Raw genomic sequence first — 72,089 nt, forward strand, 5'->3', positions numbered from 1 at the left:
CAAACTTGTTCCTTTTCTAAACATATTTGTAAATCTTCTACACAACAATTTCTGGGACTATGCATTAAAAGAAGTACCACTACAATCCAGGAAACAACTTACCACTACAGCAGGTTTAACAAACAGAACCACAGTAAGGTGACCAGTCAACAGAAATGTAAATTATGCAGGACCTACAAAAGTCCCATCCAGAGGGAGTGTATCATTTGGCAATTACTCACTGCGAAGGAGATCATTTTTTTAGACTAAGTAGTCTGGGTGCTAGTGGTTTAAAGTCATCCAAACCTATGAGTACTTAAATTTAACAAACAAACAAACAAAACGTAAATACAAATACAACAGTATTTCTTTCTTCCAATGTGTACTTTCCTTTAAAAGCAGAACTAAGCATACCAATATTTAGTGGTGTTGGTGGGATGTCTTCAAAAGTAAAAAATGAGGGTTATAGATTAAAAAATGTTCAGAGACCCTTTTGTTTCAGAAACAAAATATGGTGGCTTCCTAGAGCCATTACTTGCTGGGGTATTTAGATATTTTATTTCATTGTGTTGTTAAAATAAAAGTGTATCCTGCAAGTGTTGACATCCATATTTGGTAACTTACGTCCAAGTCCTGAAAAAAGCATAGTCATCTTCACGAAGGAACACAGGGAGGGCTCGAAGTGCAGCAGTACGTCTGTGGTTAACATCACATCGCTCCTGTAAATAGATGTGAAACTCTTTACATTAGATGAGGGAATGAGACAAAGCAGCTAGAGAAGAGTAAAAACAACAGAAACAGCAGGAGATGCAGGATATGAAGAAACAGGAAGCAGAGGGAAAAAAACAGAAAAGTAGAAAATTTGTACAATATCTGTTAAAATCAATATCAAATGTGGTCACATACCTGAAGATCATAAAAGCTGAATATGCTCCTCAGAGCTTCAGCAGTCTTGCCAGTACGTGCAGCCTTCTGCCGGTAGACAGCCAGTAGTCTTGGTGTATGCTTGTCCAACTCCGCACAGAATTTGCTTCGCAAGTTGATATTTGTGATCCTGTGAAATTCTGCACAAACCTAAGCATTCAGGCATAAAAATAAAAAAATACAAAAGATTAATGTTTAATTGTACAATTTGTTCTTTTTACAATGAAATACAATCTGAATTTAAAATGGGTTAGTAAATTGAAATTCCTATGTCATGTTACAGACCTTGGATAACAGAAGACTGTGATGGTGAGTTCAAGTTTTCAACTTAGTCAATTTTCTAGAAGTCTTCTTCTACAAACACCAATATGAGGACAGATGAATACACCAAATGAAATACAAGAAGGTTAAGAAATAATTTACCTGTGACTCTAATCGACGTGCAGGCCGATTTTCCAGAAAATCCTTGACGGCTTGGGATGGGTCGTCAACAATGATCTGTTTCCGGCGTAGCGAATATGTAGTTTGCATTAGTCTCTCTATCGTCTGTAGATTTCTGTCCACCTTTGATACTTCTTCTACTATTTGCAATCTTAGGTGCTCCAGACTTGAGGCATCCTCTCCTCTTGGGAAATTTGGTAGATAGTTTACCTCAGCACGACGAGCTCTTTTAATGTTGCAGTGGGGTGACTCACTCTCTGGGTTATTTCGGCTTCTCTTACCAGAGTTAACAGCCACCTCATTACATCCAGACCTGCTCAGTTTGGTGCGATAGTTACCCATCTTGAATTTTAGGCTCATCTTCCAGCCATACCATCCACAGTGACTTCCTGGCTCTGTAAGGCAAGGATGTTTGGTAATAAGAGCTTCAGCAGCTCTTGCGATTTCGTTATCACCAGGGTAAGGCTTGAAAGAGTGCATGGTTTTGGCCATGTTCTCCAAAATGTCATGCTTTTGAGCTCTAGTTAGTTTCAACATCTTTCTAACATTCTGATATTCTGCATTTCCAGCTTCGAGGCAGTACTCCACAACATAAGAAAAAAGAGGTACTGGAAACACATCAGGCCAACTTTGCATACGTGCCAGGGCATGGGGGAGCAATTCTGTGTCCGAGGTTCCAGTTGAGCTAGCGTCACTCTCTGATCTGAGAATTTTCAGCACAGCCTTCTGGGGAAGTTCTGTAATGTCTGACAGTACACAGAGCTGTCCTCCAAAGTCAGGGTCTTCGTACTGTAGAGTAAAGTCAAAATCAAGGTGAGGTTTAAATTTCTCTTGTGTTATGGATATTAGCTCTTCCACTGAAGTGGGCCGTGTTGCAAGCACCATCTTGTGGGCAATATCTGTGGCAATGTAGACTCTTAATATTATTCTTGTGTAAAAACTACTCTTCACTAGGAAGGGATAAAAGGAAATAAAATTTGAGGTGGAGGAAGCCATACCTTTTCAATGCACTGACAGAAAACGCTTTGTCGTCAACAGCAACTGGCCTTCTAAGTTTTGGGTGTCATGTACAACCTGCTTAAAGAAGCAGTGTTTACCCTCAAATCGCATGGTCCACAAGTGAACAAGAGGACCAAAACATCTGATCAGTTCTGGGTAATGTTCAATGTAATGGTTACAACACTTACAACTTCCTCAAGAACAGCATCATTTACAGTGGCAGAATGTTTCTGCAACACCTCACTTACGTTTTGTTTCAGAAGAGGTTTAGATAAGAGAAACACCTGACCCAATTGCTCCACTATCTCCTGGGCTGCTAAATCAGAAACATGAAGAATAGCCTGCATCTTTAAAAAAAGAGAGGCTAAATTGTGACGCAACTGTACATTTAACTGGTTGACGTCACATGGACAATCATCCCTATCATCTAATGGGTTTTCAATCCCAGATGCTCCCAACCCCTCGCGAAGATCAAAATTTTCCCCAAAAGAACCAGCAGCACTTTGGCCTTCAGAGGCAAAGTAAACGGACAAACTACACGTTTTATTTATATAAAAAACGAACTAGAATTAAACCATTTTTAAAAAATACTCACCAAATTTCTGTTCCAAGCATGAGAAGAGCAGCCACAGTCAGGAGAATGAAGACCACCGGCACCTGTGTTTCTCTCTGAGGCTTCAGCAGCTCTCTCTCTCTCCCCCGGGGCTGTTAACAGGCTCGCAGGCTGGAGTTCAAAAGCGTGCGCACGATTCAAAATAGCTTCCTTAATACAAATAACAACGTCCCTTGCCACAAACTAGCTCAGCGTTTAGACCAGATCACCCACTTGTCCAATTAAAGTGATTAAATGAACTGTTTTTATAAAATAACCGCTCGCACTGTCCGCCATGTTTGTTAAAATATCCCAGTATGCTAATTTGACGGCTTCAACCAATAGGCATGCAGGAGCGCATTGCGTCAGACGCTCCGTAAATATTAAATAAAAAACAATGAGTTTAGTGATTGTCTTTACTTGAAAATAATGATCTTATGGAGATTAAAACTTGAAAATCATTGTATGAACTTGAATGTTTTAAGTTGTTTGAACTGTTTTGCAGTTTTGCTTACAAATCGAATAATTTTAATGGGTTCACCACACTGTCAGGGAATACAGTGTACGTTTAACACAAAAATGAACCCTTAACAAATGTTGAAAAAAAAACAATTTTAGTACGTTTTCTTCGGTAGAAATACGTTTTAGGTCTCGAAAAGTCATTTCTGAAGGAAAGAAAGGTTTTCAGTTCGACTTGCTGCAGGTTATCTCTCTAAGCAGTCAGAGAGGAGATGAAAACTATGCGGAAAACGCTTTACTCAGCCTAAAGCTTTTAAAAACAGTGTTTACTGTGTTTAACACACAAATGAACCCAATCACTTAACAAATGTTGAAAAAAAACATTTTGGTTCGTTTTCTACGGTAGAAATACCTTTTAGGTCTCGAAAAGTCATTTCTAAAGGAAGGAGAAGTTCTAAACGACACTTGCTGCAGGTTATCTCTCTAAGCAGTTAGAGAGGGGCTGAAAACTATGCGGAACACGCTCTACTAAAGCGATTAAAAACAGCATACTGCAGAATCGCCCTCTAGCGGTCCCTGTTCTGACTATGTAAATTAGAATGCTTTAAAGCGTCAAAAATTCTAAACACACCGACCAACTAACCGACTCATATTCATAATTACTCCTTTAACTACCTGCATGCAAATTTACAACCATCTAGTTCAGTCTAGAGAGTCTCTACTTTCTCCGCAAGCTGAGAAGAGCTGGAGCCCCCACCCCCATCATGACCACCTTCTACAGAGGGGCCATCGAGAGCATCCTGACCAGCTGTTTCACCGTGTGGTACGGGGCCTGCACAGCATCCTGCCTCAGGACCCTCCAGCGCATCGTGAGAGCAGCTGAGAAGATTGTTGGCACCTCTCTCCCCTCCCTTCAGGACTTGTACACTCTAAAAAATAAAGCCTTGTGTCAACAAAAAAAATATAAAATATAAAAATATCAACTTCTTGTAGAATTACTTTGATCCAAAAAAGTATTTTAAGTAGGGTGAATTAAGTTTTTCAGTTATAGTAGAAAGCATTTTTAAATAGCATGAACTTAATAACTGTCACCATCAACAGATATTTTTACGTTAACTGCACAAAAAAAATCAAGTTGCCTTTATTTATATAATTAAGTACAATATATTATAATAACAATTATATTTAATTGTATTGTAAATTATATTTAAATACTTCTGTAGCCTGTCATTACCAAAAGTGTATTGATTTGCTCATATAATATTTTTTCAACCTTCTCTATTGCCCCTTTAATGTCAGTTTTGCTGAATTTGTCATAATAAAGTCAAACAATGTCAATACTCAACAGTATGATCAACTTTATTCAATACAGCTCATCCCTCACATACTTTAAACTGGAATAAATGAAAGAATCTTTAATATTTTAAGCTGCATTTTAAGACAACAATGCACACAAAGAGCAGGTTTGTAACTTTTGTTTCTCAAAGGAACTAAAATGTACACAATACTTATCTAAAGCCATGTAACAAAATGAGTATAAACAGTTTTGAAAGGTTAGGATTAACAGAATGCCTGTACAGTATTTACCCTCTTTCACTTTCAAATAAAAAAGACTGCTTATTTTCCTCAGTGTAAAATAAAATAAAATTCAAGTGACTATAATAACAATAAATAAAAAAAATGTTCAAGGGTCACCATGTCTTAAAGGCAAAATAAAATACAGTACCAGTCCAATATTTAAATCAGGGAATCCTAATGTTTGTTCAAAGACCTCACTGAGCATTATGAATTTTCTTTGAAACAAGGCAACAATCTAGCCACCAATATTTTTTTTTCATTTCTCAATTTATAATTTACCTGCTCAACAGCTTGTCTGAAAAGAAGTTTTACACATCAACTGGAAACAGCTCAAGCACACCTATTGTAAATGTAAACAATCTGATAGCAAATCCAATCTAGATAGTAACAGTCTATATTTGCAAGCAAAACAATTTTGAGAATGTTGACTTGAGATTTTAAGAATGCATTCAGAAAATGCTGCACTTGAGTCTCATTACTTTTGAGCTGGCTTTTTGTCCATCAAGATCAAGAAACAGCTTTTGAAATACCTCAAAGGTGTATTTCAACTGCTTTGGATAGCTGAGATTCAGCGCATATATTACCCCCATCAGCAAAGCACAGGATCTGGGAACATCCATTCCCTCCAGGACTTTGGTTCCTTCAACTACAATGGTAGCAGACCCACCAATGATTGCAATCTTCATCACTTCCTTTGCAAGATTTGACTCCAGCTCCTGCACATCCTTGTATGAGAAATTATATTACTGTCAGCAGAAGAACTTGCCTTTTATAATAATGCATACATATTAATTGTATTTAAATGAATGGTAACCAAGAATAATCTCCATAATATTACACATTCCCAAAAATATATTTTTCTATGGACACAACCAGTCTCACACACACTTAAAACTGAAGTACAGGAAACAGGATGAAGTGTATCACTACTAAAGAAAATGTTAACATTACAGGAAGAAATACAATTCCAACAAAAACATTTTTTATCAAACTGGGCTCAGTTTCCCAAAAACTAATTAAGAACATTTTAACATGGAGAGAGAGTGCACAGTGTAAAGCTCGCTTGACCATCTAATGATCACTTTAGTGCTAAGAAGCTTTTGGGGAAACCCACTTCAGTATTTTATTTTGGCACCAATTCTATAACAAACCTTTTAGTTTTCAAAACATATATTACATAAAGCTACAAGTTAACTGACCAATGCAGACATTTTTTTGTTGAACATAGTCTCAGTTGCTGTAATAAAACTTAAAACTCAATATACTTAATAAACGTTTCTTAAATAACAAAAATATGAAACTGATATTTGCCAATCGTAGGAACAGATAGGCCACTAAAGAGTAGAAAACTAAAAGAAAAATAATGCATGTGCCTCAACATTTAAAGCCAAATATTGCAACATGTGTGAACTCACACAGAGGGACACAGTCTTTCTCAGCCTGGTTATTTTTCTAATTGTATGTTCAAACAAACCAAAATTTACTCATAAGTTGGTTGTTAAGGTTTTGTTCAAGCACTTACATTGTACTCTACAAAAAGGTCCTCCTCCTTCTCTCCAAGGTACACCACAAGGCAGCGATTGGCAGCTTCTCTCCGTACATCAGCTGTGTTGTTCTGGTACACATAAAAATAAATAAACAAACATGTACCTTAGAGATATTCATTTGAACTTCATTTAAATTACTGACATGTAATTCTAGTACACTACAATTAGTCCCCCTTTTTTATGTCAGTTAGCATCACTTCTATTTAAAAAAAATGTAAAATGTCAGAAGAATTCTAGAGACAATTTATTTCACTGACTGTAATGATCTGATATAATCAGATCTTTCCCAATCTACCACAGAAGAACCCAATGATGAATATTTAATTTAATTACATTTTTGTTTATATGCAGGTGAAAATAAATTTTAGTTCAAATGTATACCTCAAGAAGCCTTAATGCACTTGATCTTTAGGCCAGCTGCTCCTCCCTTTGACTGGGTCAAGGTCATAATTTGCGGAGCACACTGGTCGAGCTTGGCCATAAAGGTTGATTCAAGGCTAACTATAGTTACCCTCTTGAATTCTTCATTTATCTGCAGGTTAAAGAAAATACATTGATTTAGAAATTTAAATCTTGCACAGATTATTTAAACAGTAAACTACAACTACACAATTGGTCTAATAAAACTTGTGTCTTACCTGTGCTGCATTAAAAAGTGCAGGCCATCGAATCATGAAGTCACTGATGGTAGGGGCCTCAAAAATGATTTTGTGCCGGAGTAAAGAGAATGTCTTGATCATTTTCTCTGTTATGACCTTGCAGTTTCCCTTTTTCATGACCTCACTTAGGAGCTCCACTCTCTCTTTTTCTAAACTTGCATTAGTTTCACCTTGGGTGTGAGGTGGGAGGTAATTGACTTCAGCCTTTCGTGGCTTTTTTACATTCTTGGCAGGAGTCTTCTCGTGTGCTGCTTTTTTCTTGAGGGAGTTTACTTCAAGTTCAGGACAGCCGAGACCACGGAGTTTGGATCTGAAGTTGTTCATTTTGAATTTAAGGCGCTGAGCCATCCATAACAAACATTGAAAGATCCCGGCTCTTTGAGACAGGGGTATTTTTGAATCAAGGCTTCTGCTACTTGACTTATCTGCAGACTTGATGGATAAGCAGTATATTCATAAATAGCCTCGGCTAGCTTTCCAAGAATGTCTGGGAGTGTTTGGATGAGGTCTTTACCAGCAAAGAGAGTCCCATCTTTCCTGAAGTTTTCACTGGCTAACTGAAGCTGCATCTCTGTACTGGAAGAAAACCGGGGAACTGTAAATTCAGAAGGCCAGCACTGTGAACGATGGCCAGAGTTATCTTCAGATGCTGAGACAGGCAGTGTATCACTACTTGATGCAGATGCGATTGTGTCTTCATTGGACTGATCAGTGGGAGGAGCACAGCCATCAGTCACGATATCATTGGTCACATCATGCAAGGTCAAAGTTACTGTAGGGGGCTCCAAGATATAGACAACCTTGATTGAGTCTTTATTCTTGATATCAGTTGTTGAACAGAGAGAGAAGTAGTCGTTAAAATCTTCATCTTTATAGTGAATGCTGAAGTTTTCATTAATCCCAAATGTATGACAAATGACTGAGTATAGTTCATCCACTGTCACAGGAATGCCAAATTGCAATTGCAGTTTACGTACATCATGATCAGCAAGGATTACTCGGAGTTGGGCTGGCTGTGACATTGGCCAATCTGAAAGGGAAATATAGAGAAAGGATTATGATGATGAACTAGTTAACCAGATGATTAATGATGTATGCATTCAGCAATAATGCAGAAAAAACTCAGTTAAGGAAAAAATGTAGTGCTTCAGAGTCATAATGTGTCTTCCTCCAATCATGTAAGAAGGTAACAGGAACATGTCTGACAGCTCAGCTGGGAGTAAGACTTTCACAGCATGCGTTTTCTCAAGCACATAGCTCCTCAAGTGTTCCACTGATCAAGCTCTTAGGCACTTCACAATGAATCCAAGAGTGCCCTTCACAACTACAATTTGCATCAACTCTACAAAATGACAGACCTCCTGTGGAATCATTTGCCAAGATCATTCCACTGGTGTACTTGGTGCCAGAATAACAGACACTTTTAGCTATCTGGACACATGTCTCACAAGGAAGCCTGCAGGCCTTCTTGGATATCCTCCCTTAGCACACCAACATGCACTTTAGAGAAGGTTGTTGCCTGTAGTAAAGGGCTGGCATCACTGGAATCATGTTGGTTATTAGAAAACAACAACTGATGCTTGATTGAGAGGGACAGGAAACTATGAATATGCCTAACAACACGTTTAAAAAAAAACTGTGTTTTGCCTCAAACCTCATTGTCCACAGTGACACCAGAGGGCCATAAGCCCTGATCAGATCTGGATAATGTTCCAGAAAATTATGTTTTGGAATGAGTTTTTCCTGGGAGAAAACCTGGAGAAACCTGTGTCTGTGTTCAGATATCTTGCTATCCAAGTAGCAAATAGTCTCCTCTGTGTGGATTTGACTCACAACCAGTTCAACTATGTCTTTAAGCACAAGTAGCACTTCCCATGTTGGGTCACCCTCAGGGATTTTTGGTCCAACCATTAATGTCCAGTTTTCATGGGCATTTCCTCCCACACTTTTGCGTGCAGCAAAGTTTACAGGGACAAGTTGTGGTGCATCTTTCTTGTCTGACCACTTATACGGGAACTCTTTGATGCACCTGTTAAGCCCCTCGAGAGTGAAGTATTTATTCTGAATGAACACTCTGAGGCAGAGTGCCAATTCAAAAGGCACTATACCTTCAAAGCAGTGGCGGATGCTGGTCTTTCAAGGAGGGGAAGCTCAATTTCAGCCTACATCTTAACATATGTAGTTTTATTTATACATAAATTCTACTCTCCCTGAGATTTTTATTTTTAAGTTTTCACTACACAACAAAAAGGTACCCATTCTTTACATTGAACAATTACATAAAAAAGACGCTATGACATGAAAAAACATAAAATGATCAATAAAAAAAACATTATGCAAAATCTTTAAAGTTGGTAAAGGAAAAAAATGCAGGTAAATTTAATTCCTTTTTGGGCAGTTTTATTTCCTTAAATAATCCATTTATGAATTTAAATTATTTTAATTATTTTTAATGATAACACAATACTTACTACTGGTCCCTGTTCATTTATGTCCTGAGATAGTTTCATCAAGAGGCGTGGCCATCAGTACATTTTATTTGTTACAGCACTTCCAGTCAGCCAGCTCACTTTATCAAACCAGAACAGCTGAAAATACCTGTTACTTTTCCCCACCTTTTACACCAAATTAATCTGAGCAGTTTATCTATGGAATCAGATTTGTGCCAAAATTATCAAACAAAACTTTTTAAATCGTAAATCAAAAACGAGAATATATATGAGAATAAAACACAATGAAGCAAAAAAAATGTCATCTCAAAAGTAAAACTTAGTATCTGTAAGAAAGTAAACCTTACTGAAGCAAAAAAAATGTCATCTCAAAAGTAAAACTTAGTATCTGTAAGAAAGTAAACCTTACTGAAGCAAAAAAATTCATCTCAAAAGAAAAAAATTATTACTTGCAAAACAATTATTTGCTTACGGGTCTCTCGGATTGTATCTCGCTGATCAGGTTTTTGCTCTCAGATTCAGTTTTGCAGTTACGCTTCCAGCTCTCTCCTTTGCGCTGCCTGACTTTTTGTTTGCGATTCTGGCACAAACGTTTCGCGTGGGCGGGGTTTTCTAGGGGCTGTCCCCATTGGCTAATTGGGTATTGAGCGGCAGCTCTGTGCTCCGGAAGTTGTTCTGTAAAACGGGCGCGCAATTTTCAGTGTGGGGGACGCTCTGACCGGCGGCGGCAGCAGCGGCGGAGGCGGACATCAGAGCACAACAGATTGATAAAAACGTGTAAGTATTGGCTTTATACTGTTCTCTGTGCTGTACTGGCATTTTTCTGTTAAGTCTGAAGTAAATAGGAGCTCGGCTACATATGTTTTTGTTTGAACTTATCTACAGCCGGATACCTGCATTGTTAACACGATTGCTAAAGCTAGCTAACTTACTGACCTTACCGGGGAGTTAGCTAAGCTGCCGGGGAGAGAGCTGAGGTTAGGGGAGAGCTAGCTAACTTTAGCAGTGGGCTAGCTAACATGCTAACATACAATAGCGGCGAGCTAGCTACCTGGAAGGTCTAAATCAGGGGTCTCAAAGTACCGGCCCGCGACGCGGTTTCATACGGCCCCTCACGGGTTAACAAAATAAATATACATCTGGCCCGCAATCCAATTTAATTATTTATGCTTTATTATGTTCGTTTTCATATTTTATCTTAACTTGTATTTTGGTGTGTGTGTGTGGTTTTTGTTTTTTTGCTTACGCTGCGTTGCCTGCTTTAATAGTCTTCAGTAGCCTTCAACAGTCTAACCTTGCAGCCGTGGTGTGTCCACTAAACTCCGTAGTTATAAACATCCTGAGGTTAGCAGCGCGCTAACTGACCTGTTTATAATGTAATCCCAGCAGTGACTCCGTGACGGCTGCTCTAAACTGCTGCTGTTAGCTGCTTGGGCTGAAAGATGAACTGTAGAGAGCTGTATTATCCGGTTAGTGGGGTTATTTTGTTTCATACACAGAAGAACTTAAAAATTTTAAAAACGCTCCAGACTGGCTCAGCTGAGCCCTGTAGCCCGTGGCTGGGCTGCAGCTCTGACTAAGCAAAGACTGCGGGCTTGTGGTGCTGCTGCTGCAGCTCCCACTAGTGGTTGGATGAGGAACTGCTAAATCTGAGGAAATGCTAAATCTGTCACAGCTCACAATTTTTGATTTTATATTTATTAAGCCTTATTTCAGTATCAAACGTTTTGATCAAAGTTAATATAACTTGTACTTGATGTAATTTCTATTCACTTGACTAGTTTGGTTCTTGATTGATGGAGTTTTTGGATTTCATAACATGACAAATTAAAAGGATTTATGTTAATAGAGCAACAAGCAACCATTTTTCCATGCAACTGTAATATTTGATTGAATAAATAGTATATTGAGAGTTATTTAACATTAAGGAGTAATTACATTCATTTTATATTACATCTGGTTACATTTTCTTATATTTATAAGTTACATCTGGCCCTCAGAGGACAGCCAATATGCCAATGTGGCCCTTGGCAAAAATGAGTTTGAGACCCCTGGTCTAAATAAATAATATTATAATATTATATATATCATATTATAATATAATAATATTATTATATATAATATTATAATTAATAAATAATTTTAGTCTGCATTTTGCAACTGCGGTTCTGGAACGGTTCAGTTGGAGAATCTGTACACTTATAGTTTTGTTTTTGTGGGTTTTTTTTATTATCAGGCACCACTTTTAAAGATGTAAGGTTAGCCAAATCAGATAATGATGAATGGACATTGAAAATAATTTATAGAGAATATAATATTATCAATAATAATAATAATAATAATAATAATAATAATATTATTAATATTATTATAATTATTAGTAGTAGTATTATCAGTAGTAGTAGTAGTAGTAACAGCAGCAGCAGTGGTGTTAGTGGTAGGATTGGTATTATAAACATCGTCACTACAATTTAATTTATCATTTCTCTTTTTTTCCATATGTCCAGGAAGCAGTAAATGAGCGTACACAAATTACATTTTATGTTGAATCTGTTCTGCATCACAATGGCACAAAAATAAATTGAAACTAAATTATTTTCTTTAATAGAAATGATGACTACATGTTGGGGTCTTAAATTATATTTATTGAGGTCTTAAAAAGCATTAAATTTGACTTTTAAAATGCTACAAGGTCCCTGTGGAGGCTGAGCGAGATGTTGCTTAATGCGTTGCATTAATATCTTAACTGCTATCATCTTCTCTCTATAGAACAACTGGGAGATCTGAGTAGGACCCGAGACTACCATGCAGTCCCAGGTATGTCTGTTATAAAAAATTAACTCCGTTAACACTCATGAATTCACTGTGTAATACTTGAATGGTGTTCTTTGCGGCATTGGTTTGTCCAATATACTAAATTTCAATTGCAGTTGGTTAGCTACTTAGACAATGCAAAGTTGGATAATGGTGCCAAAAAAAGTTCTTGATAAGTTTTTGTTATAGACTGTTGTCATGGCTCATTTTAACTGAAGTATAATCTGTGATCGAACTAGCGTTTTAGGACAATTTAATGAAAGGTGTTCAGTTGTGAATATACTTTAAGGTTATGGTGTTCTGACTGGCTAAATGTGTACTTGCAGGAACATGTACTTGATGAAATCTTGCAAAGGGTTCAAAGAAGATTCTCCTTGCTTCTTAGAAATGAAACGCTTGATTTGGATTACCTCAAGACTGTTGCTCAGCAGGAACTTTCCTTGGCAACAGTGGCATCACATCACCTGAACGTTCCAGCAGAACTCATAAACAGTCTACAGGAGTTGATCAACATCCTTAGTTTTCCTGTTGATGCTACTGATGAAGTATCAGTAGTAAATGAGTTAGATGTTTTTACTGCCACTGTGGGCAAGCTGGGACGGCCACGCCTAGAAATTGATAGTGGGGATCTTCAAAGCCTCCTTTCCACTGAACTTCCTTTAGAATATTTAGGCAGGATGTATGGTGTTTCACGAAGAACATTAAACAGGCGGATGAAAGAACATGGCCTCTCTGTTCGTGGATACTATTCAAAAATGTCTGATGATGAACTTGATCATGTTGTGAGATCAATAAAATCAAGAATGCCCCATGCTGGGTATAGACTGGTGAAAGGTGAGCTATTGGCTAGAGGACATCGTGTACAGTGGCATAGGGTGAAGGCTACAATGCACCGTGTGGACGGAGCAGGAGTTTTAGCCAGGATGATACAACTTGGATTTGTAGCCCGCAGAAGCTACTGTGTTCCTGCACCTTTGTCTTTGGTTCATGTAGACACCAACCATAAATTAATCAGGTGGGAATTTCTTTTTATGGTCTCTTCTTTCTTTTATGTGATCTTTATGGCCTGTGTGAACAATCTTTATTTTTTTGTGGACCAGTCACGCTAAAAGTACTTTCGTCTCTTTAGATTCAATATTGTAATATTTGGTGGGATTGATGGTTTCTCAAGAAAGGTATGTCAAATATGTATAATGAGAGAATCCTAAAAGATTGTGTTACAATGGTGAGAGTGGATGATCTAGAATTCCCCCAACCCCTTTTTTTTTTTTTTTTTTTTTTTTTTTTTTTTTTTTAACTTAGATCCTATATCTTGATGCTGCTGCCAACAACAAAGCCTCAACCGCATTCTCCTTCTTCTTGGATGGTGTCTGCAAACATGGATGGCCCTCAAGGTAGGATGCACTGCAAACATCCCATTATTCTTTGTTCAATTGGACAGCCTATTTCTGTATTTAAACATCTGGATCTGAAATTCTGAAATATGAAGATAATCTAAGTTATATGTATAAATGTATAGAAATTAAATTTCTTTTAAAATGCATTTTTTCTTTAAATCTTCATCCAACACAGATAAATACATGACTGCTTACTTTTATTATTATTATATTTTTTTTTTTTTTTTTTTTTTTTAGAGTACGTGGTGACCAGGGGGTGGAAAATGTTGACATTGCTCGTTGCATGTTCTCTGTCAGGGGAACTGGACGTGGTAGCTTCATTGCTGGTAAAAGTGTCCACAATCAAAGGTAAAAAGCATCTTTGTCTGTTATATAGCAGACCCTGACGTGTATTTGCATTAAAATGTTGCATGCTTGGACATGTGATTGTATATACTAAATGTATTTTAATTAATGCTTATAATTAGGATTGAGAGGCTGTGGCGTGATGTGTGGTCAGCTGTCACCTGTAACTACTATGATGTGCTTCACACAATGGAAGACGAGCAATTGATTGACCTGTCTGATGAAATGCACCTTTTTTGTGTGCATTACGTGTTTCTCCCACGGTTGAAGTCTGACCTGAAGTGCTTCCTGGGTAGCTGGAACAAGCACCCTATCAGAACCGAAGGAAACTTGTCTCCAGAGCAGCTGTGGTGTATTGGTATGCTCCAAACACCAGTGGATGAGCCAGATGTAGAGGTACACTTGACTCACATTCTCTTTCCTAAATGTTTTATTTATATATTAGTCTAGATGGACAGAGGGGTTTACGAGCACATAGTGGATTTTTTTTTCGCCACCTGTTTTTTCTTAATCTTTGAAGTGTCTATTTTAAGATTCTGACAGGTAACAGGATGAAATATTGTCCCATGACATTTATTTTTAACCCTTTAATGCATCTATGCCAATTCTGAAATGGAAAAAAAAATATGAAGAAATTGGCATAGCTCCTTCAGTTAAAAACCTATACAGACAAATGAGCACACTTTTCCATACAATTCTGGGCCAAGGAATTCAATAGAATGGTTATTTTTTTGACACATTTTGACTGTTCTGGGACAAAAAGTTAAAATAAAATAGCAGAAAATGTTAAGGTAGCCTGTAAGTTTTCACATTATACATTATATTCACATTATGAAAAGTCCTTAGATCCTGACAGGTGCCAGGATGAAAAGTGTAATTAGCTGCAGAACTAATTGATGATGAAATCCAACAATGTACTAAATATAAAGTACTAGTGTAGTGGGGTACTAATCATTTTAATCCTCATTATCACCACTGAAGAGATCATCAAGGTCTATCTTTTCAATCTCTGTCCCTTCCTCCTGATCACCTGTCCCCTCTCCAATCAATTCTGTCTCTTCTACTCCTGCAAAAATGTCAACAAGAGAAGGAGGGAAGACTGGCAAGACCGGCTCCAACACCACTTCTTCCATTGTCTTCTCCCAACCCATGCCCTAATCGTAAGGGTTTGGCCTTTCAGATTTCGGCTGATCTGTCCTTTTTTTTTAGCAGTAGTTTAGCACCCTGTAGTTTACTCTGTCTACTTTGAAACTTGCATCCAGGGCTCTGTTAACACCCACCATCTTTTGCAGCATCTTAGTTCTCACAGCATCAATGGAGGTCAGTTGATGTATGGACATACATAACATTATCTCCTGTTGGAGCTCATTGCTGACCTGCCACAATGTACCAAGCTGGCTTAGGGCATGGGTTGGGAGAAGACAATGGAAGAGGGGTGTTGGAGCCGGTCTGGTCAGTTTGCCCCATCTTCCCTCCTTCTCTTGTTGACATTTTTGCAGGAGCAGAAGAGACAGAATTGATTGGAGAGGGGACAGATGATCAGGAGGAAGGGACAGAGATTGAAAAGATAGACCTTGATGATCTCTTCAGTGGTGATAATGAGGATTAAAATGATTAGTACCCCACTACACTAGTACTTTATATTTAGTACATTGTTGGAATTTATCATCAATTAGTTCTGCAGCTAATTACACTTCATCCTGGCACCTGTCAGGATCTAAGGACTTTTCATAATGTGAATATAATGTGAAAACTTACAGGCGACCTTAACATTTTCTGTTATTTTATTTTGATTTTTGTCCCAGAATTGAGTCAAAATGTGTCAAAAACTTAAAAATAACCATTCTATTGAATTCCTTGGCCCAGAATTGTATGGAAAAGTGTGCTCATTTGTCTGTATAGGTTTTTAACTGAAGGAGCTATGCCAATTTCTTCATCCTTTTATAGGTTTGGATTTGAGATAGGTGTAGTAAAGGGTTAAAAATAAGCCCCACAGGACAATTTTTGCCCTGTTACCTGTCATAATCTTAAAGTAGACACTTTAAGGATTAAGAAAAATCTCAAGATGTTTTTATTTAGTGCACAGGATTTTAGTATAATGTGAAAACATACAGGCAAAATTTATTTATTCTGTTATTTATTTTTTGTTGTATCAGAATTGAGACAAAATGTGTCAAACTTAAAAATAACCATTTTATGGAATTCCTTAGTCCAGAATTGTATGGAAAAGTGTGCTCATTTGTCTGTATAGGTTGTTAACTCAAGGAGCTATGCCAATTTCTTCATAATTTTTTCAGGTTCGAAATTGGGATAGATGTAGTAAAGGGTTAAAAATAAGCCCCACAGGACATTTTTTGTCCTGTTACCTGTCATAATCTCAAAGTAGACACTTCTTGGGAGTTTTCTTAATCCATGATGTTTTTATTTAACGCACAGGCTTTTAGTATAATGTGAAAACATACAAGCAAATTAACATTTTTTGCTATTTTTTTATGTTTTTGTCCCAGAATTAAGTCAAAATGTGTAAAAAAACATAAAAATAACCATTCCATTAAATTCCTTGGCCCAGAATTGTATGGAAAAGTGTGCTCATTTGTCTGTATATGTTGTTAACTCAAGGAGCTATGCCAATTTCTTCATATTTTTTTTTCCATTTCAGAATTGGCATAGATGCATTAAAGGGTTAAAAATAAATGTCATGGGACAATATTTCATCCTGTTACCTGTCAGAATCTTAAAATAGACACTTCAAAGATTAAGAAAAAACAGGTGGCGAAAAAAAAATCCACTATGTGCTCGTAAACCCCTCTGTCCATCTAGACTATATCTATATATAGGTCTTTGTGTAACTGTCAAATACAGTTCATTGTTATATATGTGAACAAACACAAAGGAAAATATCACAATTATCAAATATTTTGTTCATGTACATGAATTGTACAAGAAATGTATTTTATTATTGTGAAGTTTTGCTGCAAGTTGTCTTCAAAAGGAACAAGGGGAGATACTGTACATTTTATTTTAACTTTTAGTTGCACATTTAATTTGTATTTAGAAAAAATGTCTAAGCTTCATGAAGTTGCAGTAGCATAATATTTAACTTAACATGAATTCATTAGCAGAGGATTTCCAATAGAAAATGGTGGGAAAAGTATCAAATTATAATGTGGGTTGATTCTGGCTCCCATCTTTGGTTTGTCTGACCAGTATTAGTTTAAGTTACCAATTCTATCTTTTAGCCAATGGAGAATCCTGTGGAGTCCTGCACCGACGCTGAAGTGGATGGTGGAGTGGTGGTGTCCGAGATCCCTTGCCCACTGTCAGACCAGAAACATGCTGTCCTTCAGGGATTAATAAATCCATTGACCTCAACCTTGTCTCATAAGGAGCTCTATATTCAGACTCTTAATCTGGTACAATTACTTTTATAAGACACAAGGAGAGCAACAAACATGACAGAGTGGTGCTTGAAAGTTTGTGTAAATGTTATTTGTATAGACATTAAAGAATCTGTTCTGCTTGACATGTTTAGCTGCAAGCGTGTGATGAAAGTTTGCAAATGATTGAAACCAATCAGCTTGAATTTTTTGTTATGCCCTTGAACTTGAACTGAATGCTAAAAGAAATGGCAAAAGTAATAAATATACTTCTTTTTATTTGAGTGGAAGTAAGATGTTCATTAATAATGTATTACAAAACACTAACAGCTTGAAAAAGTTCACATTTAAGTAAACACAACATCTGTAGACACCCCTTGTTATGAATACATTTAGATAATTTAAGTGGCACCCATTGCTGACAGTGGTATAAATACATAAAAGGTTGTCTGTCCTAGAATAGAACTCTGGAATAGGACAAACTTTTTGGCATCATGGCTATAGGGGTATAAAGTCCACAAGTGTGGAATGATGGTGCTCCACCCACTACTTTTGAAATGATGTAGTGCCACACAACATCCTAAGCTTATAAGAAAGAAAAACAATGAACAAGCACATGTTTCAATCCCTTTGTCTATATTGTGTACTAAAACTAACACTGAGTAATAATGCTAATATGGTGTAATTTAAAAAGGTGTAAGGAAAGAATTCATAACTATAAAACAGTTTGAATAATGAAAATACTCATTACAGAACTGAGATTAGATCCTATAAAACCCTGCACCACATTTGATTGCTGCGGTCATATTTTCTTTAAATTCAGAGTAATGCACACAATGTGCCGTGGGAAAAGTGATTGATTGTGCACATGCACTAACAAGTGGAAAACAAATGGTGTGGTTTGGTATCCGTTCCATACAAGTGTGGTCAAAGTGGACTTTGATCTTGAAGTTTTCTCTTTCTGAAAGTAGTAGATGCCTGTGTGACTGTCCAGTTAACCACTGCAGCACACGTGGGACAGAAAGCGCATCAGCAGCATCATCTTCAGTTGTTCCATCTATGCAAATTCAAAATGAGACACTGTCAAAATAGCTGAATACAACAGGCCACACAAAAAAATAATTACTTTGCAAAATCCAGGCTACAAAATTAAATAAGATCTTGCTCACAGTAACTGGAAGAAATATGTATACAGTTACAAATGGAAACTATCAGCAAATCAATACACAAGTTTTGCAGTAAACAAAAAGTTTATTTTCTGTCCTATGGCCACATGTTGGCATTTTCTCAGTCAGATTTATGAGGTGGAGTCACCTGAAACGGCTTTCAGTTAACAGCTGTGCTGAACTAATCAAGAGTTAATTACTTGAATGTCTTGCCTCTTAAAGTGTTTGAGAGCATCAGTTGTAAAGAGGTAGAGTTGGTATACAGTAAATAGCTCTATTTGAGTAATGTTCTAATCCATATTACGGAAAGAACTACTCACCTAAGTAAAGAAAAACAACACTACCGTATTACTTTAAGAATTGAAGGTCAGGAATTTTAAGAACTTTGAAAGTATCCTTAAGTGCAGTCGCAAACACCATTAAAAATGTTATGATGAAACTGGCTCATCAGGACTGCTCCAGGAGGGGAAACCAAGAGTTTTCTCTGTTGTGCAGGTTAAGTTCATCAGAGTTACCAGCCTCAGAAATCGCAAGTTAACAGCTCCCCAGATAAGAACAACAAAAAAAGCCCTAAAACATATTTTGCTTTGTTTAATACTTTTAAAGTTACTACTTAATTCTCTGTGTTGCTTCATAGTGTGGATCACTTCAGTATTTATTTACAAATGTACATAGTTCAAATTTTAAGGCCTGCTAAGGACCAGATGTTTATAATGTTCTGATGCATGAAATTTAATTTAAAAAGGTGTCTTTTTTCCTTATGCCTTCAAGTACTGTCTTCAACAGCCTTACCCTCAAGCTCTTGCAGGAAATCCTGAAAGTTATTTAGAATTTGTGTCTCTCTTGCATGCTTCTGTGAACCGCTTTCGCTCATAGTTGGGGCCAAATTCGACACAATGTAGTTAGAGTCCACCTGAGAAACACATCAAGAAAAAAATAGAAAATAATTGTCCAAAATAATAACAAACTAATTTTTACCCCTAATTCAAGAGATCACGGTAGATTACCTTATCATCATCACCAGCTACAAAGAAGCCACGGCAAAGCTCTCTGTTCCTTTCCATCACCCCAATAAAGCCATAGAGTTGTAGTCCTTCACGAAGTTGCCTAAGCATGGTTGTTCGTCTTACAGCCGAGTGCAGGAGAATTGCTCTTCATCAAATTAAAACAAAAATATACATCATGCACAGGGTCCCTATATAAATGGCAAGTAAACTCTAGAGCAAGTTACATATGAAAGTTATAAAAACAACTGATTTTTTTTACCTACATTACATTTACTTTTGTAACATTAGATAGATACTTTATTTATCTCAAAGGAAATTTACATTACATTACTTTAATAATTTAATACAAGTTTCTGATCCCAAACCACAATTTAAAAGTTCATTGAATTTCATTAAAAACATTAATATGGCACAATAAAAACTATAAGCTACTTTTAACTGTATTCACAAAATTCATACCTTGTTATACTGTCTCTGCTGCCCTCGTTTATAGGTCCAGTGTAGCCACAGTTGAGAATTTGTTCTGTGCATGATGACAAGTCTGATGTTTCTTCAACCTGAACAAAATTATGACCATAATTAATGACCAATAATCAAAGCCCAAATCAAAGTTTAAGGGACAGAGTCACATGCAGATGTAGTAATTAATACACCATAAATTAACCGAACCACAACCAGAACAAAGCAGACATGCTATGCTGAGGCAAAACAGTGAAACACACCATCTTGATGAGTGATGAGAGCTCCAGGTCATGTATATGGTCTCTGGAAACATTTTCTAGGTTTCCAGTCAAAAGGAAATTGTAGCACCATTCTTGTAAAAACTTTGGTGCTGGGCCACCCTGTGCGAGGCTTACTGCAAATATTTCCCCAGCAACTCTGGAATGACAGCAAAAAAACAATACAATCTATGTGTGCATGTAGTACAGATTAAAATGGTAATTACCGGGGTCAAACTTTTCAGTTATCAGTGTTTTTGTGGTATTCTTATAATGTACTGAAGAGTACATACTGTTGAATTGATACTGAAACACAAACTAAATTTACTTTACACTGAATGACATGTTTGAAAATTTGTGTCTAAAACTGCATGTGTTTATGCAAAACTTTCAGGACTAAAAAGTGTAGTGTCTTGCATGGCTGTGTTCGAGAGACTACTGTTAACGGGCAATAATCAAAAACAGTTTTAATGATTACAGTAATACTACAGTCATGAATTTGACCAGGATCTGCAGCATGCATAATCATGTAACTGAAAGGCTATTAAGTGAGAAACGCACCGAAAGAGGCCATTGTCCAGGTCATTTAGAGAGTACTTGGGCATTTTTCCCTTGCCATCCTCTCCCTCAAACAGACGCATTTCTATGCCGGCAATCATCTCTAAGAAAATGATAGAATTAAAATATATCAAATAATGATATTGCTACAACGTATTTGATGACAAACACTGAGGAAACTTTTTACATTTATCTGTGAGGAATGACAAACGTAATTATCCTGACCTGTCAGAAATTCTTTCCGCAAAGCACCACTGTCAACCCCAGGTTCTCCTATGAATGTCACCTTCAAGGGGTTGACTGGCGAGCTGTACTTCTGGCGCTGCCACAGCATCAGACCACGTTCCAGTAGATTCATTCTAGACACACAGATGGCGAACTCTTTGCTGGGGTCAACCTGAGTTGCCAGCCATCGCAGGACATCCTCCTCACTGTTAAAATTATTACATTTATCATAAGTGAAATAATGAATGCATATAAAAAAAACAGACAACAGGAAAAGCACTTCATTCCAGATAACATAGATATAAATATATGAACAAATGTACCTTAAAAATGTATTTTGTGGTTCCTTCAATTCAGTAGGACTGCCATCCAGAAAAGGCACAGGACTGGGGAGAGAAAAAAAAAAAAAAAAAAAACATTAACATGCACATTAAAAGACTGTCAATGACCCATTTAAAAGCAAGTGATTATATTAATGTTATTTAAAATTGTTAATTTTAAATTAAAATCTATACATAAATTACATTTATTTAAATTGTATTGATAGTCAGCAGATTTTCGCTTGATCAATTAAACAAATTAACACTGACCATGATGCCATTATAGATTTTGCCAAAAAAAGATAATAAAAATCCAAAATATAAAGCGTAAAACATAAGACTTTGTTGGCTGTGAATTTAATTTGTCTCAACAATTCATTTACCCTCCACTTATATGCATCTGCATTTATGTACAATTAACCAACACTGACAATTGATAAATAGATGGATTCTCTATAATGCTGCACATGAAGCAAAATATGTTTTAATCCACCTCCATCCCAACATATCATAACACTTAAAATGCACAATGATACCTGTCCATGTTCCTCTCCCAGTCCCCACAGACACTGGCATGTAGTTCAAGATCTTCTGCTGGATAGTGTTTCTGGCATATGGGGCAGGAATTATCTGATGGCTAAAACAAAAAGACAGAATTAATTATAGAATACGGAAAACATTCTAAATAAGCTTTGTTTAGTGTTTAGACCCTATAGGAAAAGGAACTTACATTCTTTTCAGAAGTGGGCACCTCAGTTATCTAAACAAACACAAGAACATTTTTTTATGTAACTTTCCATTTCCATAGAGTTATTCACATGCAACATTAACATTATTATATACACTTTTTACCTCTGGTTCAGAATCTGAAAGTGTGTCATATTCCAGTGCTTTACACTGCTTCACATGGAGTGCAAGGAGCTGCAAAGGCAAAATTTTAAGACACATTTTGCATTCAGCCTTTGGCATGCGTGAAAATTCCTGAGAATCACAGGGAAGAGGCCGTAAATCAAATTCCTCTTGTAATGGGACAATGTACAGCATGGTTTTCCCCCCTCCAGAGGCACTTTTAATTATGCTTCCTGTGTAACCCTCAGATTCAGGAGGTACTACAGATAGAGGTCGTTTTCCATTTCCACCTGTTGATAAATTGCAAGAAATACAGGAAATGTTTTAATTAGAACTATTAACCTATAATTCTATTACAATATGCAAAAAGCAAACAAACAAAAAACATTTACCAGCTGCTTTGTACAACAGCCACACTCCAGTGATTTTTTCCATTTTTGGATATGTCATTTTAAACAAGTCAGAGACCTAAAATTAATAATAAAAAAAAAATGTAAACAATTTCCTACATTTTTGGGAGAGTTGTTTGTGAGTTGTTTGTTAAGAGGGAAAGTCTGAAAAATAAAGACAAATCACCTCTGAATGAATCATGTCTTTAGGCATGAAAAGGGTTCTTTTCCCCATCCCAGCCTGCATGTGCTCCAGGTCCTGAACTGGTGAGGGTGTTGTCTCACAGCTTTTGTGAACAAGGAAAACTGTAAAATTAAATGGCTTCCATTCTTTGGCCACCTTTGATGGTTTATTCAAGCTTACTGCACATCGCTTTGACCCCCGTCTAAAAAATCCAGGAAAACACCTAAAATAAATAAATAGTACTTATTTTACTAATAACATCAAACAAGTTGTGTATAGCGTGTTACAATAATAAACAATAATTATACATACGTTTATAATTACTTAAAGTTCAATGGTCAATGGGGTTATATGTGTTTATTACTCAAAATTTCTAAACCTGGCCATTTCCTGATCCATGCTTGGATGCTTCCCGGAATTCTGTTCCTTGTTGTTATCTGTGCTGGCCTTGCCCAGTGACTGGTTCAAAATTGAAAGTATGTTCTGTACAGATGCAGCCTCAGTAACAGGTGTAGAACCTTGCTGCAAAGTCAAGATGAATAAGTTTAGCAGAACATTACATTTTATGTGTATATACACTAGTGTCATCAACAACTTAGTAGTGCCACAAGTTGATGCCACCATGCTACACTGCACTCAAAGTAATTCATGATAAAGGAGGCTTGTATTTATATATAAAAACTTAAGTACATTTCTGTATTTTACATCCCAAAACATTACTTCACATGTTAAATTAAATTGAGTTTCTTGTTGTGAAAAATTACGTTATGTACAAAAATAAATTTACTCAATTCTGAACAGTGTTTGTAGCTGCACAAGTTCGCCAGTATCCTTAAAATTATATACAATCATCTAATTCTCAGCAGATAACTAGATAGTTAGTTGTTTCTTGAATGGTGCAGTAGTTTCGTAGGCTGCTGCCACATTTAAGGCAGAATGGAAGAATGAAATGATAAAACTGTTATTATAAAATATGTTTCAGAATCAGTAAACCAATTAAGAGTGTTATGGTCTTTCTGCATTTAATGCATTTGTTACATAAAAAAAAAAAAAAAAAAAAAAAAAGTAATGTACTGTGCTACTAAAACCATGGCTCAGAAACACTATTCGAGGGATAAGGAAACTTATCAAGAACTTTTTTTGGCACCATTATCCAACTTTGCATTGTCTAAGTAGCTAACCAACTGCAATTGAAATTTAGTATATTGGACAAACCAATGCCGCAAAGAACACCATTCAAGTATTACACAGTGAATTCATGAGTGTTAACGGAGTTAATTTTTTATAACAGACATACCTGGGACTGCATGGTAGTCTCGGGTCCTACTCAGATCTCCCAGTTGTTCTATAGAGAGAAGATGATAGCAGTTAAGATATTAATGCAACGCATTAAGCAACATCTCGCTCAGCCTCCACAGGGATCTTGTAGCATTTTAAAAGTCAAATTTAATGCTTTTTAAGACCTCAATAAATATAATTTAAGACCCCAACATGTAGTCATCATTTCTATTAAAGAAAATAATTTAGTTTCAATTTATTTTTGTGCCATTGTGATGCAGAACAGATTCAACATAAAATGTAATTTGTGTACGCTCATTTACTGCTTCCTGGACATATGGAAAAAAAGAGAAATGATAAATTAAATTGTAGTGACGATGTTTATAATACCAATCCTACCACTAACACCACTGCTGCTGCTGTTACTACTACTACTACTACTGATAATACTACTACTAATAATTATAATAATATTAATAATATTATTATTATTATTATTATTATTATTGATAATATTATATTCTCTATAAATTATTTTCAATGTCCATTCATCATTATCTGATTTGGCTAACCTTACATCTTTAAAAGTGGTGCCTGATAATAAAAAAAACCCACAAAAACAAAACTATAAGTGTACAGATTCTCCAACTGAACCGTTCCAGAACCGCAGTTGCAAAATGCAGACTAAAATTATTTATTAATTATAATATTATATATAATAATATTATTATATTATAATATGATATATATAATATTATAATATTATTTATTTAGACCAGGGGTCTCAAACTCATTTTTGCCAAGGGCCACATTGGCATATTGGCTGTCCTCTGAGGGCCAGATGTAACTTATAAATATAAGAAAATGTAACCAGATGTAATATAAAATGAATGTAATTACTCCTTAATGTTAAATAACTCTCAATATACTATTTATTCAATCAAATATTACAGTTGCATGGAAAAATGGTTGCTTGTTGCTCTATTAACATAAATCCTTTTAATTTGTCATGTTATGAAATCCAAAAACTCCATCAATCAAGAACCAAACTAGTCAAGTGAATAGAAATTACATCAAGTACAAGTTATATTAACTTTGATCAAAACGTTTGATACTGAAATAAGGCTTAATAAATATAAAATCAAAAATTGTGAGCTGTGACAGATTTAGCATTTCCTCAGATTTAGCAGTTCCTCATCCAACCACTAGTCGGAGCTGCAGCAGCAGCACCACAAGCCCGCAGTCTTTGCTTAGTCAGAGCTGCAGCCCAGCCACGGGCTACAGGGCTCAGCTGAGCCAGTCTGGAGCGTTTTTAAAAATTTGTAAGTTCTTCTGTGTATGAAATAAAATAACCCCACTAACCGGATAATACAGCTCTCTACAGTTCATCTTTCAGCCCAAGCAGCTAACAGCAGCAGTTTAGAGCAGCGTCACGGAGTCACTGCTGGGATTACATTATAAACAGGTCAGTTAGCGCGCTGCTAACCTCAGGATGTTTATAACTACGGAGTTTAGTGGACACACCACGGCTGCAAGGTTAGACTGTTGAAGGCTACTGAAGACTATTAAAGCAGGCAACGCAGCGTAAGCAAAAAAACAAAAACCACACACACACACCAAAATACAAGTTAAGATAAAATATGAAAACGAACATAATAAAGCATAAATAATTAAATTGGATTGCGGGCCAGATGTATATTTATTTTGTTAACCCGTGAGGGGCCGTATGAAACCGCGTCGCGGGCCGGTACTTTGAGACCCCTGATTTAGACCTTCCAGGTAGCTAGCTCGCCGCTATTGTATGTTAGCATGTTAGCTAGCCCACTGCTAAAGTTAGCTAGCTCTCCCCTAACCTCAGCTCTCTCCCCGGCAGCTTAGCTAACTCCCCAGTAAGGTCAGTAAGTTAGCTAGCTTTAGCAATCGTGTTAACAATGCAGGTATCCGGCTGTAGATAAGTTCAAACAAAAACATATGTAGCCGAGCTCCTATTTACTTCAGACTTAACAGAAAAATGCCAGTACAGCACAGAGAACAGTATAAAGCCAATACTTACACGTTTTTATCAATCTGTTGTGCTCTGATGTCCGCCTCCGCCGCTGCTGCCGCCGCCGGTCAGAGCGTCCCCCACACTGAAAATTGCGCGCCCGTTTTACAGAACAACTTCCGGAGCACAGAGCTGCCGCTCAATACCCAATTAGCCAATGGGGACAGCCCCTAGAAAACCCCGCCCACGCGAAACGTTTGTGCCAGAATCGCAAACAAAAAGTCAGGCAGCGCAAAGGAGAGAGCTGGAAGCGTAACTGCAAAACTGAATCTGAGAGCAAAAACCTGATCAGCGAGATACAATCCGAGAGACCCGTAAGCAAATAATTGTTTTGCAAGTAATAATTTTTTTCTTTTGAGATGAATTTTTTTGCTTCAGTAAGGTTTACTTTCTTACAGATACTAAGTTTTACTTTTGAGATGACATTTTTTTTGCTTCATTGTGTTTTATTCTCATATATATTCTCGTTTTTGATTTACGATTTAAAAAGTTTTGTTTGATAATTTTGGCACAAATCTGATTCCATATTTATCTGCCCTCCTGTTTAATTCTTAAGTTTTTCTTCGTAAGGAAGACTATCAAATGGCTTCTCCAAAACGGATTTTTACACTAAAAGATCGCTGATTCGCTCATTTAGCTGTCAATCAAAAAGGGACTCCGCCTCAGACAGATCATCCAATCATCACGCAGAAGCTGAGCGTCCGGGCCAGCCGAGGCCAGCCCACTGCTCCATAGACCCCCAGACGCTGAGCGTCCGATGGGCGGGACAAAGCCCAGCATTTATCCAATGATTCGCCTCGTTTCGCCGCGCGCTTTGCTCCGCTATTGAAGTCTGTGCGCTGTTTAAAGCAGCGCTGTGAAGCTGCGGGAATGAGTGAGAGGAAAGCCGCGGTGTTACCAGTGATAAGAAGCTGATTCTGAACTAAGTTCAGCGCGGTGTAGCGCATTTTTAATCAGTGACATGTACACACAACAGTATATATTTAATCACTTATTTTTTACATTTTAGGGGAAGCTGAGCTTCCCTTGCAGTCTTAGAGCAATCGCCACTGTTTCAAAGAGATCATGCAACAAATCAGGTGGATAACCAGACAGGACATCAAAATATTTCAGTTTTTCTGTAAGTGCACACTGCCTCTTGACCCCACACACATGGGTCAAATTGACATTGTCCTGTACTGACTGAATATGCAGTTTGTGCTGTTCTTTCGTCCTGGGTGGGAATACCCCTGTTCTCACTTCTTTTGTCTGAAGTTCTGACTGCTCACATAGACAAAACCTGCAGAAATGTGACGAGGAAAAACTCTCAACAAATCCTCCCACAGAATGTGCTCCAAGATTGTCTGCAACTATGCTAAACACAGTACCTATGACTCTTCTACCCAGTGACGGAATATACAGTCCTTCCTCCTCTAAGATTGCAAGATATTTGAGTAGTGGCTCTAAAACAGAACTGAACCCAAACTTTTTTACATCCACAGTCTTGAATAGAATTGCTAAAAAGATTGAGTTCAGTGAAGAACGGCGCAGTGATGGGAGATCACCTAGCACCCGGTAAACAGCTGTGATTTTGTGTTTCTTCCGGGATGTACCAAGAGGATTGCAAATTTCAAAATCATCCACATAGAGAATGAGAGCAATGGTAATGTCATCTCCAGAGAACAACTCATTTGTTTTGTAATGTGTGCCATCATGGAATGACTCATACAAAGTATTCTGAGTTTTATCATCATGCAAGATGAAATCCTGTATATCTTTCCTGCTCAAAACCTGAAGTAATGAGTTCAGAATAGAGACATATTGGAAACTGCTGTCAGTAGCGAGAACATACTCAGTGGGTTCAACCACAGAAAAGTGCTCCTTAAAATATTCCCTTCTTTTGTAGGCAGAGGAAAGGTGACCACCGTTACTCAAAGCAGAGCTAATGGGGTTAGCACTACAAAGGTCCTTTACCATTTCTGACACAATGACCTTGTCAATTTCACAATTGTGCCTTCTCAGACAAGACTGTAAATGTCATTAATCATGGGAGTACAGGTTGAATGATTAATAAAATGCAACTCCTCTACAACTTCATCAGTACACCGGTTGGGTACATTAAAGATACTCTCTAGTTTTAAGAATAAGTGAGCCAAGCTTTTTTCAATTAAACACGGTTTAATGTCTCTCTCTCACTTCCACTCTCTCTCTCCAGACTATTACTGGACTGGGAATAACTGCCTGGTTGCATTGCTAAAATGAGCGCTGAGTGAACTAATTTGCCTATAAAGCCTTCAGTTTAATGTGCCTCTGTCTTCCCTCTCTTAGTATTAACGTTATATGTGGGTTCCTTTTTTTTAAAACAAACAAACAAAAATCGATAGGAGTGTGTATCAGTTAAATTTCCTGCCCCACCTTAAATGAAGCAGGCTTACATTCTGCCACCTGAAGCTGCTGCATGATTTAAGGTGGAACGGAAGAATTAAAACCAGAGCCTAGTAAATACTTTAGCAAACTTCAGCTCCCTGTTCCAGAGGAACTAAGAATGGACATTAATAAATGCCCTTTTTAAAACCTGAAGTCAAGTAAATAATTAATTTATAAAAAACATCTGTGGGTAGTAACAGTAATCTTGACGGTTGTAAAACTGTCTGTGGCAGAGTTACTTGGCTAGGCTAGCTTGCTAACCTACCGGTAATTAATTTCTGCCTACAGCCACAGTCAAAAACTGGCAAACTTAAACACCACTAAAGCAAACCACATATTCGGCATATGAAAATAGTTAATAGTTTTTGCCTGGTGGAGCCTCTCAACCTCTCTGGAGTGATATCCAACATGTCCAAGTGGGCGGGAGAATTCAGAAGGATGGGAAAATTAAGTTGTCCAATACAGATACAATACAATACAGTCCAAGGCAGAAAATGAATTTTGCTTTTTAGTGTTTAATGGAATATATTGAGCGTGGGTTAGTCAGGAAAGTGTGTTGAAACAACACTTCCATTTTTTATTTCACCACAACTCAATAAAACAATAAATGAACATAAAAATTCTCCCAAATTCATATAACTTATTTTTTTATCTTACAACAAGGAAATTACTTAAGGATTGGCTAAAGGCCTTCAGAGTTACTTTTTAGAGTGTACAGCTCCCGCCTCATACGGAAAGCCCTCCGTCTGGCAGGAGATCCCTCCCACCCACTTCACAGCTTCTTCAGCCTGCTGCCATCAGGGAGGAGACTGCGGAGTCTCGGGGCGAGGACCAGCAGACTGCAAGACAGCCCCATCCATCAGGCTGTGAGGATGCTGAACTCTCTTCCTGTTCTACCCCTCATCCCAGTCCTGCCCCCAGCACACACTCACTCAGCATCCTGAACCCCCCCACTAATAAAGTACTGAAACTCTGCACTACAATGCACAAAGTACTGGTCCCTTCCAAACGGACTTGCACTACACAACACCTGCACTACTGATATACTTGCACTGTCAATACGCACTTTAATTCCACTTAATTAAACTGTGAACTTTAAGGACTTACGCACCCATTCACTTTACCAGCCTTAAGCTATATACCATATACCATATTTGCACTACTGTTATATACTATTTATACTGTCATCCCATCTCAATCACCATCAATATTACACTGTTGTCTTACGCATGTTTATTGTGTCTTGTTGTTTTGTACATATAGTGTCTCCCACTCTTTTATATTATGTATCTATTTCTTTTTTTTTTTAACTTATATTTATATATCTATTCCTCCCCCACACCACTGCACCTTGTTTTTGTCTCATGTATGTCTATTTGTGTCCCTGCTGTATTGTACTCATAGTGTCTCCCATTCTCCTTTATTATATCTATTATCTGTACTTGCTGTAAAATTGGGAAGGAGAGTAACGTAATTTCAATTCTCTGTATGTCCTGTACATATGCAGTACTGACAATAAAACTACTTGACTTGACTTGATCTACATGAAACCATTCGCCAGAAATCTCCAACTGAAACAGCCTGTTTTTTCACATTGTTTACATGGGGAACACGCCTCCCCAACAAAATAGCCTTATAAAACATTATTAGTATGTGAAATAACATCAGATTATATTATAGAAAATTCAAACATGCGTTTATTTTCAGCGCAGCTGAAACATAATATTCTCAAGTGATCGTCTTTTGAACCAATGGCGTGAGCGCTGGATCACGTTGGTGTTCAGGGGTGTCCAATCAAATCAGGTCATAGCCTTTCTCCAGCATCACAAAAGTGATTGACACCTATTTCATCCAAAAGTAACAGACAAAAACACTGAAACGTAATTTGCCCAGATTGGTCTCCTAATGCTCGTTTGGGTTTTTTGCCCTCAGCAGCACCCCGGGGGCGGGTCTACCCCGCGGGTATCCGCCCCTATTTCACACATTCCCAAATGCCATTGGTTTGCGCCCAGTCAGCCAAGCTTGGATCTGATTGGTAGTGAGAGCTTATTACCGGAAGCAACGCTTTTGAAATCTGGCGCTAAATTATTTGAGGACTGAAGACGGGATGTTGCAGGATTTTTAAAGTAGGATTTAGCTGCGTTGCTGAGAAAGAAAAGGTAAGCTTCATTTTTTTTTTTACATTTTAAGCACATTCAGTAGCTAAAAAATGCTCACCCTCTGTTATTTAAAAACGGTAAAAATATTGGTTTTGTCATTATTTATCACATTACAGGGTTACCTGTGCTGGTGGTTGTGTCTTAATGGCTAACGTTAACTAACAATAGGTTTGGGGTTTTTTTTTTTAGCTTTAGTAACAGTATTTCTGAATATTACTAAGTACTGTCTGCATAACTTGTTCTACTCTCTTTGAGGTTTAAGAGAGGTTAGCCATTGAACCGATTTTGTAGCTAATACTCTCAGAGCAGCAGCATTAGTAAGCTATTGTTTATGTATATACATTTTCAGAGCTATTCTTTGCTTTATTTATAGAAACACAGTTATGTAGTTACAATTATAAGATACAGTAGTGTGGTCACTACCCTCAGAGCAGCATTAGATACAGTAGTGTGGTCGCTACCCTCAGAGCAGCATTAGATACAGTAGTGTGGTCTCTACCCTCAGAGCAGCATTAGATACAGTAGTGTGGTCGCTACCCTCAGAGCAGCATTAGATACAGTAGTGTGGTCGCTACCCTCAGAGCAGCATTAGATACAGTAGTGTGGTCGCTACCCTCAGAGCAGCATTAGATACAGTAGTGTGGTCGCTACCCTCAGAGCAGCATTAGATACAGTAGTGTGGTCTCTACCCTCAGAGCAGCATTAGATACAGTAGTGTGGTCTCTACTCTCAGAGCAGCATTAGATACAGTAGTGTGGTCACTACCCTCAGAGCAGCATTAGATACAGTAGTGTGGTCACTACCCTCAGAGCAGCATTAGATACAGTAGTGTGGTCTCTGCTCTCAGAGCAGCATTAGATACAGTAGTGTGGTCTCTGCTCTCAGAGCAGCATTAGATACAGTAGTGTGGTCACTACCCTCAGAGCAGCATTAGATACAGTAGTGTGGTCACTACCCTCAGAGCAGCATTAGATACAGTAGTGTGGTCTCTGCTCTCAGAGCAGCATTAGATACAGTAGTGTGGTCTCTGCTCTCAGAGCAGCATTAGATACAGTAGTGTGGTCTCTGCTCTCAGAGCAGCATTAGATACAGTAGTGTGGTCTCTGCTCTCAGAGCAGCATTAGATACAGTAGTGTGGTCACTACCCTCAGAGCAGCATTAGATACAGTAGTGTGGTCTCTGCTCTCAGAGCAGCATTAGATACAGTAGTGTGGTCTCTGCTCTCAGAGCAGCATTAGATACAGTAGTGTGGTCTCTGCTCTCAGAGCAGCATTAGATACAGTAGTGTGGTCACTACCCTCAGAGCAGCATTAGATACAGTAGTGTGGTCACTACCCTCAGAGCAGCATTAGATACAGTAGTGTGGTCTCTGCTCTCAGAGCAGCATTAGATACAGTAGTGTGGTCTCTGCTCTCAGAGCAGCATTAGATACAGTAGTGTGGTCACTACCCTCAGAGCAGCATTAGATACAGTAGTGTGGTCACTACCCTCAGAGCAGCATTAGATACAGTAGTGTGGTCACTACCCTCAGAGCAGCATTAGATACAGTAGTGTGGTCGCTACCCTCAGAGCAGCATTAGATACAGTAGTGTGGTCTCTACTTTTAGAGCAGCATTAGATACAGTAGTGTGGTCACTACCCTCAGAGCAGCATTAGATACAGTAGTGTGGTCACTAACCTCATAGCAGCATTAGATACAGTAGTGTGGTCACTAACCTCATAGCAGCATTAGATACAGTAGTGTGGTCTCTACCCTCAGAGCAGCATTAGATACAGTAGTGTGGTCACTAACCTCATAGCAGCATTAGATACAGTAGTGTGGTCACTACTCTCAGAGCAGCATTAGATACAGTAGTGTGGTCTCTACTTTTAGAGCAGCATTAGATACAGTAGTGTGGTCACTACCCTCAGAGCAGCATTAGATACAGTAGTGTGGTCACTACCCTCAGAGCAGCATTAGATACAGTAGTGTGGTCACTAACCTCATAGCAGCATTAGATACAGTAGTGTGGTCACTACCCTCAGAGCAGCATTAGATACAGTAGTGTGGTCACTAACCTCATAGCAGCATTAGATACAGTAGTGTGGTCTCTACCCTCAGAGCAGCATTAGATACAGTAGTGTGGTCACTACCCTCAGAGCAGCATTAGATACAGTAGTGTGGTCACTACCCTCAGAGCAGCATTAGATACAGTAGTGTGGTCGCTACCCTCAGAGCAGCATTAGATACAGTAGTGTGGTCACTACCCTCAGAGCAGCATTAGATACAATAGTGTGGTCACTACTTTTAGAGCAGCATTAGATACAGTAGTGTGGTCTCTACCCTCAGAGCAGCATTAGATACAGTAGTGTGGTCGCTACCCTCAGAGCAGCATTAGATACAGTAGTGTGGTCTCTACTTTTAGAGCAGCATTAGATACAGTAGTGTGGTCACTACCCTCAGAGCAGCATTAGATACAGTAGTGTGGTCTCTACCCTCAGAGCAGCATTAGATACAGTAGTGTGGTCACTACCCTCAGAGCAGCATTAGATACAGTAGTGTGGTCACTACCCTCAGAGCAGCATTAGATACAGTAGTGTGGTCACTACACTCTCAGGGCAGTATTAAATACTGCTAGGTGGTCACTTCTCTCATAGCAAAGTATGTTCACTCACCAAGCAATAAATTCAATTTGCACACTGCTGATTTAGCTCATTTTACACTTATGAGTTATTTGCAGCTGGTAATTGCACAGGTTAAATAAATCTTGCTTTCAAAAATAACCTCACAAATATATGAATCTTAGTGGGGAAAGAATAATTTACATACACTATATTGGCAAAAGTATTTGGTCACCCATCCAAATGATTAATTTTAGGTGCTCCAGTCATTTCAATTTCCACGGTTGTATTAAACCAAGCACCTAGGCAAGCAGCAGACTGCTTCTACAAACAACAATGGGTCTCTCCCAGGAGCTCAGTGAATTCCAGCGTGGTACAGTGATAGGATGCTGCACCTGTGCAACAAGTCCAGTCGTGAAATTTTACTACTCACTACTAAATATTTCAGAGCCTACTGTCAGTGATATTATAACACAGTGGAAGAGACAGGGAACGACAGCGACTCTGTGCTCTGTCAGTGCAAAATAACAGTGGGGTCAGCGGATGCTGAGGAGCACAGTGCACAGAGTTCACCAACTTTCTGCAGTCACTACACACCTCCAAACTTCATGTAGCTTCAGATTAGCTCAAGAACAGTAGAGCATAGAGAGACTCATCTATCTATGCCTTATACTTTGGAAATATAGTGTAGTTTAGCAGTCTTTAAAGTAATTGGGTTCTCAAATTATTACTATAACAGTCGATTATAAGCAAAAGTTAAAGAAAGCATTAATCCTTGTTCAACATAAAATACTTTTGATTTAAATCTTTTTTTTTCTCTCAAACCTATTTTTACAGATGGAAGACTTTTGGGTGAAATCCATTGAACAGTCATTAAGGAAAGAAAGGGATGGGCGAGTTGAACGTCAGATTCATGTCTTGAAAGGCGAAACTCATGAAGATTTCATGAGAACCTATGTTGATGTTCTGCATCTCCAGGGCAGAGGTTACTTCATTTCCCGGAAGTCCAGATGACCAAATCTAATTCAGTGGAAATGTGAGCGTGGAAACAAAGCATCTGGTGCTTCAAGCGGCAATCCTGAGAAAACAAGAGCCAGTTCTTGTCCAGCTTATGTTTAATTTCAGTTTGTCACAGATAACAATATTTCTGGATGCATAGTTGGGGTATTGGCTGAGCACAGTGGACATGACATTTCAAATTCCCAGGAAGATGGAGTAAATCGTGTGGATGAAGATTTACTGAATTACATACATGAGTGTCTCTCACAGGGACTTTCAAATTCAGAGATACTGTTAAGAACTGTGAGGTGGTCTCGCACATATGGCAAAAATGACCTCAGAGACAGAAGATATTTTCTCACTCAAAAGGATATCACTGGAATCCGTGCTGGTTTCAATGCCAGACAGAGATTTGACAGAAACGACAGTATATCAGTGGACAGATTAATAAAAGCAGATCTGCAGGACAGCATACTCTATTACCAGCCTTTATCCCACAAGGAACATCAGCCACTAATTATTGTGTTTAGTTCTCAGTGGCAGCAGGAACAGTGCAAACAGTTTGGATCTTCAATGATTTTTGTTGATGCAACTTACAAAGGTGTTACTCAGTATGGATTCGCATTCTATGCAGTGCTTGTGAAAACCTCGGAGGGGAAAGGAGTCCCTGTTGCCTTTTTTGTAATGAGTGAAGAATCCACAAGCAACATTGAAATCTGTCTGAGGAAACTCCAGGAGGCAGCTAACCTTTTCACCCCAAGGTAAATTTAATTTTTGCATACCCACTAAAATATTACACCAGCATTAAGTAACATTTTGTTCATTGTCATTGTTTATTAAATCTGAGTTTTTTTTATTATTGGTTCAATCATTGGTACATAATTGTTCAAGAATGAATTAAAATGTTAGCAGTATTCATAAGACTACCTAACCCTATGACTAAGATGCTAACATAAGCATGTAAAAAGTATTATTTCACCATTCTTCAATTGTCAAAAGGCTTTCTGTGTCTGTTTTGAAATGTTAATGTTTGTGTATAGTCTTATGAAAGCTGCCATAAAGTGTTTTACATAGAATTTTATTTGTAATGTCATGTAGGTGTGTAATGGTGGACAAGGATATCAAAGAAATCAACGCAATCAAAGCTGTGTTTCCTCATTCAGCAGTACTTATTATGCTGGTTTCATGTGCTTCAGGTAAATATTTTTGATTAATTTAGAGGAATAGTAAATGTTTTTAAATAATCACCTCCATTTGTAGTTAAATTAAAAATGTACTATTAATTGTAATATATAGTAAAAGTTGGTGGAAACCATGTCAAACATTTTATTTATCAAAGTCATTTCATTAAAGGGTAGAACACGGGAAACTAATATTTAGTAACAAAACATTTTAAAGTGTGGTTCATGTTACAGTGCCTTGCAAATGTATTTGGGCCTTGAAATCCAATCAAGAATTTGTGGAAAGAGCTGAATCTGCGGTTCACAAACAATATTTTTCCAACCTCACTGAACTTGAGCTGTTTTGCAAGGAAAGAATGGGAAAAATTTCAGTCTCTCAATGTGCAAAACTGATAGGGACAAACCCCAAGCGACTTGCTTCTGTAATCACAGCAAAAGGTGGCACTACAAAATATTAACACAAGGGACCAAATAATATTGAACACCCCACTTTTCAGTTTTTTTATTCTAAAAAAGTTGTGCCAAAAGATTGAAAAGTTCAAGGGGGCTGAATACTTTTGCAAGGCGCTGTATATTAGGTCAACATATTATGGTCAAATTATATTTTTGTAGCTTATAATGGGCAAGAATGTTAATGATCTTCAGGTGGTTATGTGTCATGGTTCAAGATTAATGAATCATGGCCCCTAAATGAAGACACCGAATGACAAAATACTGATATTTTGATTACACAGGCAGAAGAGTTTCAGAAAATGTCAGAGGACCAGCTTGCAAGAATAGAAACAGAAACACAGAGCACTCAAGTCTGTGATTACCTTCGCAAGAATTGGCTGACAAATGCAGAAATGTGGTCCAATTTTGGACGTTTGTTTTATCACCACCAAAGTGAAACAAACAATGTCGTTGAGTTGTAAAATCTGTATAAGCTTTACATGCTTGATTCACATTTTATAAATGTAATTAATATGCAGTCAAGTTACAGTATTATGACTACCTTCTCATTTTTTACGCTCAGTTTTTTTCAGCTTCACTGAGCATATAGAAGCACATTGTTGTTCTATAATGAAAAAAATAATAGTCCTTCTCTGCATACTTTGTAAGAAGGTGGTAACAATATTGTGACTTAACTGAGGTTATGTAAGCAGATTGTTTGGTTTCTATTTTAATTTTTTTTTTCTTTTTTTACTTTGTGTGTGGGGATATAAGATTTTTCCTAGGCCTCAAGTATGGTTTCTTCTGCGGCTATTCAAACAAAAGAGTTGACGATCTTCTCCGTTTGCTGAATGATGACGTTGTGCCGTACTACAAGTAAGCATTTCTATGAGAAAAACCTTTTTACTGCACTTACAATAGATCACTCTGTGTGTAATACATTTATATAACATAAGTTTCACATTTTGAACTGAATTATAGAATTAAGGTAACTTTTCAAATATATTCTATTTTTTTTAGATAGCCCTGCGTAGTCTGTTTCTCATTGAAATTGTAAAGAACAACTATTAAAACAATTCTACACTTTTATTTTAGGTAATTATACAGAGTGAATTGCTCAAGTTTAACATGAACTGGGGAAAAAACAAACAATGTTGTTTAATTAAACAGGCATTTGGGAGATCTGCAGGCTGCTGGCAGAACAAATTCAAAATCTCCCCAGGATGTGTCTGAAGCTGCACAAAGGATGAAATCTAATGGACTTGGCCAAAGTGTGACCTACAACTCAGAAGGCCAGTTTAGCATTCCCTCAGAGACCATTCCTGGTCATGTGTATTCTGTGAACTTGGTTTATATGACTTGTGATTGTAAATATGCTTTAAAAGGCAATGTGTGTAAACATTTAGAGTTTGCAAAGATGATTTCTGCTGAAAATGGAACAGAGGTTGAGGACATACGCCAACGGGTGGCAAATGCACTCTGGACAGCCCAAGATTACACTGTGCATATGAACTCTGTTATAGTGGACAGTGTGTAACACTGGTGGTGGGTGAGCCAATTCAAGAAAATTATTTTTATAATAATAATGCCAACTCCCAAAACAACCAACCCACCCAACACCTGCGCACACCTTAGTTATCTGGGCACCATTCCCCCACCACTGAATTTAGTTACCCACACACAACCACGACAAATACAAAATAGCTCCCCACTGGAGGATGCCCCACCACAGCACCTAAAAGAAAAAAACAAAACAAAAAAAACAACAAAATTAAAAAACAAGATGAGTATTTTAATTATTTAACCTAATTAAAACAATTTGCCCTCTTTACTGAATATCATGCAACACTGCCCCTTTAAGATCAAGAAACAGACAGTATACAGGTCACCAGCACCAATTATTACCACCAATAAACATGGAAGTATAGGACAATATAGTAGAATCAACCGTGTATATAAAAAAAAATATAATGGTAATAATACAAAAAAAAATTAATGCTTGAATTCTATTAAACAAAAAAAAACAATAAACAAAACCAAGAACCAAAACAAAACAGCGACTGGTGCCAACAGGGTAGCCTACAGCAAGGGGATGAAAAACAGCGTTAATTTATTTATACATCTCCCTTGTTTTTTTTTCTTCACATAGGCAGACACACCTCACACCAGCATACTCACACACACACACAAACATCCTATTACCTTCAACCACTATAAGATGAACCTTCAGAGGTTCTCACTGGGACTGGTCTGCTTTCAGTAGTTAATTATCCACTCTCCTCTACAGAGAGAGATTCTAAATTAAAAAAAAGAATACAAAAATCACACCAGCTTAAAATCAAAACCTACCTTAATACACTAAATTGTCCCACCAATATTGGCTTACTGCCTGTTTAAATTCCATATATTAAACAATTTAGTTATATATTTTAAAAACAAAGTCTTAATATACATGTTTAAACATTCCTATACATATACAAACGCCCTCTACATACCCTTGTCATGTTTCCCTTTTATGCCAGATACACAGATTAATCACTAAATTCATAAAATACCAACCTAAAACTTACAGTTGGCCAACACTGGGCTCCTCAACTCTCAACACCTTTTACATACACCTGTAGCCAACTTCTCTACAGCTCTCATCCTGTAGGATGTAACACCAGCATATCAGTCAACTACACACACACAACTTTAGTAAAACTAAATAGACACCAAATGTATACTCACACCAGCATAGTCACACACCGTTTACAGCACCACACGGAGTTAGATCCTAAGGCGCTCAGACAGGTCTCAGTCTGTAAAAATATTACACCAGCCATCAGTTAGCAATTTATAGCTTACTAGCACTATTAAACACCAGACTTGTACTTACACCGCAGAATCGCGCCGCACTGCCGACTTATGCCGCTATCGTTCACCACGCCAAACAAATGCAACTGCGCAGGACCGGTAATATAACAACCCCGCTCATCTGCGCAATACGTCACTGCCGCTGTCCAACGCAAAACCAGCTTAAGAGTACCTTCTCCTCTACAAACCATCTTTACCTGTGCACTATGTCATCCCTGCCCAGCGGTAAAGTCTGACTCGATAGTGTAGTCTCCTTAGCAAATGATCTTTATGCAAGAGTCGCGGACCCACTGCAGTACGCTATAAATGCGGCCGAACATTACAGTCTCCTATGTAAACACTCTTTAGCCCCCCATTCCTGGTGTCTCCATTTAAAAGGGCCATAATGGAACTATACACCCCCTACAGGTCGTTCCTGTCACATCTACCCCCCATGAATTTGTCCACGTCCCGTGGGCAATCCTACTGCCATGGCCTAAACATAGTCTCAGCTGACACTACTTCTAACCGAGCTGTAGCCTCCAGCTCTTCTCCCTTATTCAAACCTACAACTGATCTAGGTAGGTGAAAAGGATTGGTATGCCGACCTGCTGTACCCCTATTGGATCATCTGACTGGCTCGGGAGGTAACTCTACCAAAGACCCCATCTCGCTAGCTGGCTCCTCCCTTAATCTACAAGGTAACACTCTAGGGGGGTCGGACAACAGCCTTCCAGCTACCCCATTCGTTCCCATTAACCCCTGTGATACTTCTGACACACCTTCCAATTGCCCACGAGATAAACAAGGCAGGGATTGTTCCTCTAATGGGACAAATGTTGGCTCTCCCATAGTTGCAGAGGGCAAAGCCGATTGAGGGGCCAACAAAACCTCTGGCAGCTCTTCAAACACCTGAGCATCTTTCCTAGAATCTTTCCCCACTGCCCTTGACGGCCCACTGTTAACAGCAAAAAGTTCCCTCTCTTGCTCCACTACACTAGCAGGAATAGGGCGCAGCTCTGACCGGTGGATATTGAACTCAGTCAAGGTGCCATCGGTCCGCCGCACCTTATACAGTGTTCCTACCTCATCCAAACACCGTACCACCTCAAATACCTCTGGGCCCCATTCATCTTGTATCTTATGCCGCCCCCTAGGATGATTGTGCCTATACACTCTTGTACTAGATGGAACAATGGGACAGGGATGAGTATGCCGTGCTCGGTATGCCGCAGCAGCCTTCAACTGCTTCTCTGCATGAGAAAACACTCCTGCCAATCTCTCACGATGCTCTTGTACCCAATCTCCTACCTCCTCAGACTCCAACTCCACCTCCCCACCCAACAATGAATCAATAGGAAGGTGAGGCTCTCGAGCAAACATCAGCTCATAAGGGGAGTGTTTGGTGGACTGGTGCACGGTGGTGTTGTAAGCAAACACCACTGTAGATAGATGTTGTGGCCATCGTCTTTTCTCCCCAGGAGGTAGTGTCCTCAAAAGGTCGTGAAGCGTTCTGTTAAACCGCTCACATTGGCCGTTGCCCTCTGGGTGATATGGACTAGAACGACTCTTTTCTATACCATACATCTGACACAACCGTTTCAACAATTCCCCCTCAAAGCTTCTTCCCTGATCAGAATGGATTCTCTTTGGTACCCCATAAGTATAGAACCATTTTTCCACTAGAGTCTGAACTACGGTGCTAGCCTTCTGGTCTCGTGTCGGGTAGGCCTGGGCAAACTTTGAAAATACGTCTGTGACAATCAACACGTTTTCACGACCATCACTAGACTTTTCCAGTACAGTGAAATCGATCGCCAGTATGTCTAAAGGCTGTGAAGCCAATAGACTCCCCAAGAAAGGTCTCACCTTGGGCCTTACTGCCTTAGCTGCCGTGCACCGGCCACAATCATTACACCATCTCTCAATATCTCTGTGCATCCAAGGCCAATAGCATCTCGCTTGGACCAAGTTTACAGTCCTCTCTACCCCCTGGTGACCGTGATTATCATGAAGGGCAGTTAGCACTTCTGTATGCAGCACATGGGGTAGCAGGAGCTGAAACCTCTCCCCTACCCCAACTGGGTTTCGAGACACGCGATACAACAATCCTTCCCTGTCTCGAACACGATTCCACTGACGCATCAACTCCAAAACTTGTCTATCCAACTGAGCTCGCTCCATCTTTGAGGGGAACCTTCCCCGTCGCCAGTACCCCAAAAAGCATTTAATCACTGGGTCTTCTGCTTGTAATACCACCAAATCTTTCTTACTCCTAGTTGGAACTGCATCCACAGGTTCCATTGAGGCGACAGCCACTGTTAACTCCTGGAACTCTTGTGGAACACTCACTCCAACAGCCACGTCCTCCATTCTACTTGGAGATGAAGGCAGTGGCAACTGTGACAGTGCATCAGCGTTTTTATTCGTTTTACCAGCACGATAAATTACCTTGAAGTCAAACAAGGCTAGCTGGGCAACCCAACGCTGCTCCACCGCCCCCAACTTTGCAGTCTGCAAATAACACAGCGGGTTATTGTCGGTATACACTGTGAAAGAACTCCCTAGAAGATACTCCCTAAATTTGTCAGTTACCGCCCATTTCAGTGCTAACAGTTCAAGCTTCATTGCGCTATAGTTGTCCATATTTCGCTCAGTAGGTCTCAGTCCTCGACTTGCATAAGCAATCAGTCTTCTCCCCTCTGTGCACTCCTGAGATAACACGGCACCCAAGCCCAGTGAACTAGCATCTACTTCCAGAACAAATGGTTTTGAAAACTCTGCATATCCCAACACTGGAGCAGTCACAAGTTTAGTCTTAAGGGTATTAAATGCTTGTTCACAGTTTGTGTCCCAATGGTCCTGTACTGACCCTGCCCTTCGATTTAGCCCCTTCTTAGGTTGCAACTTGGCAACTAGCCTGTGCAGGGGTGCAGCATGTTTAGCGAATCCCTCAACAAAGCGTCGATAATACGACGCGAACCCCAAAAATGAACGGAGCTGAAACAAAGTAGATGGAACCTTCCACTCTGACACCTCTGCAATCTTATCTGGGTCTGTGGAAACCCCTGCTGCTGAAATTACATGTTCCAGATATTTGACTTCTGTCTGAAAAAAATGACACTTGCCCAACTTCAATTTAAGACCATTCTGTTTCAACCGTTCCAACACAAGTCTCAACCGTTCCATGTGCTCTGAGAATGTTGAGGAGAATACCACCACATCATCCAAATATAATAACAGGGACTGGGGCATTACACAGACCGAATGGCATACGCTGGAATTCGAACAGCCCAAATGGGGTACAAAAGGCAGTCTTTGCCTGGTCCTTAGCAGCTACTGGGACTTGGTTATAGCCACTAGCAAGGTCTAAAGTAGAAAAATACCTCGCTCCAGCCAGTGCATCCAATGACTCCTCAATCCTAGGGAGAGGAAATGCATCTTTCCGAGTCTTGGCATTAAGATGCCTATAGTCTACACACAAACGTATAGAGCCATCCTTCTTTTGAACGACCACAATGGGAGAAGAGTAGGGGCTACAACTCGGCTTTGCTATGCCACACTCTACCAGTTCCTCTATGTGTGCCTTCACTAGTCCATATTGTGAGGGTGGGAGCCTACGATATCGCTGTCGTACTGGGATGTCATCCAGCAATGGGATCTCGTGCTCTACAAGAGTTGTACAACCCAAATCCCCTGTTTCTTGGCTAAAAACAGAAACATACTGCTCAAGCAATGCTTTAACCTCTTGTTGTTCCTCACAATTTAAATTAGGCCAGTACACATCTCCTAAATCTACCAGTGGTGAGTTTTGCACTCCCACTGACTGAATATATGCTACTGGACCCTGATCGTCTTCCTGTTCAGTAAAGAAGACAGGGAGCCGTGCTGGACACACACTAACCATACTAAGTTGCCCAAGGGCAACCTTTGGCTTAACCCACTGATCTTGATGACCAACATTCACTACTGGGACCACCAAACTACCCTTCTCAACAGGCAACAACACACTAGGAACCAATAACCCCGGGGGAAGTTCCTCTCCTTGGTCTACGGTTTCTAATAAAACTGCACGCACGCAAGATGCCAAATCTTGCCGGCACGTGGCTGGCACCAACCTCAATGTGCCAGCAGGAATCCGTACTGCAGGGCCCCTTGGCGTTACAGCTAAACCTATATGACCAGAACTAGGTAAATGTTCTAAAGTTTGACACTCTGAAAGGGCTAAGCCCCACCCTGGTGCTGCTGCTTGTAGAACTGAGGACTGAAACAACTGATCTCCATGTTGGCTAAACAACTCCCTATAACAGCTGACCAACACATTCATACCTAGGACCCCAGGTACTAAACCCTTTTTCTGCTGAGTGAGCACATCCTCTGAATCTTTTACTACTAGGATACCCATACGAGGTAAAAGCTTTCCCAACACTTCTACATCCAGCTCTACATAGCCAGAATATGGAATATCCAAACCATTGGCAGCTTTAAGACGCAACCCCCTACAACACTGTAGTTGTTCCTGCACCCTAGGCTGAAAATGTGACAAGAAAAAGCTCTCCGTAATGGTAGTCACCATTGATCCTGTATCCAAAAGGGATGGCACTACTACTCCATCCACTACTACATTAACTACTGGACACTGTCCCACCAACCTAGGACCAATGCCACAAGACCCGTGTGACCCTGAGCCCCGAAAACCCTTATCCAGCATGTGGCTCTCCACGCTGGTGGGAATTAGTTTCCCTGTGGCTGCCTTTGAGAGTTTGATGGTCCTACTGGCCTTCCAACCCCCGACCTCTCTCTTGCTGGAGTGGCCTGTTGCCTTTCTAGCCCAGGACAATACCTAGCTATATGTCCTGGCCTATCACAGTGCCTACAAATTGGCCTACCGTCAGATTCAAACCTCAAGCGCCTTGTTTGGTTAATAGCCCCACCCCTTAATGGCTGGTGGCTAGACAACTGCGTTAAAATAGCATCCAACTGTATCTGCTGCTTGCGTAAACACTCTTTTACTTCCACCATTTCATTAGAGGAAACAGCACCAGTAACTGCCTGTGTATCACACCCAGCCTCCCACTGGGAGTCACATGAGAAAGCCCTACTACGTGTAGAGGCTCCACGCTCACCTTCTACTACCCAGCGCTGTGCTTCGCTACGAACAGTCAAAAAAGATATAGTAGGATCACTACGAACCAACCGTTTTAGCTCTCGACGGAGCATGCTGTCCTTCACATACTCTATAAACTGGTCTCTCACCAAGCTGTCAGAATTAGCAGCAAAACCTGGGCTCTTATGTTTTACCACTTCCATTAACGACAACAAAGCATGTGAGAACTCTCTCAGTGTTTCCCCATCCCGTTGTCTGCGTTGAAAAAACTGCTTTTGAGCCTCTACATGGGATTGTGAGCATCCAAACATCTCCAATAAAATGGTTAAAACACGCTCTGGGTCTCTGCGGTCTGCTGCTGGACGAAACTTTATTTCTAATTTAGCTTCTCCATCTAATAAATCGTAAAGAAATAATGCTTGCTCTGGGGGTGTCATGTGTCTACTAGTCAAACATTGCCGAGCCTCTTCTACCCACTCCTCTACAGGTACATGATCCTGCGAAATTTACGCATTTACGCTCACGAGGAACATAGACATAACGTTCTGTAACCTGTGCTGGTGTAGTGAAAGGATCAGTCTGTCTATTCTGTAACGACTGACCTGAAGTACTTGGTTCTCCTGACACTCTCTGGCGAAGACTAGCATTGTCTGCCTGCAGCTGCTGAACCTGTTCTGTCAGAGTCCTAATCTGCTCTTCCTGGTCATCCATGGTCTTATACCTGGCACATACACAAAAAAACTATTTAGACACAACAATAACACATGCACACACAAACAGCCTTCCCAGGACTCAACCAGTCGCTGTTCTTAGTTTTGTTTTTAAACCCTTCAATAGAAAAACAAAAAAAAACAAAATAGAACTTTGCCCCCTACTTAATCAATGCCGTCTCTGGACAAGATCCTGCCGACTACGGCAATTATGTAACACTGGTGGTGGGTGAGCCAATTCAAGAAAATTATTTTTATAATAATAATGCCAACTCCCAAAACAACCAACCCACCCAACACCTGCGCACACCTTAGTTATCTGGGCACCATTCCCCGCTTACAGGGGTCTCAACTGAATGAGCAGAAATGGCAACCAAGTAGAGGGCAATCAATAACAATCTTTATTATAAACAATAAAAAAAAATATTTATGAACATAAATATGGACATGTAATAAAGGTCACTGTGGTGGTCGTATCACTCCAGGGGGAGTTCTTCTACTTAAAAAAAGAAATAACTCACTGCACTACTTGCAAACAAAAAGAGAACACTCGTGAATTTAGTTACCCACACACAACCACGACAAATACAAAATAGCTCCGCACTGGAGGATGCCCCACCACAGCACCTAAAAGAAAAAAACAAAACAAAAAAAACAACAAAATTAAAAAACAAGATGAGTATTTTAATTATTTAACCTAATTAAAACAATTTGCCCTCTTTACTGAATATCATGCAACACTGCCCCTTTAAGATCAAGAAACAGACAGTATACAGGTCACCAGCACCAATTATTACCACCAATAAACATGGACGTATAGGACAATATAGTAGAATCAACCGTGTATATAAAAAAAATATAATGGTAATAATACAAAAAAAAAATTAATGCTTGAATTCTATTAAACAAAAAAAAACAATAAACAAAACCAAGAACCAAAACAAAACAGCGACTGGTGCCAACAGGGTAGCCTACAGCAAGGGGATGAAAAACAGCGTTAATTTATTTATACATCTCCCTTGTTTTTTTTTCTTCACATAGGCAGACACACCTCACACCAGCATACTCACACACACACAAACATCCTATTACCTTCAACCACTATAAGATGAACCTTCAGAGGTTCTCACTGGGACTGGTCTGCTTTCAGTAGTTAATTATCCACTCTCCTCTACAGAGAGAGATTCTAAATTAAAAAAAAGAATACAAAAATCACACCAGCTTAAAATCAAAACCTACCTTAATACACTAAATTGTCCCACCAATATTGGCTTACTGCCTGTTTAAATTCCATATATTAAACAATTTAGTTATATATTTTAAAAACAAAGTCTTAATATACATGTTTAAACATTCCTATACATATACAAACGCCCTCTACATACCCTTGTCATGTTTCCCTTTTATTCCAGATACACAGATTAATCACTAAATTCATAAAATACCAACCTAAAACTTACAGTTGGCCAACACTGGGCTCCTCAACTCTCAACACCTTTTACATACACCTGTAGCCAACTTCTCTACAGCTCTCATCCTGTAGGATGTAACACCAGCATATCAGTCAACTACACACACACAACTTTAGTAAAACTAAATAGACACCAAATGTATACTCACACCAGCATAGTCACACACCGTTTACAGCACCACACTGAGTTAGATCCTAAGGCGCTCAGACAGGTCTCAGTCTGTAAAAATATTACACCAGCCATCAGTTAGCAATTTATAGCTTACTAGCACTATTAAACACCAGACTTGTACTTACACCGCAGAATCGCGCCGCACTGCCGACTTATGCCGCTATCGTTCACCACGCCAAACAAATGCAACTGCGCAGGACCGGTAATATAACAACCCCGCTCATCTGCGCAATACGTCACTGCCGCTGTCCAACGCAAAACCAGCTTAAGAGTACCTTCTCCTCTACAAACCATCTTTACCTGTGCACTACGTCATCCCTGCCCAGCGGTAAAGTCTGACTCGATAGTGTAGTCTCCTTAGCAAATGATCTTTATGCAAGAGTCGCGGACCCACTGCAGTACGCTATAAATGCGGCCGAACATTACAGTCTCCTATGTAAACACTCTTTAGCCCCCCATTCCTGGTGTCTCCATTTAAAAGGGCCATAATGGAACTATACACCCCCTACAGGTCGTTCCTGTCACAAGTGGTACACAGCTAGGCATTGTAAACATGGAGACAGAAAAATGCTCTTGCTTGACAAGTAGCTTAGGAGAGGCATGTGCGTGCTTGAAGGTGTTGTGGAACTTAACGCAAAAGCCTCATACGGAGGAATCAAATCCACCTGAAATATCAAAACCAAATGATCACACATATTCAATGGCAAATCAGGCACAGACACTGCAGCCAAATTCATCAAAGTGGTGTATAAAGAAATTAGTGACTGATTTAAATGAATGGTGTAATAGCACAGACTACAAGCCATCCCTTGATATGTTTTCAGCAGTGAAGCATGCTCACCACATAATTTTTGGGAAATACACTAGGATTTGCAGAAAAAGAAAGATTGAGAGACTCCATCCTTACAGAAAATCTATCGAGTTGTCTAGAAAGAGAGCTTTGAATGTGCACAACTATCAGCTTGCAAAACCTGGTAAGAGACTTCTTTATACTTCCCGTCCAGATTCGACCTTCCAAAAGAAACGGGGAAAGCCTTCCAGCAACCGCGCAAAGTCAATGAGGGATGTCTACACAAAAGACTGAGAATCCTACTATTAGTGCTACTAGCTCCAATTGCTTATAGCAAATTTCGATGTAATCTGTATGTAACTTTTAAAATGAACTGTCTTTGTAGTTTAAAACCTCAGTATGCAATTACAAGAAGTGTGTTATGTAATTGTTTGAGAAGAGAGGGAGAAATAACTTCAAGTATGCTGCTCTTGTAAAGGTTTTAATTTCCAAAGTTAAGCATTAGCACTGACAAAGTTTTGTTTTATTATTTTTTTTATGTGTTTGTAAAGTAGTACAAAAGTTAACATTTGAAAAAAAGTACACAAAATACAATAAAGAACTATCAAGTGGAAAAGCTTTTGTTAAAGACTAGTACTTTTTTTAACTGCAAACTAAACAAACAAAACACTGCTGCATGCACAGCACAATTGCTTTAACTTTCTTCTGTAAGCTGCCGTATGACTTGACGTAGGTACGCCTCCAGAATTTGAACAGAGACCTCAAATGTCTTTGGCCCCAGTCCATGAGTCACTGTGTTGTACCGACTCATGAACAGAGCCAAGCCATTTTTGGTTTGTCCTAAGAACTCCCTGTTTGGAAAAGGCAAAGCAATATGTTAAAACCAAGTAAGTTTAAGTATTTCAAGGTGACAGTCTTGATTGTATTAGCATAAAACCAGTGACAGGGTCTTCGCAGATTAACTACTTTTGGGGTAAGAAGCAAACTTTGTACATTTAATCTCAATTCTATTTATTTAACAATTTACTGTACACGGTTTTATACAAAAAATATTTTACTTACTGAACAGACTTTGCTTTCAGGAGATCTGTTGCCTTGTCCTGTGAAGATTGCTGAGTTTCAGCAGCTGACTGGAAATCTATATGCCTACTGGCAAGCTTTCCCAGGTCCACAGCTAGGTCAACAGCTTCATCTGTAAGAGATTTTTAAGGAGAAATACAACTGATTTTACAATCTCTCTATATAATTAAAGTGTCACAATGGAAACCAAGTCATTAAGAGTGGGTTTGGTGCAGCAATCTCTGTTCTAGAAAACACAGGGGTCATAGGAATCAGACATACACATCTAAGAGCTCGAAATGACAAGGTTATGATTATACACTTTTACAATAGTTATAAAAGGATTTTAGCCTTTAAATGGGGATACATAAATGCAATAAGAAGACTACTACGATACCAACTGCCACTGCACTAAAAGTAATAATATTCTATGAAAAATGGATGTTCTTTTTTTTGTACATGCAGATGTTTTAAGGCAAAGTAGTATCAACATTCCACATAAATCTGTTTCAATGGTAGGATAAATATATTTGATGTATTCGCACTGTATATACTGTGACCTCTCCTATTAGCGCTTTTGTCAGGATATCTGTACATTTAACTATATATATATATATATATATTTAGTATGGATGCTGAGGTTACCTTCTGTTAATTTTGAACACATGCAGGGAGTCTTTATTGGATTTTGCTGTCCGCAGATATGACACAAGCCCATTTAAAGACAGAAACTCTGGGGGACCAATGCGACGCTGAATTTCATCCAGGCTGACGCGATACCTGTAAGTTACATGAAATAATTTATTTGGCATATTAAAAAATGTCAAAAAAAAGAGAGAATAAACTGTTTTATACCTTCTTTTTTCTCTGAAATTGCTTGATTTCAGGAGGGATTCCACCATGAAGACTTTTTCAGTGGGTAAGAAATTAACTGGCCTGTCTCCACCTATACAGGACTAATTGAAGAATTATATTAACATTTAGCTAAATCAGAAGTAGACAAAAAACTGCAGTGTTCAGGAAACGTGCAGTATGCTGTATCTAATACAAGTTAAAATCTATATTAAATATCTACAAAATTGATTTGGAAGTGTGCTTTTACTTAGGTTAATTGGTGTTTGCAGAGTTAAAGAATCAAACTTTATTGCATGTGAAGGACATACCTGAGCTTGTGGTTCTTGTACAGGCTCTTGTTCGATACCTTTAAAGAGATTTGGACTGGATTGGACCTGGGGAAAAAATATCATTATCAAAATAGAATTACAAACCACACTACTGTATCTAATGCTGCTATGAGGGTAGTGACCACACTACTGTATCTAATGCTGCTATGAGGGTAGTGACCACACTACTGTATCTAATGCTGCTATGAGGGTAGTGACCACACTACTGTATCTAATGCTGCTATGAGGGTAGTGACCACACTACTGTATCTAATGCTGCTATGAGGGTAGTGACCACACTACTGTATCTAATGCTGCTATGAGGGTAGTGACCACACTACTGTATCTAATGCTGCTCTGAGAGTAGCGACCACACTACTGTATCTAATGCTGCTCTGAGAGTAGCGACCACACTACTGTATCTAATGCTGCTCTGAGAGTAGAGACCACACTACTGTATCTAATGCTGCTCTGAGGGTAGTGACCACACTACTGTATCTAATGCTGCTCTGAGAGTAGAGACCACACTACTGTATCTAATGCTGCTCTGAGGGTAGTGACCACACTACTGTATCTAATGCTGCTATGAGAGTAGCGACCACACTACTGTATTTAATGCTGCTCTGAGAGTAGCGACCACACTACTGTATCTAATGCTGCTATGAGAGTAGCGACCACACTACTGTATCTAATGCTGCTCTGAGAGTAGTGACCACACTACTGTATCTAATGCTGCTCTGAGGGTAGCGACCACACTACTGTATCTAATGCTGCTCTGAGGGTAGTGACCACACTACTGTATCTAATGCTGCTCTGAGGGTAGCGACCACACTACTGTATCTAATGCTGTTATGAGGGTAGCGACCACACTACTGTATCTAATGCTGCTCTGAGGGTAGCGACCACACTACTGTATCTAATGCTGCTCTAAAAGTAGAGACCACACTACTGTATCTAATGCTGCTCTAAAAGTAGCGACCACACTACTGTATCTAATGCTGCTCTAAAAGTAGAGACCACACTACTGTATCTAATGCTGCTCTGAGGGTAGTGACCACACTACTGTATCTAATGCTGCTCTGAGGGTAGCGACCACACTACTGTATCTAATGCTGTTATGAGGGTAGCGACCACACTACTGTATCTAATGCTGCTCTGAGGGTAGCGACCACACTACTGTATCTAATGCTGCTCTAAAAGTAGAGACCACACTACTGTATCTAATGCTGCTCTAAAAGTAGCGACCACACTACTGTATCTAATGCTGCTCTAAAAGTAGAGACCACACTACTGTATCTAATGCTGCTCTAAAAGTAGTGTACACACTACTGTATCTAATGCTGCTCTGAGGGTAGTGACCACACTACTGTATCTAATGCTGCTCTGAGGGTAGAGACCACACTACTGTATCTAATGCTGCTCTGAGGGTAGTGACCACACTACTGTATCTAATGCTGCTCTGAGGGTAGTGACCACACTACTGTATCTAATGCTGCTCTGAGGGTAGAGACCACACTACTGTATCTAATGCTGCTCTGAGGGTAGTGACCACACTACTGTATCTAATGCTGCTCTGAGGGTAGTGACCACACTACTGTATCTAATGCTGCTCTGAGGGTAGAGACCACACTACTGTATCTAATGCTGCTCTGAGGGTAGTGACCACACTACTGTATCTAATGCTGCTCTGAGGGTAGTGACCACACTACTGTATCTAATGCTGCTCTGAGGGTAGAGACCACACTACTGTATCTAATGCTGCTCTGAGGGTAGCGACCACACTACTGTATCTAATGCTGCTCTGAGAGTAGTGACCACACTACTGTATCTAATGCTGCTCTGAGAGAAGTAACCACACTACTGTATCTAATGCTGCTCTGAGAGCAGAGACCACACTACTGTATCTAATGCTGCTCTGAGAGCAGAGACCACACTACTGTATCTAATGCTGCTCTGAGAGCAGAGACCACACTACTGTATCTAATGCTGCTCTGAGAGCAGAGACCACACTACTGTATCTAATGCTGCTCTGAGAGCAGAGACCACACTACTGTATCTAATGCTGCTCTGAGAGCAGAGACCACACTACTGTATCTAATGCTGCTCTGAGAGCAGAGACCACACTACTGTATCTAATGCTGCTCTGAGAGTAGTGACCACACTAGTGTATCTAATGCTGCTCTGAGAGCAGAGACCACACTACTGTATCTAATGCTGCTCTGAGAGTAGTGACCACACTACTGTATCTAATGCTGCTCTGAGGGTAGTGACCACACTACTGTATCTAATGCTGCTCTGAGGGTAGAGACCACACTACTGTATCTAATGCTGCTCTGAGAGTAGTGACCACACTACTGTATCTAATGCTGCTCTGAGAGTAGTGACCACACTACTGTATCTAATGCTGCTCTGAGAGCAGAGACCACACTACTGTATCTAATGCTGCTCTGAGAGCAGAGACCACACTACTGTATCTAATGCTGCTCTGAGAGCAGAGACCACACTACTGTATCTAATGCTGCTCTGAGAGCAGTGACCACACTACTGTATCTAATGCTGCTCTGAGAGTAGTGACCACACTACTGTATCTAATGCTGCTCTGAGAGTAGTGACCACACTACTGTATCTAATGCTGCTCTGAGAGCAGAGACCACACTACTGTATCTAATGCTGCTCTGAGAGCAGAGACCACACTACTGTATCTAATGCTGCTCTAAAAGTAGCGACCACACTACTGTATCTAATGCTGCTCTAAAAGTAGCGACCACACTACTGTATCTAATGCTGCTCTAAAAGTAAAGACCACACTACTGTATCTAATGCTGCTCTGAGAGTAGAGACCACACTACTGTATCTAATGCTGCTCTGAGGGTAGTGACCACACTACTGTATCTAATGCTGCTCTGAGAGTAGTGACCACACTACTGTATCTAATGCTGCTCTAAAAGTAGAGACCACACTACTGTATCTAATGCTGCTCTGAGAGTAGAGACCACACTACTGTATCTAATGCTGCTCTGAGAGTAGAGACCACACTACTGTATCTAATGCTGCTCTGAGGGTAGTGACCACACTACTGTATCTAATGCTGCTCTAAAAGTAGAGACCACACTACTGTATCTAATGCTGCTCTGAGGGTAGTGACCACACTACTGTATCTAATGCTGCTCTAAAAGTAGAGACCACACTACTGTATCTAATGCTGCTCTGAGGGTAGTGACCACACTACTGTATCTAATGCTGCTCTAAAAGTAGAGACCACACTACTGTATCTAATGCTGCTCTGAGGGTAGTGACCACACTACTGTATCTAATGCTGCTCTAAAAGTAGAGACCACACTACTGTATCTAATGCTGCTCTGAGAGTAGTGACCACACTACTGTATCTAATGCTGCTCTGAGAGTAGTGACCACACTACTGTATCTAATGCTGCTCTAAACGTAGAGACCACACTACTGTATCTAATGCTGCTCTGAGGGTAGTGACCACACTACTGTATCTAATGCTGCTCTAAAAGTAGAGACCACACTACTGTATCTAATGCTGCTCTGAGAGCAGAGACCACACTACTGTATCTAATGCTGCTCTGAGAGCAGAGACCACACTACTGTATCTAATGCTGCTCTGAGAGTAGTGACCACACTACTGTATCTAATGCTGCTCTGAGAGTAGTGACCACACTACTGTATCTAATGCTGCTCTGAGAGTAGTGACCACACTACTGTATCTAATGCTGCTCTGAGAGCAGAGACCACACTACTGTATCTAATGCTGCTCTGAGAGCAGAGACCACACTACTGTATCTAATGCTGCTCTGAGAGTAGTGACCACACTACTGTATCTAATGCTGCTCTGAGAGTAGTGACCACACTACTGTATCTAATGCTGCTCTGAGAGCAGAGACCACACTACTGTATCTAATGCTGCTCTGAGAGCAGAGACCACACTACTGTATCTAATGCTGCTCTGAGAGTAGTGACCACACTACTGTATCTAATGCTGCTCTGATAGTAGTGACCACACTACTGTATCTAATGCTGCTCTGAGAGTAGTGACCACACTACTGTATCTAATGCTGCTCTGAGGGTAGCGACCACACTACTGTATCTAATGCTGCTCTGAGGGTAGCGACCACACTACTGTATCTAATGCTGCTATGAGAGCAGAGACCACACTACTGTATCTAATGCTGCTCTGAGAGCAGAGACCACACTACTGTATCTAATGCTGCTCTGAGAGCAGAGACCACACTACTGTATCTAATGCTGCTCTGAGAGTAGTGACCACACTACTGTATCTAATGCTGCTCTGAGAGCAGAGACCACACTACTGTATCTAATGCTGCTCTGAGGGTAGCGACCACACTACTGTATCTAATGCTGCTCTGAGAGTAGTGACCACACTACTGTATCTAATGCTGCTCTGAGAGTAGAGACCACACTACTGTATCTAATGCTGCTCTGAGGGTAGTGACCACACTACTGTATCTAATGCTGCTCTGAGGGTAGTGACCACACTACTGTATCTAATGCTGCTCTAAAAGTAGCGACCACACTACTGTATCTAATGCTGCTCTAAAAGTAGCGACCACACTACTGTATCTAATGCTGCTCTAAAAGTAGAGACCACACTACTGTATCTAATGCTGCTCTGAGGGTAGTGACCACACTACTGTATCTAATGCTGCTCTGAGGGTAGTGACCACACTACTGTATCTAATGCTGCTCTAAAAGTAGAGACCACACTACTGTATCTAATGCTGCTCTGAGGGTAGTGACCACACTACTGTATTTAATGCTGCTCTAAAAGTAGTGACCACACTACTGTATCTAATGCTGCTCTGAGGGTAGTGACCACACTACTGTATCTAATGCTGCTCTGAGAGTAGTGACCACACTACTGTATCTAATGCTGCTCTGAGAGTAGTGACCACACTACTGTATCTAATGCTGCTCTGAGAGTAGTGACCACACTACTGTATCTAATGCTGCTCTAAAAGTAGCGACCACACTACTGTATCTAATGCTGCTCTGAGGGTAGTGACCACACTACTGTATCTAATGCTGCTCTAAAAGTAGCGACCACACTACTGTATCTAATGCTGCTCTAAAAGTAGCGACCACACTACTGTATCTAATGCTGCTCTAAAAGTAGAGACCACACTACTGTATCTAATGCTGCTCTGAGAGTAGAGACCACACTACTGTATCTAATGCTGCTCTGAGGGTAGTGACCACACTACTGTATCTAATGCTGCTCTGAGAGTAGTGACCACACTACTGTATCTAATGCTGCTCTGAGAGTAGAGACCACACTACTGTATCTAATGCTGCTCTGAGGGTAGTGACCACACTACTGTATCTAATGCTGCTCTAAAAGTAGAGACCACACTACTGTATCTAATGCTGCTCTGAGGGTAGAGACCACACTACTGTATCTAATGCTGCTCTGAGAGTAGAGACCACACTACTGTATCTAATGCTGCTCTGAGGGTAGTGACCACACTACTGTATCTAATGCTGCTCTAAAAGTAGAGACCACACTACTGTATCTAATGCTGCTCTGAGGGTAGTGACCACACTACTGTATCTAATGCTGCTCTAAAAGTAGACCACACTACTGTATCTAATGCTGCTCTAAAAGTAGAGACCACACTACTGTATCTAATGCTGCTCTGAGAGTAGAGACCACACTACTGTATCTAATGCTGCTCTGAGGGTAGTGACCACACTACTGTATCTAATGCTGCTCTAAAAGTAGAGACCACACTACTGTATCTAATGCTGCTCTAAAAGTAGTGACCACACTACTGTATCTAATGCTGCTCTAAAAGTAGAGACCACACTACTGTATCTAATGCTGCTCTAAAAGTAGTGACCACACTACTGTATCTAATGCTGCTCTAAAAGTAGAGACCACACTACTGTATCTAATGCTGCTCTAAAAGTAGAGACCACACTACTGTATCTAATGCTGCTCTAAAAGTAGAGACCACACTACTGTATCTAATGCTGCTCTAAAAGTAGAGACCACACTACTGTATCTAATGCTGCTCTAAAAGTAGAGACCACACTACTGTATCTAATGCTGCTCTAAAAGTAGAGACCACACTACTGTATCTAATGCTGCTCTGAGGGTAGTGACCACACTACTGTATCTAATGCTGCTCTGAGAGTAGAGACCACACTACTGTATCTAATGCTGCTCTGAGGGTAGTGACCACACTACTGTATCTAATGCTGCTCTAAAAGTAGAGACCACACTACTGTATCTAATGCTGCTCTGAGGGTAGTGACCACACTACTGTATCTAATGCTGCTCTGAGAGCAGAGACCACACTACTGTATCTAATGCTGCTCTGAGGGTAGTGACCACACTACTGTATCTAATGCTGCTCTGAGAGTAGTGACCACACTACTGTATCTAATGCTGCTCTGAGGGTAGAGACCACACTACTGTATCTAATGCTGCTCTGAGGGTAGCGACCACACTACTGTATCTAATGCTGCTCTGAGGGTAGAGACCACACTACTGTATCTAATGCTGCTCTGAGAGCAGAGACCACACTACTGTATCTAATGCTGCTCTGAGGGTAGTGACCACACTACTGTATCTAATGCTGCTCTGAGGGTAGTGACCACACTACTGTATCTTATAATTGTAACTACATAACTGTGTTTCTATAAATAAAGCAAAGAATAGCTCTGAAAATGTATATACATAAACAATAGCTTACTAATGCTGCTGCTCTGAGAGTATTAGCTACAAAATCGGTTCAATGGCTAACCTCTCTTAAACCTCAAAGAGAGTAGAACAAGTTATGCAGACAGTACTTAGTAATATTCAGAAATACTGTTACTAAAGCTAAAAAAAAAAACCCCAAACCTATTGTTAGTTAACGTTAGCCATTAAGACACAACCACCAGCACAGGTAACCCTGTAATGTGATAAATAATGACAAAACCAATATTTTTACCGTTTTTAAATAACAGAGGGTGAGCATTTTTTAGCTACTGAATGTGCTTAAAATGTAAAAAAAAAATTAAGCTTACTAGTGGTGCTACCCTTGAACCTGAAGCTTCGAGGCGTGTGTTGAAAAAACGACACGCATTGGTTCGAATCACTGAGCCGATGCTTGATTCGTTCTACAAAGATCACGTGACCAATGACGTCCGAAGCTTCATTTCGGCACACAACCACGTGACTGCTTCAGGGAAAGATTCAAAAGCGGCAAATCCTGGCGCGCAGTTCGAGGGTTGTTAGCGGAGATACAGAGCGAGAGAGCTAGAGAGCGAGAGAGCGAGAGAGCGAGAGAGCGATAAGATAAGATAAGATAAGATAAGATAAGATAAGATAAGATAAGATAAGATAAGATAAGATAAGATAAGATAAGATAAGATAAGATAAGATAAGATAAGATAAGATAAGATAAGATAAGATAGATCATATATAGATAGATAGATAAGATATAGATAGTAGATAATAAAATATTAGAATGGAACCAGTAAGAAAAAGAGGCCGTTCTGAAGTTTGGGAACACTTTGAACTTTTGCCATCAAATAAGGTAGAAAATTATTATTTAGAAAATATAAACTTTGAAAGAAAACTATGCCTTTTAGACATATGGCATTTTATTAGTTCTGTAAGAGTGTACAATAATTATATATATATATATATATATATATATATATATATATATATATCCTCATAGTTCAATGTGTGTACTGTCATGGCATACATCCAGTAAAAGTGTTGCCTTATGACAACATATTTTGAAATAACCAACTGAACCCCAGCACTATGGAAAATTTTTTATTCCTAAATAAAAACTAAATTACACATGTACATAACCACGTCCATTAAATATGTGCCCCCTGCCCCTTACACAAGCACCTTCACCTTTATGAGCATACATTTCTTTCATCAAATTCTTCCATATCCCCCATGCAGCATATCTACATGAGCCTTGCCTATGGAAAAATAGGCAATGGACTAGTGATACATGTAAACATGTTACAAACCCTGCTTGGAAAGATGTGAATAATAGTGAATAATATAATTTTAAAATTTGGTATATTAACAGATTAATAACATGGTGAAGGGAAAAAAGCAACAATGTGAATGCAATTAGAATTACAAGTGTAGTTTCTCCAGTGTGCCTTATCAAGGTACATTCTAAGTGTATTATATATTAATTAAAAATATATTACAGTTATGTCTTTTAATATAATGCATTAAATTATCCAGACATCAAAGTTTTCTTCCATTTCCTTTTTTCAGTTTTTATTTAAACCTCAAATGTCATGTAAATGCACTGGAACAGGTTTAAAAACTGTAAAAAGACAAAAAAAACGCCCCTCGTCCTTTAAATACACAAAGCACTTTCAGGTTTTGCCCACCAGGTGCCGCTGATGTCCACTGTGTTATGAAGCTCCGAGTAATGAACCTTTTTTCGATACAATTAGGAAAAAGGCTTCAGTGCTTCAGAAAGCCTCGGTTTGCCATCACTAAAGCTTACCTTTTCTTTCTCAGCAACGCAGCTAAATCCTACTTTAAAAATCCTGCAACATCCCGTCTTCAGTCCTCAAATAATTTAGCGCCAGATTTCAAAAGCGTTGCTTCCGGTAATAAGCTCTCACTACCAATCAGATCCAAGCTTGGCTGACTGGGCGCAAACCAATGGCATTCGGGAATGTGTGAAATAGGGGCGGATACCCGCGGGGTAGACCCGCCCCCGGGGTGCTGCTGAGGGCAAAAAACCCAAACGAGCTCTCCTAATGGCTGGGGGAGGGGCATGCCAATCCGCCACGTCACCACGTGTTGCGCTGTCACCAAAAAAAAAAAAAAAACACTCCAAACGCCATAGCGCACTCAGCGCGCAAACATGTGATTTTATGTGTAATTTCATCTGTTATGAATAACATAAACTTGTTGTTTTGTTTGTTGTTTTTAATTGCCCTCTGGCTATACACAGCATATTTGACAGCCGGTTAAACTGTAAATAAAAATGAAATTACAATATTTAAAATAACACTACAAATAAACACATATTTAGAAGCTTTCACTATAACCCCTCTAAATAAGACACATTTGTGTTGGATTAATTACATATAACTCTGGAATTTAAATACAACAAATAAACACTGCAATCTCCAAGCATTACATTTCCCAGCAACATAAACTGTCAATAAACTTAGCTTTATACTCTATCAAAACAATTCGCTCACAAATCTTCAGTTAAACTCTAAGCCAATGCAACAATACCTCAGATTACACGTTAAAACCAAGTTACAGATCTAAACACAAATTAAACTGAATTTGTTCATTTCACCGAACAGTATTTCACTTTTGTACAAACCATTTGTAGTTTACATCTTTAAAACAACACAAAGTCTGTTTACCCATTAAACAGGTGATTAACATTAAATCAGATACACTTACCACGCTGGGGCAAATTTATATCGATATTTAAGCGACAGGTTTCATCTTTGTTAGGTTAGTTTCTTTGTGTGTCTCTCTAAAGCTGAGAAGGCTATATTGCCTCCTTCCCCCTTGCTGCACAGAAAAATGTAAAAAATGTAATAGTATGGAGCCCTCTAGTGGAAAGGAGTGATGCCAACATCATCAAAAAAATATTAATATTACTCTGAGATGGACTAATTTATATATTTTTTTGTGATAAAATAAATTAGTCCATCTCAGAGTAATATTAATATCTATTTTTTTCAAAACCTCTCCAGAGTGAACCTAATATAATACAGATATAAATCTGTCTCTGTACAACAGAATTATATCTGTATTATATTAGGTTCGCTCTGGAGAGGTTTTGAAGCCTTTAGAGACGCCTGGTGGACACCTAATATAATGCAGTTAAGCTTCTCAGTGCTTTAATATAATTTTTTCAAATTTTGTAATTTGTTTGTCAAGACCTGAATAAACCAGGAAATGTAGAGAATGATTGACCATTCATCACCAACATCCATACACACATTATAAACTCCAAATATAACAGGCGCTTTTTGTTTTTTTACATTTTCCTCTGCATTTAATGTTCTCAAATAGAACTTTAATGATGAAAATTCCCTCTTGGAAGTGAATTACTGTTTTGTCCCAAGTGTCTACTTTAGTTTAAGCCCTGAATGGTCACTGTGCTATATGTAAAACTTAAGATATCCAGTGTGATAGCATAGTAGTGCAAATCGCATGAAAATGAGCAAAAAAATGGATCTGCAGTAAAGAGTTAACACACAATTGAACCCAATCACTTAACAAATGTTGAAAAACAACAATTTTGGTTCGTTTTCTACGGTAGAAATATGTTTTAGGTCTCAAAAAGTCATTACTGAAGGAAAGAGAAGCTTTCAGTTTGAAACAACACTTGCTGCAGGTCATCTCTCTAAGCAGTGAGTGAGGAGCTCAAAACTATGCGGAAAACGCTTTACTCAGCCTAAAGTGCCCCAAAACAGCGTTTACTGTGTTTAACACACAAATTAACCCAATCTCTTAACACATCTTGAAAAAAACAATTTGGTTCGTTTTCTGCTGTAGAAATATGTTTTAGGTCTCAAAAAGTCATTTCTGAAGGAAAGAGAAGTTTCAGCTCGAAAAAACACTTGCTGCAGGTTATCTCTCTAAGCAGTTGGAGAGGAGCTGAAAACTAAGCGGAAAACGCTTTCCCCAGCCTAAATCACCAAAAACAGCGTTTACTACGTTTAACACACAAATAAACCCAATCACTCAACAAATGTTGAGAACACAGTTTTAGTATATTTTCTACGGTAGAAATACGTTTTAGGTCTCGAAATGTCATTTCTGAAGGAAAGAGAAGTTTTCAGTTCGAAACAACGCTTGGTTATCTCTCTAAACAGTTAGAGAGGAGCTGAAAACTAAGCGGAAAACGCTTTACTCAGCCTAAAGCGCCCTGTAGTGGCAAATTGAATGTGTATTATATGATTCTAAAAAGAAAATGCTTAAATTGAATGTGCATTATATGATTCTAAAAAGAAAATGCTTAAATTGAATGTGTATTATATGATTCTAAAAAGAAAAATGCTTTTTTTCATGCTTCCAAAGGAAAGTGTGTCACTCTCGCCTCGACTCTGCAGCTCATGCGGTTGAGCGAGGGCGGATGTGTCTCGTTCCATCTGTAACCTTTTTATGACCTTGTTTCTGTCTGCTGAAGCTTTGTGTCTCGTTTTATACAGACGTTATGTCACCTGTAACCTTACTATGATCTTTGTTTCTGCTTGCTGAAATAATGGAATTTTCCAGAACCCTGGCTCATAGGGTGAGAGGCGTTGTGAATTGTACTTAAAGCGACCACTTGAACGTTTTTGTCAGAACACTGTCATTACCTGACAAGGTTCTCTTCTGCAGAATAAAGCTTTACCTTTTGATAATAGAGATTCTGAGTCTGGGTTTGATTCCTAGAATACAAAATTCCACCACAAATTGGCGTCAACGAACAGGATTTCCTGTCTCCTCTTCCATGGGTGATCGGTAAGAGGGACTCCTGAGGACGCTCGTTACCCGAAAGGGGTGATCTGCTAGAGGCCTCGTAAGAGGAAGAGACTCTCAGCGGAGGACTCCAACTTTCCTGTCACCTGGAGGGGAGCAGCGATATCACGAACTAACAGAGGTGGGTAAAAACTTAAACCTTACTTAGTGACCCTATGCCAATAAAAGGCGCAGCTGTAAAAGTCGATCCGCGTAGAGGGTTCAGTAACAGAACTGAATAGACTAACAGTAAGCACATAGTAGGACTGAACTGACTAACAGTAAGCGCGTAGGCGTAACTGAAGAAGTCGATCCGCGTAGGCGGGTTCAGTCAACCTCTAGAACAAAACTGAGCTGACTAGCAGTAAGCGCGTAGGCGCAGATGTAAAAGTCGATCCGCGTAGGCGAGTTCAGTCAAGGCCTAGAGGTAGACTAAGGAGGAATCCGGATCCTCAAACTTAGGTTGGCAGAAGGGACTAAAAAAAGGACTCAGAGGAAATTATCAAGCGGTAAGCATGGGGAATTGCAAAAGTTATAAGAAATATCAATATAAGGAGGGTCCATGGACCTCTCAAGCATGCTTCCAAATGAAGGAAGAATATGGGGAAATGGCAGTGAAGCATCTGCGCTTCTGGGAAGCTAAGTTAAGCTTCCCACCAGCGGGATGTTTTGGGGAGAAATTCTTAAAACGATTTCAGACAAAAATAGAAATGGAAAATCCAGAATGGAACAAATCAGATAAGAAATACTATAGAAAATATAAGGGAGCCGAGTGGTCCAGCGGTCTAAAGCGCTGCCACTATGAGCAGGAGGTCGCCGGTTCGAACCCCAGCTCATGCAGCTTTGCCATCAAGCTGCCGGCGTCAGAGGGAGCAAAATTGGCCCTGCTCCCTCTGGGTGGGTAGATGGCGCTCTCTCCCCACATCACTCCTACGGGGATGTCTGCAGCACAGGGCGTCTGTGAGCTGATGTACTGGAGCCGAGCCGCTGCGCTTTCCTCCAAGCGCGCTGGCTGCTCGGTAATGCTGCATCAGCAGCAGCTCGAAAAGAAGCGGTGGCTGACTTCACATGTATCGGAGGAAGCATGTGCTAGTCTTCACCCTCCTGGTGTGTTGAGGTATCACTAGTGATAGGGGGAGTCCTAATGAATGGGTTGGGTAATTGGCCGTGTAAATTGGGGAGAAAATGGGAAAAAATTAGAAATAAAATTAAAAAAAAAAAAAAGAAAATATAAGGGAGAAATGTTAGAGGGAATTAAATTATGGCAGGATGAGGCAGAGAAAAAAGCCTCACAAAGAAACTCAAAAAAACCTAACCCTACTAACAAAGATTCCCAGTGTGTGTGTCTCTCTCTAAGGTCGACCCGGATCTCGACTCCGCTCCACCAAGACACCGACACCCCCACCAACCCGAAGAGATCCTTCCAACACCAGACCCCCCAAAAGAGAAGGAAGAAGATCTGATGAACTTTGAGGACCTTCCTCCTCCTCCTCCTCCACCCCAGAACCCATACACTCCAGCAAGACGACAGATGGAATATCTTCCACCGTACGGAGGAAATGAGAGCTTCATCTCACCAAAACCACAAGCTCCAACATCCTGGCTTATGGGCCCGTGGACCAGAAGCAAGGGAACCCCACCTTCAGGACACTTTCAAGCTCCGATGGTGGAGGTCCCCGGTCACGCAGGACCCATCCTTGTACATCGATATTGGACTGAAAGAGACATCATGGAAGTAGCAGGAGACCTACCCCATCCAGCAACCGTAGGAGGTGTTCGCTTCGGAGAAGCACTGGAAGGCTTTGTCAAAGCATGCCGACCCACTGAAAATGAACTGAAAAGAGTGCTCCTGAGAAAACTAGGATCCAGTTACACGAAAATAGACCGTAACTGGCCGAACACCGACGTAAAGTTGACAAATCCCATGTGGGAAGGCCCAGCAGTAGGAGCCGATCCGAACGGGCCCTACCGCAACATGATCCGGGATCTGAGAACAAGACTTGAAGCGGCTTTCCCCCTTCACGTCAATACTGGAAAAATTGCAGCTTGCAAGCAGGAAGATGGTGAGACAGTTCAAGATTATCTGGTGCGCTTAACCCAAGTCCACACAGATTACAGTGGATTGGAGGTACCCGCAAACAAAGCACAAGGCGCGGATGCGGTGGGTCCTTGGGAAGCACATCTCAGGAACAGCTTCCTAATGGGACTCAGACCAGAGATCTGCAACGCAATCAAGAAAAGTTGTGTGGGATTCGAGCGCCAGACTCTGAGCACGATCGAAGACCACGCCCAACATCACGAGCGGCTGCAAAACGAAGACAAGAAAAGAAAAGACAAGAGACGCGCAGACACCCTCGATCAAGCAATGCTGACCCTGGTCCAGGTACATAACCAAGGGAACAGGGGAAGGAAATACGAAAGGGGTAACAAAGACACAAAGAAAGAGAAAGATGGACCAGGCGGACCGGACCAAACAAAACGTAACTGTTGTTACAACTGCGGAAGAACTGGACACATTGCAAGACAGTGCAAGAAGCAACCCAGGGATCCGAGGTATCCTACTGCCTGGAAGGAAGGAGAAGAGGAGGATGCAGAATGACGGGCGGAGGAGAGTGAAGGAGAGACCGGAGAAGACAGCCTACACAGCAAAAGGGAAGTAAAATTTTCTATGTATCAAGCTAAATTGTCTAATAATGCAATTGATTTGCCTATTGTAAATATGACAATCAATGGGAAAAAATTGAAATTTTTAGTAGATAGTGGGGCAGCTCACTCATTAGTTCGGGGGTCAGAAATAAATTTACCTATAACCAGAAAGACCATAACTACTATGGGAGTAGGAGGAAAGATAAATAGTGAACCTGTATCCGCCGAGGTACAGTGTGAGCTAGATGACTTCAAATTCAGACACAGTTTCATAATCTCCATGTGTTGCCCTGTGAACCTGTTAGCGAGAGATTTAATGTGTAAGTTGGGAATGAATCTGACCAGCGGGCCTGAAGGCCTGTCAGTACAAACACAAACAGAAGTACCCATACAGGGGGTACAGAAGGGTATAGGAGAACCATTATATGTATATGAATGGGCGATCAGACCAACACATGGAAGATTAGCGGACGAAATGATAAAACAAGCACAGGAACAGTCCAAATGTTTTGGGTCAGAGCTAGAATGGATGCAGCCTGATCAACTGCATACCACCACTCATGTAAATGAGGGCAGAGATAGACTATTTGAAAAGGATTTTTTTAAACAGAATTCTTTAGAAACACTCCGCACAGAATACATCTATGTAGGAGAAAAATATGCAGCAGCCTCAGTGCAGCTAAACACGGAACAGAAACAGCTGTTCTCAGTATATAACTCAGTTCCCCATATCTCGCTGGGGAAAGCACAATGCAAACAGTATGAGGAAGTAGGGCCGTGGTTGCGGTTAACCCTTAGACTTTCAGATTGGGAGCCCACATCGGTTGATGAGTGGCAATACAGTAAAAGAGCGAACGTATATCGCCTCAGAGCACCAACCACATTCTTAGTGCAGCGAATATTGACTCTGACTGAGAATCTGTTGATCACCATGCCAGCAATCTCTTCCCCTCTGCCCCCACCACTGCAGGGCATACCCGAGGCGCTGTGGGCAAAGGGAAAGAATGATGTAGGGCTGATAAAAAATTGTGCTCCCATCACTATAACACCTAAAGGGAATTATAGACCAAGACAGAAACAATACCCACGAGTTGTCCCCCTGTCACAGGGGGACGTAGGGCCCTCGCACAACAGCGCAAATCGTACCGGGCCAAACCGAGAAACCGGTGAAAGTAATTTTAAGGTCTTATTGAGTGTGCCAATTTTCAAGAGTTTTCTATCCTGTTAAACATGTGAAATATCCATTTAAAATACAGGTGGCGCTATAGCGCTGTTAAAATACATGTATTTGAAATTCTAATTCTACATCAAACAACAGCCTCAGATAAGCAGGTCGGTCAAATTTTGTGAGTTTTTCTCTGTTATAACCTCCTCAAAACACCTGGCATTACCTAGGTTTTGACCTCCTGTTTTGATGTGGCATCTCACAAATTCAACCATCTGCCATTTCGTCCTCGTTTGAGATATCGACTATTCCTTCACAATTTATCATCAGATATGTTTAATGTTTATTTTTACCAAATACCAAGAGAATTCAAGAAAATTTCTATGAGTAGTTTGACAATATACACAACAAATGTATGTAAAATTCAGATATTTCAAAATGGCCGACTTCCTGTTGGGCGGAGTCAGTCCTACCAATACTGAAAACGTGTGTAATGATGTCTCTTGTGTTTTTGCCAAGTTTCATGAATTTTTAATCATCTGTGTTCTGACTGTGTCATGGTTTCACTTTGGTTTAGTGTTGCGTCTCTAGTCAATCAATTGCCCGCCATTACGTCACCGTTTTAGCGATCAATTATTCCTTTGGCAATTTTCATCAACTGTGTCTGATGTTCATTCTCAGCTAATTTAGAGGTAATCTGACAAAGACTTTAGGAGCAGTTTAAATGAGTTTGTTAAAAATTTGTAAAAATTACACAAATTTCAAAATGGCCGACTTCCTGTTGGGCGGAGCTAATACAAACCAATTGCAAATATGTGCAAAGTCATAGTATCTACGCTACTACCAAAATTTGAGAAAATTAGACAAATTTTGACACATCCAAAGCTAATTTATTAACCGCACGAATTAGGGGGCGCTGTAGAGTCCGCTAGCTACACATGAAAAAATTATCACAATATTTGTAAAGTGTTTTTTAGATCTTATGGAATCTGACAATTTTCAAGAGTTTTTGAGCATTTCCGTAATGTCAAATATGCATTGAAACCTAGGTGGCGCTATAGAGCCAATGAAATATGTATATATGAAATTTCAATTTTTAATCAAAGTACTGCTTAAATCAAGCAGGCCTGAAAAGTTTTGTGAGTGTTCAACCTGTTTAACCTCCTCAAACACCTACTAACACCAGAATGTATTTACTTCCTATTTTAATGGGGTATCTCAAGCAATTCAACTGTCCGCCATTTCGTCCTCGTTTAAGATATCGACTATTCCTTCGCAATTTATCATCATGGATGGTAGTCGTTTATTGCTGACAAATATCAAGAGTATTCAACAAATTCCCTAGGAGGAGTTCGACAAAGTATGCAAAAAATGTGTGTAAAATGCACGTTTTTCAAAATGGCCGACTTCCTGTTGGGCGGAGTCAATCATATCAACACTGAAAACGTGTGTAATGATGTCTTTTATGTTTTTGCCAAGTTTCATGAATTTCCAAGCAGCTGTGTTCTGACCATGCTACTGTTTCTATTTGGTTTAGTGTTGTGTCTGTATTAAATCAACTGCCCGCCATTACGTCATCGTTTCAGCTATCGACTATTCCTTCGCAATTTAGCACCACGTATGTCTGGAGACTATCCACAGACCATTTAGTTGTAATCTGACAAAGACTCTAGGAGGAGTTCGAATGAGTTCGTGAAAAATGTGTAAAAATTTAACATTTTTCAAAATGGCCGACTTCCTGTTGGGCGGAGCTAATACATGCCAATGGGTATTATGTGTGGCATCGTAATATCTATGTTTCTACCAAAAATCTTGAACATTGGGGAAAATTTGAGACAGCTACCGCTAATTTATTAGCCTAAACCAAATAGGGGGCGCTGTAGAGTCATTTAGCTCCACATTAGAAAAACGATTACATTTCTCGAAATCATTTAAAGGCATTATTGGGTCTGCTAATTTAGAAGAGGCTAAGAGCTTTCTATAAATGTCATATAAAATAGGTGGCGCTAGAGAGCTGATAAATTATGAATATGAAAAATTCCAATTTTACATCAAAGTACAGCCTATGCCCAATATGCCTGTGAAATTTTATGAGTTTTCGAACATCGTAACCCACCCAAAACACCACGGGAAACTTTTTATTTTGCGACTTCCTGCCAAAATGGCAGACTTCCTGTTAGGCGGAGTCAAATAAATCCAAGTGATTCTTGATCGGTATAATGAGGTCAATGAGCGTACCAAAGTTGGTGCACATTGGACAAACTTTATCCCGGCCACTGGCAACGTTTGGGGGCGCTATAGAGCTCCTGAACCACGCCCAAACCCAGGAACTGTGAAATTTCAAATTTTTCACCGGCTTTGATGTCTGTGCCAAAATTCAAGAGTTTTCGAGTATCAGAAAGGCCTCAAAAATGGGCGCGAAGTTTAAAAATAAAAATAATAATAACGAGTTGTCCCCCTGTCACAGGGGGACGTAGGGCCCTCGCACAACAGCGCAAATCGTACCGGACCAAACCAAGAAACCGGTAAAAGTAATTTTAAGGTCTTATTGAGTGTGCCAATTTTCAAGAGTTTTCTATCCTGTTAAACATGTGAAATATCCATTTAAAATACAGGTGGCGCTATAGCGCTGTTAAAATACATGTATTTGAAATTCTAATTCTACATCAAACAACAGCCTTAGATAAGCAGGCCAGTCAAATTTTGTGAGTTTTTCTTCGTTATAACCTCCTCAAAACACCTAGCATTACCTAGGTTTTCACCTCCTGTTTTGATGTGGCATCTCACAAATTCAACCATCTGCCATTTCGTCCTCGTTTGAGATATCGACTATTCCTTCACAATTTATCATTAGATATGTTCAATGTTTATTTTTACCAAATATCAAGAGAATTCAACAAAATTTGCTAGGAGTAGTTTGACAACATACGCAAAAAAATGTATGTAAAATGCAGATATTTCAAAATGGCCGACTTCCTGTTGGGCGGAGTCAGTCCTACCAATGCTGAAAATGTGTGTAATGATGTCTTTTGTGTTTTTGCCAAGTTTCATGAATTTTCAATAATCTGTTTTCTGACCGTGTCATGGTTTCACATTGGTTAAGTGTTGCGTCTCTAGTGAATCAATTGCTCGCCATTGGGTCACCGTTTTACCGATCAACTAATCCTTTGGCAGTTATCATCAAATATGTCTGTTGTTCATTTACAGCGAAATAAGGTGATTTCTCACGAAATGTACAGTTATATTGTAGCGGCCAATTTTTTTTTGAGATTTTGAGCATTCCTGTAATGTAAACTATGCATTGAAAGCTAGGTGGAGCTATAGAGCCAATGAAATACGTATATATGAAATTTCAATTTCAGATCAAAGAAGAGCGTAAGTCAAGCAGTCCTGTAAGGTTTTGTAAGTTTTCATCCATTGCAACCTCCCCAAACACTTACCAACACCAAGATGTATTCACTTCCTGTATAATGGGGCATCTCAAGCAATTCAACTGTCCGCCATTTCGTTCTCGGTTAAGATATCGACTATCCCTTCGCAATTTATCATCAGCGGTGTTAGTAGTTTATTGCTGACAAATATCAAAAGTATGCGACAAGTTCCCTAGGAGGAGTTCGACAAAGTATGCAAAAAATGTGTGTAAAATGCACGTTTTTCAAAATGGCCGACTTCCTGTTGGGCGGAGTCAATCATATCAACCCTGAAAACGTGTGTAATGATGTCTTTTATGTTTTTGCCAAGTTTCATGAATTTCCAAGCAGCTGTGTTCTGACCATGTTCATGTTTCTATTTGGTTTAGTGTTGCGTCTCCATTAAATCAATTGCCCGCCATTACATCATCGTTTCAGCTATCGACTATTCCTTCGCAATTTAGCACCAAGTATGTCTGGAGCATATCCAGACCCAATTTAGAGGTAATCTGACGAAGACTCTAGGAGGAGTTCAAATGAGTTCGTGAAAAATGTGTAAAAATGTCTTATTTTTCAATATGGCCGACTTCCTGTTGGGCGGAGCTAATACATGCCCATGGGTATTATGTGTGGCATCGTAGTATCTATGCTTGTACCAAAAATCGAGAACATTGGAGAAATTTTGAGACAGCTACAGCTAATTTATTAGCCAAAACCAAATAGGGGGCGCTGTAGAGTCATCTAGCTACTTATTCGAAAAACGATTAAAATTTTCGAAATGATTTGAAAGCATTACTGAGTCTGCCAATTGTCAAAATTTTCGAGCATTCTATAGATGACATACAAAAAAGGTGGCGCTAGAGAGCTGATGAAATACGAATATAAGAATTTTTAATTTTATTTCAAATATCACCCTAAGCCAAGTATGCCTGTGAAGTTTTATGAGTTTTTGAACATCATAACCCCCCCAAAACCCAGAGGGAAACTTTTTATTTTGCGACTTCCTGCCAAAATGGCCGACTTCCTGTTTGGCAGAGTCCGATTAAAACAAGTGATTCTTGTTATGTATGAGGAGGTCAATGAGCATACCAAAGTTGGTGCACATTGGACAAACTTTATCTTGGCCAATGTCGACGTTTGGGGGCGCTATAGAGCGCTGTTAAAATACTTGTATTTGAAATTCTTATTCTACATCAAAGAACAGCCTTAGATAAGCAGGCCCGTCAAATTTCGTGAGTTTTTCTCCGTTATAACCTCCTCAAAACACCTGGCATTACCTAGGTTTTGACCTCCTGTTTTGATGTGGCATCTCACAAATTCAACCATCTGCCATTTCGTCCTCGTTTGAGATATCGACTATTCCTTCACAATTTATCATCAGATATGTTCAATGTTTATTTTTACCAAATACCAAGAGAATTCAACAAATTTGCTAGGAGTAGTTTGACAATGTACACAAAAAATGTGTGTAAAATGCAGATATTTCAAAATGGCCGACTTCCTGTTGGGCGGAGTCAGTCCTACCAATGCTGAAAATGTGTGTAATGATGTCTTTTGTGTTTTTGCCAAGTTTCATGAATTTTCAAAAATCTGTTTTCTGACCGTGTCATGGTTTCACTTTGGTTTAGTGTTGCGTCTCTAGTGAATCAATTGCTCGCCATTGGGTCACCGTTTTACCGATCAACTAATCCTTTGGCAGTTATCATCAAATATGTCTGTTGTTCATTTACAGCGAAATAAGAGGTAATCTGACAAAGACTTTAGGAGCAGTTTAAATGAGTTTGTGAAAAATATGTAAAAATATTACAAATTCCAATATGGCCGACTTCCTGTTGGGCGGAGCTAATACAAGCCAATTGCAAATATGTGCAGGGTCATACTATCTACACTCCTACCAAAATTTGAGAAGATTAGACAAATTTTGACACATCCACAGCTAATTTATTAAATGAACAAATTAGGGGGCGCTGTAGAGTCCGCTAGCTATACATGAAAAAATTGTCAAAATATTTGTAAAGTGTTTTTAGGTCTTATGCAATCTGTCAATTTTCAAGAGGTTTTGAGCATTCCCGTAATGTCAAATATGCATTGAAACCTAGGTGGCGCTATAGAGCCAATGAAATATGTATATATGAAATTTCAATTTTTAATCAAAGGACCGCTTAAATCAAGCAGGCCTGTAAAGTTTCGAGAGTTTTCAACCTGTTTAACCTCCTCAAACACCTACCAACACCAGAATGTATTTACTTCCTATTTTAATGGGGTATCTCCAGCAATTCAACTGTCCACCATTTCGTCCTCGTTTAAGATATCGACTATTCCTTCGCAATTTATCATCATGGATGGTAGTAGTTTATTGCTGACAAATATGAAGAGTATTCAACAAATTCCCTAGGAGGAGTTCGACAAAGTATGCAAAAAATGTGTGTAAAATGCACGTTTTTCAAAATGGCCGACTTCCTGTTGGGCGGAGTCAATCATATCAACACTGAAAATGTGTGTAATGATGTCTTTTATGTTTTTGCCAAGTTTCATGAATTTCCAAGCAGCTGTATTCTGACCATGCTAATGTTTCTATTTGGTTTAGTGTTGTGTCTCCATTAAATCAATTGCCCGCCATTACGTCATCGTTTCAGCTATCGACTATTCCTTCGCAATTTAGCACCATGTATGTCTGGAGACTATCCACAGACCATTTAGTTGTAATCTGACAAAGACTCTAGGAGGAGTTCGAATGAGTATGTGAAAAATGTTTAAAAATTTAACATTTTTCAAAATGGCCGACTTCCTGTTGGGCGGAGCTAATACATGCCAATGGGTATTATGTGTGGCATCGTAATATCTATGTTTCTACCAAAAATTTTGAACTTTGGGGAAAATTTGAGACAGCTACCGCTAATTTATTAGCCTAAACCAAATAGGGGGCGCTGTAGAGTCATTTAGCACCACATTAGAAAAATGATTACATTTCTCGAAATGATTTAAAGGCATTATTGGGTCTGCTAATTTAGAAGAGGCTAAGAGCTTTCTATAAATGTCATATAAAATAGGTGGCGCTAGAAAGCTGATAAATTATGAATATGAAAAATTCCAATTTTACATCAAAGTACATCCTATGCCCAATAGGCCTGTGAAATTTTATGAGTTTTCGAACATCGTAACCCACCCAAAACACCACGGGAAACTTTTTATTTTGCGACTTCCTGCCAAAATGGCCGTCTTCCTGTTAGGCGGAGTCAAATAAATCCAAGTGATTCTTGATCGGTATAATGAGGTCAATGAGCGTACCAAAGTTGGTGCACATTGGACAAACTTTATCCCGGCCACTGGCAACGTTTGGGGGCGCTATAGAGCTCCTGATCCACGCCCAAACCTGTGAACAATGTAATTTAAAATTTTTCACCGGCTTTGACGTCTGTGCCAAAATGCAAGAGTTTTCGAGTATCGGAAAGGCCTCAAAAATGGGCGCGAAGTTTGTAAATAAAAATAATAATAATAAACGGACCAAAAACAATAGGGCTTTGCACCTCCGGTGCAGGCTTCGCCTGCGCCTTCGGTGCTCGGGCCCTAATAATAACGAGTTGTCCCCCTGTCACAGGGGGACGTAGGGCCCTCGCACAACAGCGCAAATCGTACCGGGCCAAACCGAGAAACCGGTGAAAGTAATTTTGAGGTCTTATTAAGTGTGGTAATTTTCAAGAGTTTTCTATCCTGCCAAAAATGTGAAATACCCATTTAAAATACAGGTGGCGCTATAGAGCTGTTAAAACACTTATATTTGAAATTCTAATTCTAGATCAAACAACAGCCTCAGATAAGCAGGCCGGTCAAAGTTTGTGAGCTTTTCTCTCTTATAACGTCCTCAAAACTCCTAGCATTACCTATGTGTCAACCTCCAGTTTTGATGTGGCATCTCAAACATTCAACCGTCCGCCATTCCCTCCTCGTTTAAGATATCGACTATTTCTTCACAATTTATCATCAGA

At 39.5% G+C, this 72,089-nt stretch overlaps 2 protein-coding genes and 4 long non-coding RNA genes across 15 annotated transcripts; 1 reads left to right on the plus strand and 5 right to left on the minus strand.

Moving 5' to 3' along the window:
- The first annotated feature begins 12,365 nt into the window (after positions 1-12,365).
- On the plus strand, positions 12,366-17,766 carry LOC125790259 (uncharacterized). Of its 2 annotated transcripts, XM_049473241.1 has the most exons (7): positions 12,366-12,445; positions 12,769-13,457; positions 13,572-13,617; positions 13,745-13,836; positions 14,077-14,187; positions 14,307-14,580; positions 17,424-17,766. In XM_049473241.1, the coding sequence occupies exons 1-7, from the start codon at positions 12,434-12,436 to the stop codon at positions 17,613-17,615; spliced, it is 1,416 nt and encodes a 471-aa protein (XP_049329198.1). In that variant the 5' UTR covers positions 12,366-12,433; the 3' UTR covers positions 17,616-17,766. The 2 variants fall into 2 exon arrangements, with proteins under 2 accessions (XP_049329198.1, XP_049329199.1); XM_049473242.1 differs by lacking the exons at positions 12,769-13,457; positions 13,572-13,617 and having other exon boundaries at positions 12,396-12,445.
- Positions 17,767-18,243: 477 nt separating this feature from the next.
- Positions 18,244-22,814, minus strand: LOC125790257 (uncharacterized). The gene is made up of 12 exons (XM_049473240.1): positions 22,798-22,814; positions 22,409-22,695; positions 22,287-22,316; positions 22,093-22,193; positions 21,560-21,622; positions 21,237-21,442; positions 21,015-21,114; positions 20,457-20,613; positions 20,194-20,291; positions 19,735-19,879; positions 19,520-19,640; positions 18,244-18,618 (listed from the first exon to the last, which is right to left on the minus strand). Exons 2-12 carry the CDS (start codon positions 22,598-22,600, stop codon positions 18,323-18,325), a joined length of 1,509 nt encoding a protein of 502 aa, XP_049329197.1. The 5' UTR covers positions 22,601-22,695; positions 22,798-22,814; the 3' UTR covers positions 18,244-18,322.
- A 7-nt stretch (positions 22,815-22,821) lies between these two features.
- Positions 22,822-23,463, minus strand: LOC125790258 (uncharacterized). Its single transcript, XR_007430069.1, has 3 exons — positions 23,358-23,463; positions 22,982-23,201; positions 22,822-22,873 (listed from the first exon to the last, which is right to left on the minus strand). It is a non-coding gene; the product is annotated as an uncharacterized LOC125790258 (long non-coding RNA).
- A 14,292-nt stretch (positions 23,464-37,755) lies between these two features.
- LOC125790252 (uncharacterized) lies at positions 37,756-46,906 on the minus strand. 9 transcript variants are annotated; one of them, XR_007430060.1, is made up of 5 exons: positions 46,499-46,906; positions 46,180-46,421; positions 45,823-45,916; positions 44,623-44,741; positions 37,756-37,813 (listed from the first exon to the last, which is right to left on the minus strand). It is a non-coding gene; the product is annotated as an uncharacterized LOC125790252 (long non-coding RNA). The 9 variants fall into 9 exon arrangements; XR_007430053.1 differs by lacking the exons at positions 44,623-44,741; positions 45,823-45,916 and adding exons at positions 38,281-38,374; positions 38,638-38,770 and having other exon boundaries at positions 37,802-38,157; positions 46,311-46,421; XR_007430059.1 differs by lacking the exons at positions 44,623-44,741; positions 45,823-45,916 and adding an exon at positions 38,281-38,725 and having other exon boundaries at positions 37,802-38,157; positions 46,351-46,421.
- Positions 46,907-47,628: 722 nt separating this feature from the next.
- LOC125790253 (uncharacterized) lies at positions 47,629-48,342 on the minus strand. Its single transcript, XR_007430061.1, has 2 exons — positions 48,226-48,342; positions 47,629-48,014 (listed from the first exon to the last, which is right to left on the minus strand). It is a non-coding gene; the product is annotated as an uncharacterized LOC125790253 (long non-coding RNA).
- Positions 48,343-48,896: 554 nt separating this feature from the next.
- Positions 48,897-49,453, minus strand: LOC125790245 (uncharacterized). The gene is made up of 3 exons (XR_007430041.1): positions 49,386-49,453; positions 49,078-49,178; positions 48,897-49,002 (listed from the first exon to the last, which is right to left on the minus strand). It is a non-coding gene; the product is annotated as an uncharacterized LOC125790245 (long non-coding RNA).
- Between the last annotated feature and the right edge of the window lie 22,636 nt (positions 49,454-72,089).

Source organism: Astyanax mexicanus, unplaced genomic scaffold, assembly GCF_023375975.1.
Source record: "Astyanax mexicanus isolate ESR-SI-001 unplaced genomic scaffold, AstMex3_surface scaffold_35, whole genome shotgun sequence".
Classification (NCBI taxonomy): Eukaryota; Metazoa; Chordata; class Actinopteri; order Characiformes; family Acestrorhamphidae; genus Astyanax; species Astyanax mexicanus.

What these genes read in the sequence shown, in the direction of transcription:
- LOC125790259 (XM_049473241.1), top strand. An exon ending in AAACATGGATGGCCCTCAAG is followed by an intron (nt 13,837 to 14,076) that starts GTAGGATGCACT and finishes TTTTTTTTTTAG; the next exon opens with AGTACGTGGTGACCAGGGGG. An exon ending in AAAAGTGTCCACAATCAAAG is followed by an intron (nt 14,188 to 14,306) that starts GTAAAAAGCATC and finishes GCTTATAATTAG; the next exon opens with GATTGAGAGGCTGTGGCGTG.
- LOC125790257 (XM_049473240.1), bottom strand. Translation starts at nt 22,600, where the DNA reads ATGCTGTACATTGTCCCATTACAAGAGGAATTTGATTTACGGCCTCTT. An exon ending in TGCCCACTTCTGAAAAGAAT is followed by an intron (nt 22,194 to 22,286) that starts GTAAGTTCCTTT and finishes TTTTTGTTTTAG; the next exon opens with CCATCAGATAATTCCTGCCC. An exon ending in CCACAAAATACATTTTTAAG is followed by an intron (nt 21,443 to 21,559) that starts GTACATTTGTTC and finishes TAATTTTAACAG; the next exon opens with TGAGGAGGATGTCCTGCGAT.